Source organism: Phoenix dactylifera, chromosome 10, assembly GCF_009389715.1.
Source record: "Phoenix dactylifera cultivar Barhee BC4 chromosome 10, palm_55x_up_171113_PBpolish2nd_filt_p, whole genome shotgun sequence".
Taxonomy (NCBI): domain Eukaryota; kingdom Viridiplantae; phylum Streptophyta; class Magnoliopsida; order Arecales; family Arecaceae; genus Phoenix; species Phoenix dactylifera.
The window spans coordinates 14,568,713-14,635,373 of record NC_052401.1 but is presented as its reverse complement, the minus strand read 5'-3'; the positions used below and the strand labels follow the sequence as shown (position 1 = coordinate 14,635,373).

General features: G+C 39.0%; 1 protein-coding gene and 1 non-coding gene across 4 annotated transcripts; both read left to right on the top strand.

Moving 5' to 3' along the window:
* Positions 1-10,893: 10,893 nt before the first annotated feature.
* Positions 10,894-11,032, top strand: LOC113462719. The gene has a single exon (XR_003385717.2). It is a non-coding gene; the product is annotated as a small nucleolar RNA Z247 (small nucleolar RNA).
* Positions 11,033-26,437: 15,405 nt separating this feature from the next.
* Positions 26,438-63,299, top strand: LOC103707132 (probable magnesium transporter NIPA2). 3 transcript variants are annotated; one of them, XM_039131051.1, is made up of 10 exons: positions 26,438-26,642; positions 26,747-26,912; positions 27,140-27,196; positions 37,069-37,159; positions 37,240-37,400; positions 37,690-37,817; positions 37,893-38,030; positions 38,995-39,087; positions 62,632-62,786; positions 62,990-63,299. In XM_039131051.1, the coding sequence occupies exons 2-10, from the start codon at positions 26,786-26,788 to the stop codon at positions 63,024-63,026; spliced, it is 987 nt and encodes a 328-aa protein (XP_038986979.1). In that variant the 5' UTR covers positions 26,438-26,642; positions 26,747-26,785; the 3' UTR covers positions 63,027-63,299. The 3 variants fall into 3 exon arrangements, with proteins under 3 accessions (XP_038986979.1, XP_038986980.1, XP_038986981.1); XM_039131052.1 differs by lacking the exons at positions 62,632-62,786; positions 62,990-63,299 and adding an exon at positions 39,162-39,508; XM_039131053.1 differs by lacking the exons at positions 62,632-62,786; positions 62,990-63,299 and adding an exon at positions 39,177-39,507.
* The last annotated feature ends 3,362 nt before the right edge of the window (positions 63,300-66,661 follow it).

Below are 66,661 nucleotides of genomic sequence, written 5' to 3'. Positions count from 1 at the left end.
AGTTGCTTGCAAGCCACCAGTTGCAATATCAGATCTAAAGGATACATATATCCATATCCACTCGGAACAACTCTTGACAAGAGAGAGTCCGTCAATTGGTCACGTTCAGTGAACATACACTACTATTCACCTGTATACCATACTAGTATCTCTATACTCTTTGGTTTGGAAGACAACTAACAAATATGATACACAATGACCTACGTCCGATAATACTATTGTCCTATTAATAGTATATCATACGGTCATGAACATTTAAGGACCTGTGTGACAAAATCATATTTCATTACATAAAGCAATCCTAAGGACTTCATCACATCGGAGTTTGTGAAGATGTTCTGGTGATGAATAAATACCATGTTATTTATAATTGATTCAAATACATTTACAATCAACAATTGATTGAATTTAGGATACAATTTCCAACAAAATATCTAAGTATAATTTATTGCTTTGCGCTTAATGTTTCATTATTTTGCAACTTTTTTGATGTTGTCAAAAAGGGGAAGAAATATCTGAGTAAGAGTATATGCTCATAATGTTTTATGTGTCATAATGCTTTATGTGTTTTCAATGGAATATAAATCAGCTTAAATTAAAATGTATTGATTGGGTTAAGCTGATTAAATCTAAAGCATTATCATGAAGTATATTTTTAAAGATACATATTTTATACTTCATGCAACTTAGCTATGCATTAGTTCTAGAACACAATCCATTTTATATTGCATATACTCCAAGTTTTGTCATCATCAAAAAGGGGGAGATTGCTGACCCAAAGATTTATTTTGATGATCACAAAACCTTGAAGTATAATTACTAATGGTTGTGTGGCAAGAAGAAAGATAATTTATTTTGCAAGGAATATAGCAAGTTGGAAGAATGCAAGAAGGCCTCAAAAGTTCTCAAGAAAAGTTTAAAAAAAAGCCACACTTCATTGGCCCAAGTTTCAAGTACAAAGAATTGAAGTTGGAGGGACAATTCTAAAGAAAAATTCAAAAGAACAGTCCTTGAGTCGACTCCTGGAAGCATAGAGTCGACTCTGGCACTTTGGACTGCTATGGCATAGAAAGCAGTTTTTAGCGCTACAGTGCTCGAGCCGACTCCTCCTATTCACGAGCCGACTCCAGCTACAGTGCCGAGTCGACTCCTACTTCATTCGAGCCGTCTCTCTCAGTCTAGACAGAAAGTAGTTTTCAGCGCTACAGTTCTCGAGCTGACTCCAGCTACAATGCAAGCCGACTCCAGCTACAATGCCGAGCAGACTCCTACTCACGAGTCGACTCCTGCTTCAGCCGAGTCGACTCGAGCACACTGGGAGGCATAACAACTAGTTTTTTCTCGACTCCAAGGGCTCTATTTTTGTCTTTAATAGCTAGATCTTTGTTTCCACGCCATCCAAAGCTATAAAATCAAGAGGAGAGCAAGGAAAGAATAAGAGAAGAGGGAGAGAACAGATAGGGAAGAGATTTCAAAGAGATTTTAAGAGAAACTTTCCAAAAGCACAAAAGGGCCATTCAAAGCAAAAGGAAGAGAAGAAGAGCATCTGAGTGAATCCCAAAGCTTTCTCTCCAACTGTATGCTGCTTTAGTGATCCTCTACCTCGTGCGAAATCAGAAGAGGGTCAAGTAAAGGAGAAGCCGAGTTCTTTCATATGCAAACCTTGTTTGAGGGCTCTCTTCTTTACTCTATTTGTTTATATTGTTATATCTGCTTATTTGAGAAGCTTGTATTTGTTTTAAACTCCTATTGTGACATCTTGTAACTTGATTTAATCAAGGGATTGAATCAAAGGGTTAAGGGTTGTTGGTGAGCCAGTGAAAACCAACGTTGTAGGTTGTAGTTAGTAATCTGAGGAAAACCAACTGAGTTCGTTGTGATCTCGTGAAAACAACAAGTTAGGTTGTGAGCTTGTAAAACAACCGGCTGTAATCTGAGGGATTATAGTGAAATTTCCAAGAGATCTTGGGGAGTGGATGTAGGTGCTGGGGTGCACCGAACCACTATATATCTTTGTGTTTGTGATGCCTTATCTCTTGTGCTTCATGCCTTATATTTATACTTGATTGTGTAATATCTCTAGCTTTGTTTCCTATTGATTTATATGTGATTGTTTAGAGTTTGCTTAGCTTCCACTCCATTTATACCATTCACATAGATTAAAATTGATCATACAATTATAAGTTAATTTTAGATCAATTGCACCTTAAAGCCATAGTGTAGTTGCTTTAGTTTAATTTTCCACTACTTTACTTGTAATTGCCTAGAGCTTAAGTAAGAAAACATATTATCATTCCGCTGCATTCAATTCAAAGTTAATTAGGGAACATAATTTTTAGAAAATCCAATTCACCCCTCCCTCTTGGGTTGTCACCTTGGGCAACACCATCTCTGGAGGAGATCAACTTTTCCACACCTCGGCTGCCTTATCCATCTTGGTTCTTGCCGACCGCAGGGTCAGCCAAGCTACGCTCCGACCTCAATCTGAGATTCTGCGATAACAAATTAGATATATATTAGAGCATTAACTCAACTCAAGTCATAAGGATCAAATTCTATTTACAATTTAGATTGGATTGGGTTATGATCTTGGATAAGAATTTTTTGAGTGATTGACCATTTTCTATTGCTGATTATTTAAATCATTTTGAGTAATGTTAGATGCATTAGAGATTAAGCCCTGTAAAATGAAATTGTTAAGGGTCAAATGGATTATATTATGTTAGGGATGTCGAGCCACAAGTGGATATGGGTCAATAGTCATGCCACAAGTGGATATGGATCATGAGTCGTGCCACAAGTGGATATGGGTCAAGGGGTCTTAACCTAATATAAAGTCCAATTAAATATAGGTCAAGATTTTGTATGATGTTGTTCTAACCTGACTTGAGCCCGATGACCCATTACTACCTCTAACCAAAGCCATCCTAGTCCAACGTATAAATCCAGTTGTGCATACATTGACTTAGAATTAGATTTGGAATGGTAAGCATCAACTCGATTTCAACCTATACTTTCTCCATTATAATGGTTTTTGGATTTATCTTGTATTATGCATATTGGAGTACTGTGGCACACATGTGATGCACTTTTTATGGAGGTGCAAGGATGTAAAGCTTCACAAATGGACTCCACTTCTTGGTACAGTTATATAGTATAATAGACGTACAATGGGTATCTAGATAAGCGGAAGTTATTTAACCAATTAGAATAATATTTTTTAAATATGTTAGTATGGAAAATAATTATTTGATTTTAAGTAGTGAAAATAATCATGTCATATTGAAGGTGCATTATCAAGAATGCTGAAGGCTGCAGTTTTGACTCATTTTTCGTCTATGTTCCAGCTAGCTCAATCGAGTGTTCATATCTCTCGCCTTCTCTTTGCAGATGATCGTATTCTGTTTGCTCGACCTATATTGACCGAAGCTATAGTGCTATCAAACATCATAAGGGTGTATTATAGAGCCTTTAGGTAACGAGTTAATTTGAAAAAAATAGCTATTAAATTTAGTCCAAAGATTAACACTTTATCGATGCAAGGAATAAAGAACCATTTGCATATTGGGGATTCAGATGGCACTTGAAATTTTTTTGGGGGTCATATTGCTAGCAAGAGATTGATTTCGGTCGATTGTAGAGGATTGGTACAACAGTTTTTGAGGAGATTGGAAGGATAGAAATGGAGGGCTTTGTCTATGGTAGGAAGAGTCACTCTAACTAAATCTATTCTCTTAATGCTTCCTATTTATTTTATGTCTAATTACATTATTCCTAGAGGTACTCTGATGAAGTTAGAAAGACTAATCAGAACTTTTCTATGAGGCTTCTCATATACCTCCAGGAGGGTACATCTGCTTTCTTGGAATTGTATTTGTCAGCCTATTCGAGTGGATGGTTTGGTGATTCCATCATTGGTTGTTAGGAGCAAGGCATTAATGAAGAAAATGTTGTAGGTTTATGTTGACCTAAGACGGTTGATGCAAAAATAAAATTGTTCTCCCAAGTGCAGAAGAATCGCACAAGTAGTAAAATCTCGGGAGTCCGAGGTCGAATCCTCAGGGAACGAAATATATATTAGATTATTTAATATAATTTTAGATTAATTAATTCAATAAATTCGTGGATTAAGATGGTGTTTTGATTTTCAGAAATTAAAAACAAAGAATGATATGCAACTAAACAAAGTTCAATGAAATAAAGATGGTAGGGATCTGGAATCTCCCTTAATGATATTGCATCCAAGAAATAAACTCTATGGTTTTTGATTAAAAATGAATGGTAGGATAGATCTAATCATGGTATATGTTTCATGAATATATGAACTCAATTTCTAAGCATTCATCGTGCTTTCTACGTCTACGACGAATCAAATAATAAAGCAATCCATATATCAATAATCATAATCCATTAAAGAGCTATCTACGAAATAACTATGCATGGATCAAAAACATATCAATAAATATGATTCATTGAAGGCAAAAGTTTAGAGTTTACTTCAAAGAGCAATACATCAAAGGTTCCTCCATCTCCCTCCTAAGAAATCAGCCACCCATTTTAAAAATTAGTCCCCCTTTCATTTTCCCCTTTTCCTTTCTTTCTTTTTCTTTTCGAAAACAGGGGAGGCCCTGTTTCCCTTTCTTTTTTTTATTTATTATTTTTATTTTTATTTTTTTATTATTTTTTTATTATTTTTTTATTTTATATTTATTACGCACTTTTACTCTTGTAATGATTCCTCCATGTAACGAGCATTCAGTCAACACTCCCACACCAGATGGCATAAGGTGTTAGGCATCAAGACTCCCCTACGGACCTATGCTCGGATTCATCATTGCAAGCCCGCTGACCTTTGACAATAGGTAGCCCTTTTCGATGTACCTGACTAAATTCACTTTTTTTTTTTAACAATAAATACGGGATAATAGTGAATTAGATAGGAATGATTCATCAGGACTCAAGGTTGCTACTAGACTTAGTAACATAATGTTGAACCTAATCCTTAGAAGTGCAGGCCATATGTGTTGTGAAATTCCAAAGTAAAAATTATCTTACAACTCGCTAAAAGAATTTTTAATAAAAAGAACTCAAATTGACTTACTCCTGACTAGTTATTGGGCTTTTTAGATTTTATATACTTTGTATGTTTATCATTTCAGCACTAAAGCATAGAAATTAGGATTTTTTTTTTTGAAATTCACTTTTTTTTTTTGAAATTCACTTAAAAATGTGAAAATGCGAAAAATTCCTTCAAAAATTCGAACCCTATACCCCCCAACCTAGATCAGACATTGTCCTCAATGTTTTTTTTAAGTATTATTATTTTTTTTATTTTTTTGAATAATATTATATTATTATTTTTTTTATTTTTTTTTATTATTTTTATTTTGGATAAAAATATGATGCATATGGAGGATAGAAATATTGTACCTTAATTGCATTAGTAATATGAGGACTTCTGAAAAAATACGACAAAAAAATATGCAAAAATAATCTATGAAAATTGGGTTGCCTCCCAACAAGCGCTAAGTTTAACGTCTTCAGCCAGACGCAGTGCATCCTTATCAAATCATACCGGGTTCATGCGGGGTTCTCCAAGGAAGAAAATTTGTGGAAGACTGATTGTCGGGCACGGAGTTATACTCTTCTGATCAGTCAAGTCAAGCATGCACTAAAAGAAAAACACGTCAAATCCTTGTATTTGCCCTAAAATCACTAGACAGCTCCTAACTGATTTGAAGAGAGCACCTAAGCCTCCAATCCGGTCTAATGGACTTAGTTGACCAGGTAAGCTCCCAGGTAAGTGGGGGGGTCACGATGCGTTGCAAAGGTCCCACTTAAAAACCACTTGCCTCGAATAGATGAACTGTCTCCCTTGGGACAAAGCTTGCCTAGACATCAACTGAGCCACAGAGCGAAATTGGTGCAACTTTCGGTGATCTTCGTCCTATTGAGCTCGAATGTCCCTAGGGGCCAACGTCTAATTAATTTTAATTAAGGTGATAGCTATGTGAGAATTGATTCACCTAATTTGGGCAAGAATCTGGTGATGAAATCCAGTTCTTATCTTGTTGAGGTGATTGCCCTTACTATGTGCGGATTAATTGGTGTATGTGTATTAAGCATGCATTCACACTTTTGCTCAAATTAAAATCAAACAATCACCACAAAATTTCAGGCTAGTTGGGAATCAATTTAAATAGGAAAGGTTCAGATGTTACCAAGAGAAATTTCCCCAGCAATTTTTAAAGCAAACCTTTACCGTATTCCTTTTCGAATAGTTCCTTTTTTGATCGTCCCAGATTTTCTCTTCGATTCCTGATCAAATAATATCAAAATAAAAATCAAAAATTAGTAAGAAAGAAGAAAGGGGATAATTAAAGTAACAAAAATAGAAAATATTTTTATTTTATTTTAGAGATATATATATATATTTATTATTATTATTTTTTATTATTTTTTTTTGTTTTTTTTATGAAGAGAAAAACAACTATGCTAACAATCCCCGGCAACGGCGCCAAAAATTGATAGTCAACTTTAAAGACCACGCAATAGCACGTATCTGGTAGGATAGTGATTACGGGTATCGATCCACAGGGATTGGAGTATAGTTGTTTTCTTAAAAATAAAAAAATATTTAAAAGGAAGAGTTTGTGAAGAAAATTAAACTAAGGAATTTAATAAAGAAAATGCAATTAAAATGATATCAGTTTGGGAAAACCTAGGGCAAGGAATTCACCACTAACATCAGAACAAGGGTTATTTATATTTTATTTCGTTCTTGGATTAACATGCAAATTGGCTACAAGCCTAATAAGCATTTAAATAAAAATTCACAAAAGTAATTTGGGCATAATCCATCTTCAGTTGGCATGAAATGTCTACCCTAATCTAAGGTGGTAGCACACTGCATCTTCCTTAAGCATGGACTATCTTATATTTACTTAGTGATCATGAAGAACAGTTGTACGAACATCATACTTAAAATCACAGAAATTAAATATGATTCAAAAGAAGATATCCATTATAAACAATAAGTTCATACAACTCCAAGAATATAAAATCAAATATAAAACCCGTGTCCCTTTGTTAGGGCTACATCCGGCCCTGGAGAAGAGATCAGCCCTGCATGGAGTTGGAGACGGCAGCAGCAGCACAGCAGCGGGCTCCCATAATGATTGGCTTTCCCTCCTTCCTCCCGTCAGCTTCCTCTCGACACTCGTCCGAAGTGATTCCCAAAATACACCAAACTCCTCTCCCTCTTATGCACTTTATGGGAAGTCACCTGAGAATAGATGATTCAGCTCCTGATGGGGAAGAAGGAAGAATCGGAGCAGTCCCCTCCCCTGGTGGGGAAGAGGAGGAAGAGGATGCTGGGATTTTACATGCGGACAGCTGATGGGAATTCGGCTGAAAGAAGATTGGAAGAAAATCTTGGACGATGTTATCACGAACGGGATTGGCTGGGAATTCGTGGTGTTGGCTGGGGAATGAAAAGATGAGCTTTGAACGTGTTCTGTTCGTGGAGAAGATCTCGGAAGTTGGGAGATTCTTGGTCTATTCTGTGGCTGAAGCAGAGGAAGTTGGACTTGGCTGAAGGCTCGGGAACGGCTGGATTCGGCTGGTAACAGAGGATGATGTGGATTTGTAAATAGGATAAGATTTGTTCCGCTGGGAATAGAGGAGCTGGTAGCAGGGGATAGCTTGCTGTTGCGTGAAACAAGGGAGCTCGAACGGATGCGATCGCGGATGGGGAAAATCCGGAAGAGGTTGATCACGGACGATGAGAAAGATGGAATCTTTTGCATGCATCACGGGATGAAACGAGTGTGTTAGATTGGCTTCGGAATGGGATGAACGGCTGAAGCTAGAAAGTTTGGATGCAGAAGGAGATAAGGATGTTGGGATGTTGACGCGGAATGAAGGGAACGTGGGGTGAGACGTGGAAGGAAGGTTGGATGGTTGAAGGTGTTGATCCACAGGAGGTTGATCCACGGCTACTGCTGGTTGTGATTCACGTGAAGCTCGGAATGGTTGAAGTAAAGCTGGGAAGAACGTGTGGACTCATCCATTGATAGGCTGGAATCTATCCGGAGAGATGTTGTAATGTGGGAAAGTAATGAAACGGATCTGTGAGTTGGGATATTGGGGCTGGGAGTTTGAACAAGATGTGAGAAGTGGATGGAGCTTTGGGATCTGTGCAACTACGATGGTATGCTTTGAGATCTGAAAGACAAATAATTGAAAGGATATTATTAAAATAGGAGAATTGGATCATGTGGAAAAAGAGTTAAGTGACTGAATCAGAGGGTCTTGATTTGCGGGGTGCATGTGGTTTAGGTCCAGGAATAATCCCTAATGAACTTGACTCAATCTGCATACATTAGACTCAATCAGTAAATAAGTAAATCAAACTCGAATTAATTTATTAAAATGCAATGATGAGGGTAACACATTTTTTTTAGTTAAATTTACAAAATATGTGAATTAAAATAATGATAAGTGCTATGAATAAGATATTAATTTATGCATTATTTAGCACTTATCAACGGTTTATGGGTTTCTTTTATGAGGGCGAAGTATGGATCATAATCTCTTTTATCTTCCCCAATGCATCCTCAGAATGGCTCCCCTGTTATGAAAAAAATGGGCTCTTTTGCTCCATTCTTATGCTCCAATCTTAAATGGTCTATGGTTAATAGAGCTTGTATTGATGTTGTTCAAGATTCTTGGATATCATCTATCCCCATTGCATGGTGGCCTACTCCAGTTGATATCAACTACCGGCAAAATCTCTATAGTGAGATGATCTTTAACGCTGATAGAATTCTTGCTGTGCCTATATGAGGTGGACAGAGTGCATATAGACTGGAATGAGATCCATCTTCTAGATTGATTATTAGAGTGCCAAATTTTTATGAACTTTTTATGTTAGAAGCCCTATCCACACGAAGTATTGATCGGATATGGAGGATTTATGTTCATCTTAGGATTGTTTTATTTATTTGAAAAATCTTTCAAGGATAGGCTTTTATTATAGTGGGATTTCATGACCCAAATGTTTTATCCCCATGGCAGAGCTTTGTGTTGCTTGAGAGGGTATCTATGCCATTCTTTAATATTTAAAACCATTAGATTATGGGTCAAATGGTATCTTGTATTCTTGCCAAGGATGATCCACAATTGCCTTATCATCTCTATTGCTGGACATCTAGCAACTTTCCGATCCTTGTTCTTTTCTTTGGATCTCCACATATATAATTAAGTCAATGAAGCTGTAGATTTGGCTATAAAAAGAGCCGCAATATATAGAAAAAATTTCTCCAAAACTCTAATATTTTCTTGCCATTTATTCTTTTAAAATTTTGCATGTTGATACAATGGGCTGCACTTTCCTAGAGAGATCTTAAATCTCTATTCTTTATCACAAAAAGGCATTGTGAACTTGAAAAAAAGGCGGTAATAATAGATAAAATAATTAAAAAAAAGATAAAAAATACCAATCAAAGGCTACCCCCCTTTTAAATCTTCAAAAAAAGAGAGCAGAAAGAAGATTGATTCTTTCTTAGCCATAATAGCCCTTTATACTCTTTGCATTGCCCATGTTGCACTAATGAGTTTTTGGCATGCAAGCAATGAGAGTTTGTTGATGGAGAGGAAATGAATAATGATGGTGATGTGGCTCTATTGAAAGATGATGGTTGGGAGCAATGGAGAGGACATTTTAAGAATCATATTTAGATTATTTAGTACTTTTTAGCTCATTATAATTTTTTTAGCTGTAAAAAATATAGTTGTCACATAAAAGGCATAATCGACAATCTATTGTTATTGCTTTGGAAAACAAAACACCATTCTTAATGTATCATTATCTTTCTAGAAAGGTATTTAGAAATAAGAGAGAGGTATTGATATAGCAACAACTTTATCTTACTCTAGGTGCACGAGATTAAAAGGATGATCTAAAATCTTTTGGTGGATCCATAAAATGGTACCACATATAATCTCCAACAAATTTTATGCATTAAGGCATTAAAGAATTAAATATTTAAAGTGATTTTTTCAAAAGTTTTTGTTTTATTAGCTTTCTTTGAACATGAGTGGTATTGAGGAGAAGATGAGTTCTCGGGAGAATACCAAGTTAAAGAATATCAGTCCAGCCGGAAGAATTGAAACTGATTGTAATGCTAACAAATAATTGTTAACATAACAAAACTTGTTGTAGAGTTTGTTTAGATAACAAACTCTGTTGTAAACAATATTATATATGTGCATTCAATCAATGAAGAGCTGTGTGGTTGAAACCAATTAAACATCAAGTTTTCTCTCTTTTTCTTTATGGTATCAGAGCCTTGTTCGACCAACGTCAACATGTCCCTCACTCAAGCCTCTGCTACTACTCATGATACTTCAACTTCTATCACCTCACCCACAGTTACCACCTTGCCACATCCTGTCACAGTCAAACTTGGGCGTGAGAATTTTCTTCTCTGGAAAGCTCAACTTACCCCGTATTTGCGTGGCCAAGATGTCTTTGGCTATCTTGATGGGTCAATCACACCACCATCGAAGCATGTTAGTGATTCCAACTCAGCTATTGGTGAAGCTGCTTCTATTCCCAATCCAGCTTATCATCATTGGCTTAAACAAGATCAACTTCTACTCAGTATTATTATGTCTTCTTTAACGGAAGGTGTTCTCTCTCAAGTAGTTGGATATTCTACATCTCGCGAAGTTTGGCTCGCCTTGGAACATATGTATGCATCTCAATCTAGGGCACGAACTATCCAAATTCGCACCCAACTTGCGAACACTCGCAAGGGAAATTTATCTATCACTGATTATTTTCAGCGGGTAAAAGGATATTGTGATACTCTTGCCGCTGCGGGTCATCCTTTGGGTGACGATGAAATTATCTCCTTTCTCCTCGCCGGTTTAGGATCAGATTATGATCCATTAGTTACATCTGTGATAACTCGCATTGACCCTATGAGCATTGAAGAACTCTATAGTCATATGCTCACTCATGAAGTACGACTTGAGCAACAAAATAGTGTTGCTAATATATCTGCATCTTCAGTCAATATTGCCTCTCGTAACCAGAAAAATCATGGGAGAGGGCAGCACTCTGGTAACTCCTCCAACTTCAATTGATCATGGGGGCGTAATTCTACGCGTGGACGAGGTGCTTTTCCAAATGGTGATCGAACTAGTTCCTCTCGTGCAACTAGCTCTTCGCGTCCAACTTGCCAAGTTTGCGGAAAATTTGGACATTCAGCTATTAAATGTTTTCATCGCTTTGATTTATCTTACCAAAGTGATCCACCTCAACAAAAGTCTCGCGCTCTTCTTGCGGCACCACCGCAACACTCCGACTATGACTGGCATCCTGACACAGAAGCAACACATCATCTCACTGCGGATATGAGTAATCTCAACATGCAGAATGACGAATACAATGGTACAGACACTGTTCAAGTTGGCAATGGTGAAGGTTTGCACATTTCTCATATTGGTTCCTCCCATATTTCTGCTTCTAATCGGTCATATCTTCTTAAAAACATCTTACTTGTTCTCCAGATTCAGAAGAACTTACTTTCTGTTCATCAATTTGCTAAAGATAACAATGTCTATTTTGAGTTTCATGCTAACTTTTTCTTGATTAAGGATTGCAATTCCGAGAAAATCCTTCACTGCGGGCCACTCCGTGATGGTCTCTACACCATGCTTTCCTCGTCTCAACCATTTCCACCTTTAGCTCTTATCGGTGTTCGTGCATCCGTTGAAGATTGGCATAGGAGGCTTGGTCATCCTGCTTTTCAAACAGTCTCAAAAGTTATTTCTCATCACCAACTCCCAGTTTCTTCCAATAAAAGACAACATATTTGTTCTGACTGTCAATTAGCTAAGAGTCATAATCTTCCATTTCCGTCATCTAAGTCGAAGTCTCGATGACCTTTAGATTTGATTTTTACAGATGTATGGGGCCCTTCATCTGTACTTTCAACTAATGGTTATCGTTACTATGTATCTTTTGTGGATGATTTTAGTAAATTCATTTGGCTATTTCCCATCAAATTAAAGTCTGATGTTGAGTCTGTTTTTCATCGTTTTCAAACCTTTGTTGAGCGACAATTTAATCGTAAAATTCGTGCCATACAAAGTGATTGGGCTGGTGAATATCGTCGCCTTAATCAATTTTACAAAAACACCGGCATTGTTCATCGCTTGGCTTGTCCTCACACCCATCAACAAAATGGGTCTGTTGAGCGACGCCATCGTCATATTGTCGAAATGGGATTATCTCTTCTTTCTCAGTCATTCATGCCAAAATCTTTTTGGGAGGACGCTTTCTTAACTGCAACTTATTTGATTAACAGACTTCCTACTCCAATATTACAAAATACGTCACCTTATGAATTGCTTTTCCATCAGCAACCAAAATATAAATTCTTGCGTATATTTGGTTGCGCATGTTGGCCATGTCTTCGTCCTTATAATCATCATAAACTTGATTATAGATCCAAGACTTGTGTGTTTCTAGGTTATAGTCTGGATCACCATGGTTACAAATGTCTTGATCCCTCTAATGGTCGAATCTATGTGTCTCGTAACGTGATGTTTGATGAGCATCGTTTTCCCTTCCGATCAACATGGCACTCTTTCTCTGTTACTCAGTCACCTCATTCAAATCCAAATAGGCATATTATCACCCACTCACCTATTTCTCCTCTTGCAAATACTAATCCTTCTTTGCAGGTGTCAAACTCATCCATGCCACTTCAATGTTCTGTACCTAGTACTTCTCTTCCTCACCAGTCTGACATAATGTGTGATTCTCCAGAAAGATCATGTGAATCCATAGCTGCTCCTACGACTGACTCTTCTCCAACTACTCCAGCAAATGAGTCCAGTGCCAATATGCTATCTAATACCTCTGCAAGTGCTCTTGTTCCTACTAATCGTACTCATGCAATGACCACCAGGTCTCAAAATCAAATTTTCAAGCCCAAAGTTGCTACTGATGGTACCATTAAATATCCTCTCCCAAAAGCATTAATTGTTGAATATGCTGATGCTGAGCCTACATGTTATACTAATGCTATGAAAAATATTAACTGGCGAGAAGCTATGAATTCAGAGTTTGATGCTTTGCTTCGAAATGGAACATGGTCTCTTGTGCCTCCGACATCTAACATGAATCCATTGATATGAATTCAGAGTTTGATGCCGTTGGGTTTTTCGTGTCAAGCGTCGTGCCGATGGATCCATTGATAGGTATAAGGCTCGACTTGTGGCCAAAGGTTATCACCAGCAACACGGTGTCGACTACTCAGAGACTTATAGCCCAGTTGTGAAGCCAACGACAATTCGTACTGTACTTTCAATTGCTATTTCTAACAACTGGTGCCTCCGTCAAATAGACATTCAAAATGCTTTCCTCCATGATTTTCTCAACGAGGAAGTACATATGGATCAATCACCTGGTTTTCGACATGTGGAGTGATTGATGAAAACCCCGTTTGATTTTGATGAGCTCAAAGCATTGGAGTATATCTTGTGATTACTAATGAATTCAATTGAGTGTTTCAGTGAAAATCCTGTCCAAGTGTCTCTAGACTTGGTTCATAGCATTTTGGATAAGTTAAGAAGTCTGCATGAACCAATGTCTGAGATACGAGTCGACTCCCGAGTTTCACGAGTCGACTCCAAGCGTATCAAGGTCACTGGCACGAGCTCGAGTCGACTCCTGATCAGTACGAGTCGACTCCAACTGAAAACAGACAGAAGGACAAAAGAGCAGTTTTTCAGGTCTGAGATTCGAGTCGACTCCAGTGGAACGCGAGTCGACTCCCAGCGGTACACACAGAAAAAGTCAGAGAGCGTTTTATGGACTCTGAGATTCGAGTCGACTCCAGTGGAACGCGAGTCGACTCCCAGCGGTACACAAAGAAAAAGTCAGAGAGCGTTTTATGGACTCTGAGATTCGAGTCGACTCCCGCAGTACGCGAGTCGACTCCGAGACTGTGCGACCATCGACAGACAGAAGACCATGTTACTGCCTCTGAGATTCGAGTCGACTCACAGACAGCTCGAGTCGACTCCAAGACAAGCTTCACGTCAAAAGGCAGAAGACCAACTTTCGGAAACTGAGAGCCGAGTCGACTCCAAGGAAGTTCGAGTCGACTCCAAGACTGGATGAGCCAAAAGACAGAGAATCGGGAGTTCGGGCTCTGAGATTCGAGTCGACTCCCAGGACAGTCGAGTCGACTCGAGTGGACAAAATTCAAATTTGGATCCACGGACTACAGAGGATGAGCCGACTCCAAAATTGCCAGGTCAGCGCCAGAAGTTGGCGAGTCGACTCCGGGTCAAGACGAGTCGACTCCCAGTCAAGACGACTACTTTAATTCAAACTGGGAACAGTTGCCGAGTCGACTCCGGAAAAGCTCGAGTCGACTCCTGCTACAGCCGAGTCGACTCCTGATCGCGCGAGTCGACTCCAACCCACCAACGGTCACATTGTCAGGCTGCGCAGAGTGTGCAGAACGGCCAGAAAAAGCAGAGTAACGGCTAGTTTCCGTGGGGGTTGGCTTAAATAGCCACAGAAGACTGTAGCAAGGTAGAGAACATACATTCCACTCCTAGCATTCAAGTCTTCAAGCTCTCTAAGTGCTCTTCAACGAGAAAAAGGGAAGATCTGCATTTACTGCTCCACCAACATCTTCCCAGCATTCAAAGCTTCCTCCTCCTGCTTTCAAGTCGATCACTCTTTCAAGAGGAGACCGGAGTTCCAGAAGCCACACCTCTTCACCATCTTAAAAGCGTTTGAGGGCTTCTAACTCCTTTACGATTATATTGTTTTAAATCTGCTTTTTGAGAAGCTATCTTCTGTTTTCTTCTATCTCGTGTATTTACTTGATTCAATCGGGGGATTGAATCAAGGGGATTAAGGTTGGTTGGTGAGCCGGTTTAACACCAACGAGTGTAAGGGTTTGATTGTGAGCCCGGAAAAACAATCGGGGTTGGTTCTAGTCGGTGAGCCTGGGAAAACCGACCGAGTTCGTTGTGAGCTCGTAAAACAACAAGTTCGGTTGTGAGCTTGCAAAACAACCGGCTGTAATCCAAGGGGGTTATAGTGAAATTCCCAAGTGAGACTTGGGGAGTGGACGTAGGAGCAAGGGTTAGCTCCGAACCACTATAAAACTTTGTGTTTGTAGTGCATTGTCTCTTATCTTCTTCCCCACACATTACTCACAGCACTTAGCTTTAATTAAATAACTGGCTATAGTATTTAGTTAATCATCCACAAAGTTTTAATTAGCTAAGTTAATTTAAAAACCCAATTCACCCCCCCTCTTGGGTTGTCTATCTGGGCAACAAGTGGTATCAGAGCCAAAAACTCTTCCACTCAAGAGTTAAAAGATCAAAATGACAACCCCATTTGGATCTTCTCACATTGAGGGTCAGTCCACCCAAAGACCCCCTTTCTTCAATGGATCTGACTACTCATACTGGAAGGCTAGGATGAGAATATTCATCCAAGCCCAAGACTATGAGATGTGGTCCATTGTAGTAAATGGGCCATACATCCCATCCATATACGTAGATGGTGTTAAGGTACCTAAACTTGAAATGGACTGGGATGAACATGACATGAGGAAGGCACAATTAAACTCTAAAGCAATGAATGTCTTCTATTGTGCCTTAGACCGTAATGAATTCAATAGGGTCTCTACTTGCAATTCTGCAAAAGAGATTTGGGACAGACTTGAAGTGACCCATGAGGGCACGAATCAAGTGAAAGAGTCCAAAATAAATATTTTGGTTCATAAATATGAACTATTTAAAATGGACTCTAATGAAACAATTACATGCATGTTCACTAGGTTTACTGATATTGTCAATGGCCTAAAAAGCCTTGGCAAGAACTATACTAACAGTGAACTTGTCAGGAAAATCCTTCGGTGTCTACCAAGGTCGTGGGAAGCTAAAGTGACGGCAATCCAAGAAGCTAAAGACTTGAACAAGCTTCCACTTGAAGAGCTCCTTGGATCCCTTATGACGCATGAGCTTACCATGAAACAACACAACGAGGAAGAGTCCTCCCATAAGAAAAAGGTAATAGCTTTAAAATCTACTTCTTCTAACAAGGACTTGTCTTGCAGCAGCAGCAGTGAAGAAGAAGAAGATGAGGAAGATGGTGGTGAGGCTCTTCTTGTGCGCAAGTTCAAGAAATTCATCAACCACAAGAAGTCCTATCATCAAAGGAGAGGCCCCTCAAATTCCTACTGCAAGGACAAAGGTAAGGAAAAGGAAAGTGAGGGGACCGGCTGCTATGAGTGCAAAAAGCCGGGACACATCCGAGCTGAGTGTCCCTTACTAAAGAAGAGCAGCAAGTACAAGAAGAAGAAGAAAGCCCTTGTCACCACCCTATCGGACTCCGACGCATCATCTTCATCATCGGATGAAGAACAAGAAGAGAAGGCCAATTTTTGTTTCATGGCCAACGAAAATGAGGTAACTTCCGATACGCACTATGATTTTTCATTTGATGAACTTTATGATGCATTTAATGAATTAATGGTAGAATATAAGGCTATAAATCTTAAGAATAAAGAACTGAAAATAACTAATCAATCATACCTACATAAATACGATAAATTAGTTAAGGATAAGGATTTAATCACCAAAGAAAATATAGAACTTAAAACAAGCAACCAACTTTTAACTTAAAAGACCAACACCTTAACTAAAGAAAATGAAAAACTAACTAAGGAATTTTCAGAACTTAAAAAATATAAACAAACCCTAGATAAGGATCTTACTAAAGAACTTAATGATCTAAAAGCCGAAAATCAGACACTAACTAAAGAACTTAACAAATACAAACCCTTAGTTGAAAGATTTACCTATAGTTCTGAAAAATTAAACATGTTACTAAATAGTCAACGTGCAGTGTTTAATAAAGCCGGTTTAGGATATAAACCAAGGAATAAGCAAAAACTTCTTAGTAACTTCTTTGTTAAAGCTGGGGAAACAAAAACTAAGAAAACAACCTGCTTTTGTTGTGGTACAGTAGGCCATAAAGCAAATGTATGTAATTTTAGGAAAAGTAAAACTAAAAGAAAAATTAAAAGGGTATGGGTTCCAAAAGGAACAAACTTGACTAACCATGAAGGACCCAAGAAAACTTGGGTACCTAAGATGACATGATTTGCTTGTGTAGGAGTGTCTTGCAGCCAAGGTCAACAAAAATTGCTGGTATTTGGATAGTGGCTGCTCAAGGCACATGACGGGTGATAAAGACCAATTTTTCACCCTTGAAGCTAAGAAGGGAGGTGCTGTGACGTTTGGAGACAACAACCAAGGTCACATCATTGGTATTGATAAAGTTCAAATCACCCCTTCTACTTTTATAGATAATGTTAGATATGTTGATGGTCTTAAGCATAACTTGTTAAGCATTAGTCAATTATGTGACAAAGGATATGATGTTTAAACCATCACTGTGCATTATAACAAATACTAATGATAATAGTTTAGTTTTTAAAGGGATGAGACGTGGAAATGTATATGTGGTAGATCTAGAAGACCTTACAAAACATAACCAATGTCTAGTTATTAATGAAACTAAAGAAAATGATGCTAGTTGGTTATGGCACCGTAAGTTAGGTCATGCAAGCATGGACACAATAACTAAACTAGTTAAAAGAGACTCCGTGATAGGTTTGCCAAAATTAAAATTTGAAAAGAACAAAATATGTGAAGCATGTCAATTTGGCAAACAATCTAGAAACTCTTTTAAATCCATAAAATGTGTCTCTACTTCTAGGCCTCTAGAATTACTACACATGGACCTATTTGGTCCAACTAGAACAACAAGCCTAGGTGGAAATAAATATGGTCTAGTTATAGTAGATGATTACTCTAGGTACACATGGGTCATGTTTCTAGCGCATAAGGATTAAGCATTTTCTATGTTTAAGAAGTTCCATAAGGAAGTAACAAATGCTAGAGAGTCCTCAGTTATAGCTATTAGAAGTGACCATGGTACCGAATTCGAAAATCAATTATTTGATGAATTTTGTAGTAAAAAGGGGATAACCCATAATTTCTCAGCACCTAGGACACCACAACAAAATGGAGTTGTGGAAAGGAAAAATAGAACCCTAGAGGAAATGGCTAGAACGATGTTATGTGAAAGTAACCTCCCTAAGTACTTTTGGGGAGAAGCCATTAATACTTCTTGCCATGTATTAAATAGAGTTCTATTAAGACCCATCATAAAGAAAACACCATATGAACTGTGGAAAAACAGAAAACCAAAGGTTAACTATTTTCATGTTTTCGGATGTAGGTGTTTTGTACATAATAATGGGAAAGATAATCTAGGAAAATTTGATCCAAAATCTGATGAAGGAATATTCCTAGGTTATTCTACAACTAGTAAAGCCTATAGAATCTTTAATAAAAGAACCCTAGTTATAGAAGAATCTATACATGTTGTTTTTGATGACTCTAGTGACATCTCATCTAGTAAGAAGGTTAATTTTGATGATGATATTGAAATACTTGAAGAAAAGATAGATGAGATGGGATTACAAGATGATAATCAAAAGTTGATTGAAGGAGAATCATCAAACCAAGAGCCTATAGTGGATCATGGGCTAACTAAAGCTTGGAGGTATGCTCATGGGCATCCTAAGGAACTAATTCTAGATGATCCATCCCAACCCGTTAGGACTAGAGCATCCCTTAGAAATTTGAATAACCATCTAGCTTTTGTTTCACACTTTGAGCCCAAACATATAGAAGAAGCCGAAAATGATGTAAATTGGATAAATGCAATGCAAGAAGAACTAAACCAATTTACTAGAAATAAAGTGTGGGATCTAGTAGAGAGACCTTCTGAATATCCAATTATAGGTACAAAATGGATATATAAAAATAAGCTAGATGAAAATGAAATTGTTATAAGGAATAAGGCTAGACTAGTAGCAAAGGGTTATAATCAAGAAGAAGGTATAGACTTTGATGAAACCTTTGCTCCCGTAGCTAGACTTGAGGCTATTAGACTATTATTAGCATATGCATGCTCTAAGGACTTCAAGCTATATCAAATGGATGTAAAAAGTGCTTTTCTAAATGGGTTTATTAATGAGGAGGTATATGTGGAACAACCTCCTGGTTTTGAAAATCATCAATACCCCAATCATGTGTATAAACTGAACAAAGCACTTTATGGTCTAAAACAAGCACCTAGAGCATGGTATGAGAGACTTAGTAAATTTCTATTAGAACATGGATTCTCTAGGGGAAATGTAGATACAACATTATTTCTGAAAAAGAAAAATAAGGATATGTTATTAGTACAGATTTATGTTGATGATATCATTTTCGGTGCTACTAACAATCGCCTCTGCGAGGAATTTGCTGATTTGATGCAGAGTGAGTTTGAGATGAGCATGATGGGGGAGCTGAACTACTTCCTCGGGCTTCAAATCAAACAATCTGAAGGAGGCATCTTCATCAATCAAGCCAAATATATCAAGGAGATGCTCAAGAAGTTCGATATGGAGAGAAACAAGTCAATCAGCACCCCCATGAGCTCATCGTGTAAGTTAGACCAAGATGAATCAGGTAAATCTGTAGATCAAAAACTTTATAGAGGTATGATAGGTTCTTTACTGTATCTTACTGCAAGTAGGCCTGATATTATGTTTAGTGTGTGCATGTGTGCTAGATATCAGGCTAATCCTAAAGAATCACACCTAGCTGCAGTTAAGAGAATCTTTAAATACTTAATAGGAATTAAGAACATAGGGCTGTGGTACTCTAAAGAATCTAGCCTAAACTTAATAGGGTACACAGATTCAGACTTCGCTGGATGTAAGCTTGATAGAAAAAGTACCAGCGGGTCTTGTCAATTTCTAGGAGAAAACCTAATCTCATGGTTTAGCAAGAAACAAAACTCGGTTGCATTATCCACTGCAGAAGCTGAATATGTTGCAGCCGGGAGTTGTTGTGCTCAAATCTTGTGGATTAAACAACAATTAGAAGATTATGGCATTAAACAAGATAAAATCCCCATTAATTGTGATAATACAAGTGCCATAAACCTAACTAAAAATCCAATTCAACACTCAAGAACTAAACACATTGAGATAAGACATCACTTCATAAGAGATCATGTATTGAATGGTGATGTGACTCTCCAATTTGTTTGTACTGATGATCAATTAGCAGATATTTTCACAAAACCCCTAAGTGAAGAGAGGTTCAGTGTACTTAGAAGGGGATTAGGAGTGATTGACCCATCCTAGTGGGAGTTTCCACTAGATTAATTGATTTTGATGGTTAAAATGAGGTTAAAATAGAGTTTCTATTCAATGATCATCAAATCAGATCCCAACTAGGTGATTTTCCCTCATTTGGCACGGTTATAGCATGATTTTTAAGTGCGTGCCAAGGTTAGAGACGACTCGAGTAAGTTTCAGAGCCGGCTCCTAAGGGGGAGTCGACTCGCAAAGTTGGCAGCTGAGGGGGAGTCGACTCGCACATTGTCGGGAGTCGACTCGAAGTCTACAGGCGCATAAGGAGAGTCGACTCGCGCATTTTCTGGAGTCGACTCGAGGTCGAGTCGACTCGCGACTCAGGGGAGTCGACTCGCAGTCGGGATCCGACTTTTTAACCCTAGGTTTGTCGTTTCGCAAACACTTTTTCTCAAGCCGCCACTGTTCACAAAGCCCTAGAGCCGACTCCTAGGTCATCCTCGATCGTCTCCAAGCCCTTTTCCCGCCGATTCTTCGCCGGACATTGAGTTTCCGTCCGTTCCTAGGTCTTTTCAAGTCAGTCCCGAGCTTCCTCTATCGATCCTTCTTCGTTCTCTAGGTTTTCATCTCGTTTAGGTCAAGATGCCTCGCAAGGGAGTTGTTAGAAAGAGGTCCCGTCCCGTGGCCGGTCCCGAGCGGCGCTCCAAGGCGCGGCACGATCCCGCGAGGCAACCTCCTCCGGATCGTTTCCCGCCTAGGGTGGTTCATGTTAGGCCGTTGGCCGGGAAGGCCGTCACCTCCGGGAGGTATGTCACTTTCGACTATCTCTCCCGGGAAGGATTCACCATAGGCGATAGGCTTAGAGCCCAGGGTCTAGAGTACTTCCTCACCTTGGACCTTCCCACCTATCCTGGCCTAGTTCAAGAGTTCTACAGTACCGTCCATCGGAGAGATGGAGGTATTGAGGGCACGGTATTAGGTGTCCCATTGCGTGTCACAGAGGACCTCATTGCCCATATCCTCCACCTTCCATTAGTAGGGGTGGCTCCTGCACATCCTGAGGATAGATTTGAGGCCCTTACGATCGTCTTAGGGCATCCACCTCAGTCTCCCCTAGATGAGGTATCTGCTAGCTCACTTCCTATTGAAGTGAGAATCCTTTTGAGCATTTTGTCCAGGTCCATCTTCCCTAAGACAGGGAGATTTGATTTTGTGAATGAGAGGGACCTAGCTATTATGTCTTACATTCTTCAGGACACCCCGGTCAACTTCCCCAAGCTCATTTATAGGTATATGTGTGAGCCACATCCTCGAGGAGGTCATAGATGATTTTGAGTTGTGTTTTGTCTTCTTTTGTATTGTTCTTGCTTTACCTATTGTATGCTCAAATGTATTCACCTTCATATCAATACAATGAGTAGACATCTTATCTTCATTTCTGTGCCATTTGATGATTGACTGTGCCATTTGTGTCATTGATTGTGTGTGATTACCTCCTTTTTGGTATAATGACAAAAAGGGGGAGAAATGTGTAAGTATAAAATATGTAAAAGGGGAGAAATATTAAAAAATATGTAAAAGAAATCAATGGAAATAAATAAAACGATAAACTCTTAAAAACACACATAAATTTGTTCTAAGTGGATTCGGTACCTCGAGGCTCATTATCTCTCTTTTGGGGCTCCTAATGGAGTAATCTCCAGAATCTATTCAAGGGATATTCGGAGATTAGCTGAATCCTACTCAAGAACAAATTGACAGATTTTCCCTCTAAAAACAAAAATTTTAGTTCAAAAATTTCAAAGCATTAAAAGGAAATTCAGAAAATCAAAACATAGTTGAATGCATATGTTGAGGGGGAGAATCTGAATTTTAATCAAGCTAAAACATTAATATCATATAAGCCAAACAATTGATTGCAGAATATGAAGGCTTATATAATTCCAAATGAAAGGGGGAACTTTAACTCCCAAATTTAATGTTTCACTCCTTTCAAACTTGGATAAATTAAATTATCAGACATTTGAATTCATTTATGGAGTTTATTTCATTATTTACTGAGCAACTCATTTTACATATACTCAAAGTTTTGTCATCATCAAAAAGGGGGAGATTGTGGAGTGATTGATGAAAACCCCGTTTGATTTTGATGAGCTCAAAGCATTGGAGTATATCTTGTGATTACTAATGAATTCAATTGAGTGTTTCAGTGAAAATCCTGTCCAAGTGTCTCTAGACTTGGTTCATAGCATTTTGGATAAGTTAAGAAGTCTGCATGAACCAATGTCTGAGATACGAGTCGACTCCCGAGTTTCACGAGTCGACTCCAAGCGTATCAAGGTCACTGGCACGAGCTCGAGTCGACTCCTGATCAGTACGAGTCGACTCCAACTGAAAACAGACAGAAGGACAGAAGAGCAGTTTTTCAGGTCTGAGATTCGAGTCGACTCCAGTGGAACGCGAGTCGACTCCCAGCGGTACACACAGAAAAAGTCAGAGAGCGTTTTATGGACTCTGAGATTCGAGTCGACTCCAGTGGAACGCGAGTCGACTCCCAGCGGTACACAAAGAAAAAGTCAGAGAGCGTTTTATGGACTCTGAGATTCGAGTCGACTCCCGCAGTACGCGAGTCGACTCCGAGACTGTGCGACCATCGACAGACAGAAGACCATGTTACTGCCTCTGAGATTCGAGTCGACTCACAGACAGCTCGAGTCGACTCCAAGACAAGCTTCACGTCAAAAGGCAGAAGACCAACTTTCGGAAACTGAGAGCCGAGTCGACTCCAAGGAAGTTCGAGTCGACTCCAAGACTGGATGAGCCAAAAGACAGAGAATCGGGAGTTCGGGCTCTGAGATTCGAGTCGACTCCCAGGACAGTCGAGTCGACTCGAGTGGACAAAATTCAAATTTGGATCCACGGACTACAGAGGATGAGCCGACTCCAAAATTGCCAGGTCAGCGCCAGAAGTTGGCGAGTCGACTCCGGGTCAAGACGAGTCGACTCCCAGTCAAGACGACTACTTTAATTCAAACTGGGAACAGTTGCCGAGTCGACTCCGGAAAAGCTCGAGTCGACTCCTGCTACAGCCGAGTCGACTCCTGATCGCGCGAGTCGACTCCAACCCACCAACGGTCACATTGTCAGGCTGCGCAGAGTGTGCAGAACGGCCAGAAAAAGCAGAGTAACGGCTAGTTTCCATGGGGGTTGGCTTAAATAGCCACAGAAGACTGTAGCAAGGTAGAGAACATACATTCCACTCCTAGCATTCAAGTCTTCAAGCTCTCTAAGTGCTCTTCAACGAGAAAAAGGGAAGATCTGCATTTACTGCTCCACCAACATCTTCCCAGCATTCAAAGCTTCCTCCTCCTGCTTTCAAGTCGATCACTCTTTCAAGAGGAGACCGGAGTTCCAGAAGCCACACCTCTTCACCATCTTAAAAGCGTTTGAGGGCTTCTAACTCCTTTACGATTATATTGTTTTAAATCTGCTTTTTGAGAAGCTATCTTCTGTTTTCTTCTATCTCGTGTATTTACTTGATTCAATCGGGGGATTGAATCAAGGGGATTAAGGTTGGTTGGTGAGCCGGTTTAAAACCAACGAGTGTAAGGGTTTGATTGTGAGCCCGGAAAAACAATCGGGGTTGGTTCTAGTCGGTGAGCCTGGGAAAACCGACCGAGTTCGTTGTGAGCTCGTAAAACAACAAGTTCGGTTGTGAGCTTGCAAAACAACCGGCTGTAATCCAAGGGGGTTATAGTGAAATTCCCAAGTGAGACTTGGGGAGTGGACGTAGGAGCAAGGGTTAGCTCCGAACCACTATAAAACTTTGTGTTTGTAGTGCATTGTCTCTTATCTTCTTCCCCACACATTACTCACAGCACTTAGCTTTAATTAAATAACTGGCTATAGTATTTAGTTAATCATCCACAAAGTTTTAATTAGCTAAGTTAATTTAAAAACCCAATTCACCCCCCCTTTTGGGTTGTCTATCTGGGCAACACGACATCCACAATTTCCCAATCATGTGTGTTGATTGCACAAGGCATTATATGGTCTTAAACAAGCCCCTCGGGCTTGGTTTTTCAGGTTGAGTAATCGTCTCTTGGCACTTGGCTTTATTGCTTCAAAAGCTGATTCTTCACTATTTATCATGCGGCAACAGTCACTAGTAATATTTTTCCTAATTTATGTGGATGATATCATAGTCACTGGTTGAAATGCTACAAGTGTTAATTCTATTATATGGCTTCTCAATGCTGACTTTGCTGTTAAGGATCTTGGACAGCTAAACTATTTCTTAGGCATTGAAGCACTTCATGTTTCTGAAGGACTGTTCCTTACACAAAGAAAGTATATTGCCGATCTTCTTTGTCGAAGTCATATGGACAAAGCTAAGCCATCTCCATCACCAATGTCCACTACTTGCTCTCTATCAACTTATAGTGGAGTACAGTTTGACAATCCAACATTATATCGAAGTGTTGTTGGTGGACTACAGTACTTAGCCTTCACTCGTCCTGATATTGCCTTCTCAGTTAATCGGGTATGTCAATTCATGCACAACCCACTACTTCCTCATTAGCAGGCTGTGAAACACATCTTGCGTTATTTGAAGCACACCATATCTCATGGCCTTCTCATTGCCAAAGACTCGTCACCAAATTTACATGCCTTCTCCGATGCGGACTGGGCTGGCGACACCGATGATAGACGCTCCACAAGTGCCTACTGTATTTTTCTTGGTAAGAATTTAATCTCCTGGAGTTCCAAGAAACAAAACACGGTTGCACGTAGCAGCACAGAAGCTGAATATCGTTCTGTTGCAAATGCCACTGCCGAATTGCGATGGATTCAATCTCTACTTCATGAACTTGGTTTCTTGGGGTCCAAAACTCCCACACTTTGGTGTGATAACATCGGAGCAACCTATATTTGCTCTAATCCAGTTTTTCATGCTAGAACAAAGCATGTAGAGATTGACTTTCATTTTGTTCGTGATAGAGTTGCCAAAAATCAACTACATGTTCGCTTTCTCTCGAGCAAAGATCAACTAGCTGATGCTCTCACAAAGCTTCTATCCATTACTCGGTTCAATATGTTGTGCGCCAATCTTAACGTCCGCTCACTTCCGTTCAGATTGTAGGGGCGTATTGAGGAGAAGATGAGTTCTGTGGAGAATACCAAGTCAAAGGATATCAGTCCAGCCAGAAGAATTGAAATGATTGTAGTGCTAACAAATAATTGTTAACATAACAAAACTTGTTGTAGAGTTTGTTTAGATAACAAACTCTATTGTAAACAATATTATATATGTGCATTTAATCAATGAAGAGCTGTGTGGTTGAAACCAATTAAACATCAAGTTTTCTCTCTCTTTCTTTAAGTGGAGATAGTGTTCTTCACACCCACTCTTATCAATTAAAAAAAAGCCAATTAAGCAATGATAACTCCAATTACAGGCATCACCTTGGATGACTCTTGAATTTAGTTGCGGTATCAGTAATGAAGATTTGACTCTACGATATTATCCATATGGAATCATGACCAAGTTTAAGTAGACTCTGGTCAATTTACTACACTTTTATCTCCAAAAGTATTGTTACTCACATGGCCCTCCAAAGTCTCACAAGAAATTTGTGTGAGCGGATGCCATCGCAATCAATTCCCTTCTCCATGCCAATTTAAAGTAGCCCTATGAAAAAAAAATAAAAAATCCCAAAACCGAATGGGCACATCTGGACCGTAATTGAAACCGAATCCTCTAATAAAATCTTCCTTCATAATTCCCAACAGACTAGCTGTTTCAAAATTTCTTATTGACACTGCGTTCAGATGTCCCAATAGTACAACTTACCTATCATCCTCCTCAGCAAAATCCACCCACTCTCTCCGTGATTTGTCTACTAAATCTCGTCAACGAGGCATGGACCACGATAACGAAAGCAACTCCCAAGCCTCCCCAGAACCAGCTTCTCCATGCTCCCATTTCCGGAAACACAATATGGTGTCGAGACCACACATGGTAAACCACTGTATAATCCAATCTGATCGGTGAAATTTAGATCCAACGGTCAAGGAAATTAGCTGATTCCCCCCTACCCCCCGTAGCAGCTGTGTCGTGTATTTAGCACGGTGATGGGACCGGGGGACGCGGAGGCCCATCGTCTTAAATCGTGTACGCCCGGGACTCGCCCCCCATGTAACGGCAATGCCGTTGCCTCCTCTTCCTCCCTATCTCCTCCTCGTCGCCGAGCTCGGATATCCTCAGCCCGCCGCCGTCGCCTCCGTCGCTTTCTGACGATCCTTCTCTCGAGTCCGGCCTTCTCATTGAAAACTTGAGAACGCTCCGAATCTGAGCAATCCGAGGTCTTGGCTCGCGTTTAATGTGGAAAGAAACTGAGAAGAGATATGGGTTGCTATTTTTGGTTGGTTGCTTTCTTATTTTGTTTATTTTTTGGTTTGGCGTTTAGGGATTGGGTTTCGGAGGATTTAGCTTGGATTTTTCAGCCATGGTGATGTCTCTCGACAACATTCGGGGCTTGGTCTTGGCCCTCTCCTCGAGTGCTTTTATTGGATCGAGCTTTATTTTTAAGAAGAAAGGGTTGAAGAAGGCCGGGGCTACTGGAGTCAGAGCAGGTTGGGTCTCTTTTCTTGGCCGTTTATTTTTTAAATTTCTTTGTTTTTTTTCCATATCTCTGTTGTTGATCTAGACGTGTATTTTTGGTGGTCTGATACGGGATACGAATCCATATGGAGGTTAAAAATTTGATTTTTATGAAGTGTGGTCTGTTGCAATGAGCTTGAAGAACGAGAGATTTGGCGAGATGTACGGTTGTTCTGAACTGCAATTTGTTGTTTTTCAGGATCTGGAGGGTACTCATACTTGTATGAACCTCTATGGTGGTTTGGAATGATCACTAGTAAGTATTTTTTTTGGAACTTGACCGCTCTCCACCACACTTGGCAATATAAGATGGTTGTGTTATGGACCCTTCGTTTCTTTCTTGTTCTGTTATGTGCATTTGGATTGAAGCTTATATTGTTTCGTGTATTAGTTGTGGCTGAGATTCCAGCGAATTAAATGCCTCCCAGTCCTAAGTGAGTGTATGAGATGACAATAAAGTTATAGTTACACAAAATAGTCTACATTTTTCTTGTTTTAGTTGCAATAAGGATATCTACATTATTTGCTATGTTTTTGGAGGTTGTTATGTTGATGACACAGGTTTGAATAACTTAGATTGGTGGCTTTTGGATGGCTTATTTGATGTGTCTTATAAGATCATCCCCTTTGATGGGATGGATACTTTCTCTCTCTCATGAGGAATAACTCTTGCAAATTTTTGTTCATAGTCAAGCCAGATTATATTTCTATTCTTCATTATCTGATGGGACACTGGGAGGTGCAAAACTTTTCATGCCTCTGGAAGCTCAGTTTATTCTAAAGATTAGGATACCACATAAGGTTCTCATATGTTGTGTGAAATTCACCACTTGTCATTTTTTAGTGGCACTTAAATTTACAAGACTAGTGCGTCAGGGATGGTTTGGTCATAGTGCTTCTTCATAGATTTATCTTGGGTGCCAAATTGTTTGAATGATGAATAAACGTAAGGTAATTTAACTGTTTGCAACTATTTTGATGCTTGATTTACTCTTTTATCTAGAACCATGAGAAAAAAAGATTTACCCCCCTTTGGGCCATTAGACAAATTGAGCTTGCAAGCTATTGATTTGATTCTTTAGGAATTTCACTTTACTTTAGGAAACCCCTCCAGTCTGTTTATATGGCTGAAGCCTGATGTAAATCATGCCCCACCTAAAAGTGCATCTAAGTATGATGTTTCTTTTGAATTTGTGTTGCATCAATGTTCTTTAAAACAAGAAATACAAACTGTTTTCTGCAATTTCATATCCAAATATAAGCATCTGTAAAAAAACTAAAAGAAAAATATTAGAAAGCATCACTACCGATTATTCTCCATGATCTACCTCATAAGTAATTATCTGAGTTAATGAATGAACAAGAGGGTTCTTGCTAGCACTCACATAGAAGACTTCTGACTACCCTTTTGATTGTTGGCTTATGATACACCAATGTTAAGTCTTCGAGCAACACTTAACCATGTCTATTTGGCTATCTGATTGAGGGTACGTTCATGATCTTGTTCTTTTTGACAAAAGAATTCCTTCCAACAGGTGCTTATGGAGGTAACATTTAATTGAACAGGTTACACACATTAAATCTCAAGGCATGCTTAGTGATTCCTATGCAATTTGAGCTGCACTGTACAGGTGACTACTTGTAAGCAATGGGTGTAGTTTTATAGGTTTTAACTACCACCACAGTAGCGTTTGTCCCATGCAGTAGTGGGTATACGCGTACAAATACTTGGAGACAAGAGAAGGTTCAGGAAAATACATCCTTACTAATTCTCTAGCAGATGTTCCGTTCTTCAACATTGTGCTTGTTGTCTCCCATCATTTGCTTCCGAGAAAATGGTCTCGAAGTACACTTTAAACAGCCTTGGCTTCTACAATTAGTTGGCCTTGCAGATGACTTTGCATTTGCATCCCACCAATTCATCATTGAACATATGCTTCCTGTACAGCTGCTTCCAAATTGCTAAATGGTTCTGGCCTCTTCAAGTTTAAAGATGCTCTGACTGCTGCATAGGAAATAACAAATGTTGATACTACTAGTACAGAGCTTTGTTGGCCTGAATAGATATTGAAATATCAATATCATAAATAGGATTTTCAGTTGTCACTGCTGATTGCACATAGTATTGCCATCCTCTTCAATATATTCATGACTCCATATTTTTTCTACATGGAGCCTTACGAGTGAAGGCCACTGGTTGAACATCCCATAAGACTGCTCGGTTCCTAACACTTGAGATGCCACGTTTAATCATGAATGTCTTTTGATACATTAGGGAGACTCAAGGTAGTACAAGTGATTCTGTGAGTGGCCATCACCTTCTACACCCTCATCATAGTCCTTAATAGGCTATGAGAGGTGCACTGGTTTTTCCATAGTTTCCTTCAGTTTTCCTATATTATTAGGGCAGAAGCCTTTACAATGAACATACCATCCAGGAATAGTTCAACATTCTTCTCACCTTTAGAAATCCATGGCCAGCCCATCCTATTATCCAAAGAAATACCAAGGTCATTTAGCAGAGTTTATGACATCCCGAATTTTTAAGATTACATATACATGAGAAGAATGTTCTATTTAAAACAATCTATTATTAAGAAAACAAGGATGAACTGCCTCGAAGCATGAAAGACATTATTCATAAGTTTTAAGATGGTTTCTTCAATTTGAAAGACAAAGGCAAGAACTCATGATGCCCATCATGCTAACCTGGGCTGCTTTAGGAGTACTTGATATCAAGACTTATGAATAAATACTTTAAGCTGCCTTATATATCTCATCCAGCAACTGCTTTATAATGAATGAGTTTTAGTAATTGAAACAGCTAATTTCACAATTGGGTTTAACCTTTCTAAAAAAAAAGGGTTAGAAAAATCATAGAAGTAAAGAAGGGTTTGAATCCTTTCCTAATCATGCTATAGGAAATTTGTCTAATAGTGGTGCTTCATGAATGTATCAGATAGGACTTGGTATTGCTCCTGGTCTCCATATGATACAGCCATGCACATGCTTTTAAAATGGAGTAGGAGAGACTAAAGTTGATCACATCTGAATTTAATTTATTTATTCCTGCCATATACCTAAGCTGTAGAACATTCTTAGGCCTTGGGATATGGAGAATCTGGTGCCTACTTTAAACTAATTGACATCTATAAAAGTCACTATGGAAGGATAACTTAAAACAACTCACGGTGTAATATGCTGAAGTGAAACAGGGAGAAGCTTCTAGGAACAAGTGATGATTGAGGTTAGGTTTTTGTGGCAGATTTGAGAATAGTTTCATATCTCAATTCTAATATTCTATAAAAAGGAGACAGTACAGGGAAAAGAGGAGATTTTTTATCCTTTCAAACTATATGCAAGTGATCATGCATCCAACAAATTCTGAAGCAATAACAATAAAAAGCAGTGGTAAGGGCTCGTCCGAAGGACTATTTTAAGGGAAGGTGATGGATTTTTGGGCCCTATCCTAGTCGAAGCAGATATGGAAAACAAGCTTATTTCTATAGGATGAGCTGAAGCACAATAGAAGTGACCGATGTTAGCATATTTTTAGCATGCTTGGTTGCATAGATGCAGATTTATTTTCAACTTTTAAGCCTTTAATTGCTGTTTTAAGGCTTTTATTTTTTCTATTTTGGAGTGTATTTTATTTATATGGTAGAGATTAAGCTATAAAATCTCTAGATTGAAAGGCTTATAAAAATGTATCATGTGCCCATGTAAGGTCCCACATCATCATAAGGTTAAAAGTCTGTGTCTCTTATTGGTCTAGCCACAAGGAAAAAGAGAGAAAAGAAATAGAGACACGTGGACGAATTCCCTATTTGTCTCAGGTATCTTTATGGATCCACATGCCATCTCCTTTCTCATTCTAGGCAACGTGGGTGGTGAACTACTATTAAGGTCATTTTGAGAGTTAAAATTAAGGTTTTGGATGAGTGGTTTGTTGTTTAAATTATGATTGTATAACAACAAGAAATGATAATTGTTGGATAGATTTGATGTCTTGTTCCTCTCCACTACACATCAAAGAGCCCATTCTTCTCTTATCTATCATTTTTTCTCTTCTTCATTTGTATTTTCATATTTTTTCCTTTGTGATACATGAAAATGACAACATGGGCCTTCCTTATCATTTTAGCCTCATCGAGCCAAACTGTCAGTATAGGAGCGCCTAAAGATCCCCACACATGCACATAAGGGCATACAATGTTAGAACCTCGGGCTAAGCCTAAATAATGCATATAGTTATCTAATCAAAAATAGAAAATATGAAAGAAGGCAACCATGGTGCAAGATGTCAACATTTTGCACCCCAAAGCATTCCTTTTGCTTCAAGCTCTCCATTGATTACTAGTGCCAGAGATGAAGACAAGATTTGCTTCAAACAAATTCATGAGAGTGAGATATTGATGTCTTGCACATTGATTGACATCTACCTTCTATTAAGAAGGAGATCCAAAAACTTTACTGTAGTCTCAGCTTCAGACTAAAGCATGCAGACAGCTTAGTTATGAAATCAACAGTTGCAGCAAGCAGTTCCTTTCCTTACATGAGGACGGTAGGTGGTGCTTTGGAGATGAGAGGAAGGCTTTTGGCTGTAGAGATAGAGACATTCAAGTTTGGTTTTTGGCAGGTTGCTTAGGCTTAGATAAATTCCCTCTTCTTTCTAAGATTCGGAATTCTTTCACTTTTACTCGCAACTTGTGGAACTGTGATGAATTAAGTAAGAATTTCATGCTAGGGCTTGAGAATGTACATCTAGGTGCTTTTCTAGTTATTGGTTAGACCCTTGACTTTGCGAGGGCCCGAGGTCCCCGCCTTCTTTTCTTGAAGGTCAAGTATTCTTCCTTCACCTACTTACTAAAGCATTTAGTCTCACCGCTAGTAGCCATGCTACCTTCTTCAATGAATCCGCGGTGCCAACTCCAAGAAACCCTCCATGCATTACAATAACCGATCAAGTCACATTCGTCATGCCTCCTCGAGCATAGATTATTGCACTACTTGGTTGCTTTGGGCAAGGGAATTACTTGAGAATTCTGATGGGGGAAATCATGGACAATCACTTCCAATTGAAGCCAAAGAAAGTCCAAGATCGTTGGTACAGACACAACAAAAAACAATAGGATTCCTACCTAAACTATACATGGCCGAGAAAGGCCCAAAATCCAACAATCTTGCTAGAGAACAAGGAAATCAAAGGTTACTCAACCTAAATGGCTGGGGGCTGAGATAATGATCTCCCTAAAGCCTCTCTCTAATGGAATTTTTAGAGTAAGGTTGGCCGAGCTGGTACTGATGGTCGTACTAGTCGGTCACTGGTTTGGTATGGTACATGTCCTTCTTGTGCCGTTCTGGTACTGAATTAGGAAGAGGAAGAGGGAGAGGGAGAAGGAGAGAGAGAAAGAGAGAGGGATATGGAGAGGGAGAGGGAGAGGGAAGGTTGGCCGAGCTGACACTGATGGTTGTACTAGTCAGTGACTAGTTCGGTATGGTATAGGTCCTTCTCGTGCCGTTCTGGAATACACCGAATCAGGGAGAGGAAGGGGGAGAGGGAGAAGAAGACAGAGAAAGAGAGAGGGATAGAGAGAGGGGGAGGGAGGGAGGGCGGCCGGTACCATCGTGGTTTGAGGAGAGTGGCGGCCACAGGGGGAGAGGGCTTTGGTTCATTGTGGAGAGTGGCTTTTCGGCAATGGAAGGCAACTAGAAGGGGGATGATAGGGCCTTCATTGATAGATTGAGATGCGGTGCACAGGTGACGGGTAGAGATTGGAACCCTAGAAGTGAGAGAGAGGGAGGAAGGAGGGAGGTGGGGAGATAGAGAGAGGGAGGGAGAGCAGTTGGATCGTTGTGGAGATCGGAACCCTAGGACAGAGAGAGATCAAGAGAGATTTTCTCGAGACTTCGAGCCTAGGGTGGATCGGGGTTTTGTTAAGGTTGAACCATTCAGATCAGTCGAGCCATTCTAGTTCTCGATTGATTTGGTTTAGTATGGACCAAACTGCCTGGTTCAGCAACCTTATTTTAGAGAGCGATTAGGTGCCAAGAAGCCTCCAACAATATTTATTCTTATCTTTCTTGTACACTCTTTTCTTTACCTTGCACCTCCAATTACTCTTTTGTTGATGTCTCTTGTTAAAAGAGCAAGAATCAATTATAATTTTTCATCTACAAGGTAACTCAATTCTGGTAGTCCTATTCTATATTAGGCAACAATAGTTATTAATTACCTAGACAATTTTAGGCACTGACCTGCTTGAAAGGATAATATTTAAGCAGGGAAGCAGTAAGATAGTTAATTAATTAATATAAATAATATATTCTATCATATAGATTCCTAAGTTATTAGACAATAGTAGTCAAAAACTCAAGAGGGAGCTTTAACAATTAATATCATGGGAGAATACAATGCATGTCCACCTAGATAATATGATTATTCCATGAAAATATGCCTAAACATACCATCAATCTATCAAACATTCAACAAGGAAAGTTGTATTGATGTTTCAGTAGGTGCGACGTTGTTGTTAAAATATTACAATTCAAAATCGGGATCTCATTATCTAGATCAAATTGACCCTAAATGATCTGGATCTCATCTTTGGATTAGGATTGATTAGGAAAATAGGATTTGGATCCATATTATGAATTATACAGTCCCTTGGGTCATAAGATCTGATTTGATTATGCTGTTTAGATATTAAATTGTGTTAGTCCATTTTCTAAATATATTTGTGTATTTGGCATTTTAAATTACTTATTACTAATTACTAATAAGTCTCGAGTAGTAAAGCAGCATTGTTATTAGAGTTTATGGAGTTCAAAATAAGAGGCAGATTTGCATATCTTTTACATGCATAAATTAAAATCTTATCCTTATTTGTTTCATATGACATTCTAAGTAAAATGATATTGAATTGATAGGTAGTTTGTCAATGTCCTGAACCACCAGACACAATGTTTATTTCATTAGACATGCTATATGTGGGCTTATTTTGGTGGAAACTAGATTTCTTGTATGCATGGTTTTCCATTCTTCCTTCATATGCTATATTTGACTCATATATTAATATTTTATTTTTATATATTTAAAAATTATGAAAAAAATATAAACTAATTTATGATTTGTGATCTAATCCATAGTCTGATCTGATCCAATCCACTCTACGATATGAGTTGATCCTGATCTTAACAACATTGGATACAGGTGATTGGTTCAAGAGAGGAGTACGTAATGGATGGTTGTGAACTCATGCTAGTAGGTGTTTAGACTTGACTCTCCATCTAGTGTATTATTTAAAGAGTGTATTTACTTAAAGAATAGTTTGTTTTTATGTGGTAGATGAAATATAAACTCCCATCCTCTATTTTAACACTATTTTTTTTCTCCTTAAAATGAATTCTTGGGAGGATAAAATTGTTTAAAAGGAAGGAAACAATTTATCATTATTTAAAATATATAGAATTAAATTACTAGGCTGCCTTTAACTCATCAGCTAAGGTCATATGAGAGACCCTTGGGTGCTTAGAGACATACTAGGTGCCAACCTAGGCATCTAAGATACAATTTCTCCTAGGGCCTCTAAAAGTGGTAGGTGCCTCGGTGATGGGGCTTCTAAGCACCTAGCGGTGACTGTCTAGTGTCATAGTCCCACACTGACTAACAAAAGGGGTGCCATATGGGTTTATTAGCCTAGGCTAGTCCTCCTCCCAATAGCTTAAGCTTTTGGGTTGTGAGTCCATAACAAGTGGTATCAGAGCTAGGCCTATTCTATGTCACCACTTTTATTAGTCATGTGGGCCCCTCACTAAGGTTTACCAGGGTTGTGGAGGACCCAATAGGTTGAGTAGGACCCAGGCCATGGGTGGGACCTCCTCTCTCGTGTAGGAGCTAACCGTAATGAGGGTGTCACAAGGTTAGATAAGAAAGATTGTCATAGTCCCACATTGACTAATAAAAGAGGTGCCACATAGTTTATTAGCCTGGGCCAGTTCTCCTCCCAACAACTTAAGCTTTTGAGCTGTGAATCCATGATGGGGGTATCAGAGCTAGGTCCATTGTGTGTCACAACCTTTATTAGTCATGTGGGCTCCTCACTAGGGGGTACCAGGGTTGAGGAGGACCAGATAGGGTCGAGGAGGATCTAGGCCATGGGTGGGCCCTCTCTCTCGAGTAAGAGCCAGTCATGATAGGGACATCACGAGATTGAGTGGGGGAGATTGTCATAGTCTTACATTGACTAATTAAAAAGGTGCCACATGAGTTTATTAGGCTAGGCCAGTCCTCCTCCCAACAACTTAAAATTTTTGGGCTGTGAGTCCATGACACTAGGCCGCTAGGTTGCCTCCATTGATGATATTGCCTTGCTTGGAGTCATCATACCAGTCCTTAATTGTCTACTATTCTTTCATTTGTCACATATTGTTCTTAGTATTATACTCAAGGTCTGCAATTTTGGTATTGGGTACCGTATTGGTGCCTTACTGGTTTGGTACGATACGATTGGTATGGTACGGTATGCACCCTATAATGAAATAGCTCTCTAACAATTTTTCTCAATTTTTACCTCAATACACCTAGATATAGGCCGGTACGCACCTTGATACACCTCGATACACCTCGGTACACCCGGTACAAGTCGGTATGCCTCGGTACGGGATGGTATGGGGCTTGTGCTGACTCAAAATGAAGTTTTATACCGGTTTTCTCCTAGTATAGTATGGTACACTCCGTATTGGATGGTACAGGCTAGTTTAGCAGACCATTGTTATATTAAACCTTGCTTATAGAAAGGCCATTTTTTTCTACAAAATAAAATTAGTTGGTTTTATCTTCTTGCTCTTATACCTTTTCCTTCTTCTATTCAACCATTACAAATTCCTTGTTGCACTTCTCCTTTACCTTATCTCAATATTGACCATTCTTGCATTTAATCTCTTTTGTTTCTCTTGTTGATTGCTCAAATTATGCTAATACAAGGAATGCCAAAGTTTGTTAAATTGCAGTCTTTGAAGTTAATTCTCTCCAGCAAATCCTTTCAATTCCTGAGACTAGATAGTTGCTTTTTCTTCAGGTCAACTATACTCTCCCTGGGCAAATCCTTTAATGATTACAATCTCCTGAGTGCAGACTGAGTGTAATTTGAGGTTTAAACAGAACTACCAGCAAATTGAACTTTGGATTTTGCAGCCTAATTTCCTTGCTCCTATATCTTCATCTATGAATTTGTATATAGCAAAGTTTCATCTCTTGGCCATCCTTCAATTTCTATACTCTGTGTCTATAGATTCTGTAATATGGACCCTTCTTGTGGTGTATTTATGTAGTACTTGGTGTGAGCCCTTTTAATATGTAGAATCTACTGTATATAATGCAAAAGCCTTGAATCTGACAACGTGAGGCATGGAGGATTGTCCATGATAAGAAGAATTTATGGTAGCAGGCCCAGCATAACAAATTCTTTTGCTTTTCCCACCTCTACAGCTACCTCCATATGTAATTAGTACAGCGGCTGTAGCCCATTTAGTTAAGTTTTTAATATAAGGAAGAGATGCAAGAAAAGTCACCCCCTTATCAAGTTACATGGATAATTAAATGTTTCTAATGAGGAAAATTCACAGCCATCCATGCTTCCACCCAGGTGCACCAAATGTTCCCAACACTAGTCTGTGCAATACTAAACAAATGGGTTCACACCACCACCTATTTGCTAAGTTCATAGGTGATTTTGCCAACAAATTTCCAAATTCAGCTTACAGATTTCATGTGCAATTGCCTCAAAATTATACAGATGATGGCGATTTACCATTTCTTTGCAACTTCAATCATAAAAGTGTAAGTCATTAAGAATGTCAATTTCACCTATCACTGCTTCTTTCTGTATTTGAATAAATTCCAACTGCAGTGCTGCTTGTTTGGAGGATGTTGTTGTCAGCAAACAATAATTTTAAATCTGTTGAAACATGATGATTGCTACCTTTCATTATTTTTTTTCTTGGTCTCTAACAATCGAATGAACCTTTAAGATTCAACATTTCTCCTTCTTGAACTCCTTACTTTCACAAAATTCTTCCTGAAAAGTTTTAATTATTTATATTAATTCTGTCTCTTTTATTTTATAGTGATTGGTGGTGAGATAGCTAATTTTGCTGCCTATGCATTTGCTCCAGCAATACTTGTAACTCCTTTGGGAGCTCTGAGCATTATTGTCAGGTGTGATACTGGATGGTGCTTAGAATTCAAAGCAGAGAATTACCTGACATATTGTGTTACTAAATTTCTCATTCATGCAGTGCAGTGCTAGCGCATTTTGTTTTGGATGAGAAATTGCACATTTTTGGTATCCTTGGCTGCATTCTTTGTGTTATGGGTTCGACGACTATTGTTTTGCATGCCCCAAAAGAGAAAGATATTGCATCAGTGAAGCAAGTGTGGAGCCTTGCTACTGAACCAGGTAGGTTATTTGGCAAACAAAAATTTGATCCCCCTGGGAATCATCCATATTTATTTTGTTTTCTGTGCTGAAAATGACATGTTGTATGACAAGTTGACAACCTTTGAATCAACTTGTGCCTTCTTGGAGAGGTGAACTTAAAATATCTCATGACTTTTTTCTTTTTGAAGAGAAACATGGTCAGCCAAAATATCTTCTTGATAAGTTTCTTTCGTGATACAATTGCATTATGCTATTGCACATCATTAGTCTTTCTAGTCATTTCAAACTAATAATCTTTGATCTACAGGTTTCATTGCCTACACCTGCGTGGTTGTTTTCTTGGTTATTTTCCTAATCATCCAGTTAGCTCCACGTTATGGCGACACACATATGGTAGTATATATTGGAATTTGCTCACTGATGGGTTCTCTTACGGTATGTTAAAAAGCTTACCAAATATAATCTAGGTAAACTTCATGCTCTCTTGATTTCGAATGTTCATTTTAACAGGTGATGAGTGTGAAAGCATTGGGCATTGGCATAAAGCTAACATTTGAAGGAAAAAATCAATTTATCTATGCTCAAACTTGGCTTTTTGCTGCAGTTGTAGTTATATGTTGTCTCTTGCAGTTGAACTACCTAAACAAGGTAATTGTAATATGCATGTTGGAGAATTCTTTTTAATGAGTACAATGAGGCATATGACGTTGACTTTGATTATTCAAACTCTAATGATTTTAATTCTCATTGTGGTTCTGACTTCCGAGCATTACTTGGCCATTCCTGTAAGTTTTTTGAAGCATAATAACTTACTCTATGAGGATTCAGAGATTAAAGTGCCTTGGGTATTTCTTGTAATTTGGCAGAGGATGATTTCACATTGTCTTGTTCCAAGTTGCTTCGACAATCAGATAGTTTCTATTCCATTGCCATACCTTTCTATTTGTTTGGGCTATAGTGAGGTCAACTACAGGATGCATTGTGCGATGATGCATTGTGCGATAGTTTTCCTATATCTGCATTTTCTCAGAGCATAAAAATCTTTCCCTTCTTATGCTTATTTAATGCGTAAAGTCTCTGAGAAAATCGTCACATCACCATGCCACTTCTGTTCTTCTTAGAAACTTGACATGTATTTGCTACTTACTGGAGGGGTAAAATGGTTCCTTTCCTAATGAAAATGTAAGGTGATATTCGAAAATTATGACTGGTTCCATCATGAGATACCAAATTAGAGCTTTATAATGTACAAAATTTGAGAGTGTTGTTGCTTTAGACAACAACATATCATCTTCATAGTTAGGACTCAGGATAAGTATGAAACCCTATAGGTAACCAATGACCTTTTGTGCTCTAAAAGATAAAATACATACATGAATATCATTGTACATGCACAGGATTAGTACACTTTATAGAAGAGAGATGCATGGTAAGTTCCAAACAAGGTGCTACTAAGCTGTTAGCTGATCATGTGTAGATCTTGTGTATTACTATAAGAGGACTTCTTAGTGCCTAGTTATGATGTAAATTTATACCAGTCATGAAGTTACCATTTTGCTGTGAAGTTATTAGTTAATAATTAATAATGACATTGCTTCCTTCAATTATGCAGGCATTGGACATATTTAATACTGCTGTGGTTTCTCCTGTCTACTATGTGATGTTCACTACTTTAACTATCTTTGCCAGCATGATCATGTTCAAGGTAATATGCTAGATTGAAATTTTAAATTTAATTTTTATCTCAATAGAGTTGTTACTTTTTCACATATTTTGTAGTGCTCAATCTTTTAGTTATCCATATGAGAACATGGGAGCTTTATTAGTGAAAGCTGGAGTTAAGAGTACCGCATCTTAATGTTGATAGCTGTTGCCATTTTTATGTCGGAGAAAAAAGAAGAAAAGAAGAGTGTTTCATCTTCAGTCATTATTTTATCTTATCTACTGCCCTTGGTTATATACTGGTCTGTAATATGAATTTATGCTTAGCACTTCTTTATCATATCTACATGAGAACCTTCTTCGAAGAAACTTCAAATTAGTTGCAACTTGCAACCATCTTTAATCTTCTATGCAGCATGTAAAACTTAACCATATATGTGCTTGCTTAATCATTGAGCTTATTCTGATATGAGAACAGTTGGAGAAAGTTCTTTGAATATCTTTTTTTTCCCTAGGTTCTCTAAAAAACATAGCAGTTGGTGAATTTTTAGGTTCATGTAAATTACCCTTTTCTTTTATTAATAAACATGTCTTTATGTTGGAAGGATACTTCCTGAAAAAGTCCTCATTGCCTATGAAATTTTCTGGTGCTATTAGTAATTATTGCTGTCTAGTAATTTATTCCTATGTGAGTGGATGGAAGCTCCATTGTTACAAATCAAATCATGTGCTGTCTTTAGCAATTTGCTTAGTGATATTTGGACATGCTTAATTCATTCTCTTTGATTGTAAGTTTGTCTCACTAGTGGACTACTGTTGAAGTTTGAAGCAGTATTTTGCATACCAAACCATATTGGCAGTATGGGGAAAGGTATCTAGTGTGGCGCTGGTATGGTATGCAGTGCCATACACCCCTGTATTAACACATTCTCCGACTCCAACAGCATATCATGTGTTTATGGTATTGGTACAGGTGTTTACTATATAGTATCATACTGCCTGACAAGGTACTAGTATGCGACTAGGTATTGAAACTTAAAAATCTGAAGATTTTGTCTAAATTTAATTTCTTTTGTTAATGTATAATATAATGTTTGTACAACTAGTAAACTTTTAATTTGGGTGTCCTTAGTGTTTTCATATACATGGCAATGTTTCCAATTGTGACCTATGGAATACCTGCTAACTGTGGCCAAATGTCAAATTTGTTCAACCCACTTTTATTAGGTCTTTTTGAGAATTAAAAAATTCAAACAAAAGGTAATGTCTTCTAGGGAAACTTCCAATATTATCTAATTTCATTCATTTTAAAGATAAGCAGCCTATGGCTGTCAAAATCATTGCACATGAATATGCTGTGTTTTCCTTCTGTGTATTATTCTTTTGAGTTTGGATGCTTAGTGTAAAGGTCTAAATTTGATGTAATTCCTTTATAGCTTTAAGTATTTGATATTAAACCAAGGTCTGCTGAACCGGTACCAGGACCCATACTGATCGGCGGATGGGTTAGTATGGTACCAAATCGGTACCATACCGACACATGGTACGGTAGGGCATGCTAGTACGGAACCGGCACATCTTTTTTTTTGAATTTTTCAAGTTGATTTAATTAATAATCAATCTTTTTAAACTTTTTCAATGATCTTAAGTCTAATTTAATATTTTTTTGATATTTTTTTGATGTTTTTATGATCTCAGTTTAATCTAAATGAAGCATCTTATTGTTTTAAAATGATACAAATCATAAAATGCTTCGTGAGATGTTGCATACTACAAGAAGCAATATAAAATATCCTCAAATCAAGTAGTGAGGTGAAAAATATAAAATAATACAATAATAATGAATATTTAAAGTACAACATACATACCGATATCTAAAATCTCATCGAGTAGCGATGCCTCTCATAGATATTTAGATCATTAGCATAGTAAGGAGGCATATCAGTCCACTTTTCTAACTAAGCGGCATTGTAGTCTTATATGTTCATACCATAAGAAATGCGCTCCGGGTTATAAGCACTCTCGGATCTCTCGCTGAAGCTCTAGCTCTGAGATGTCCTCTAGCTGATAAACTGACTGATAAAATGGTTGTGAAGGGGCCCATATGAATAATCCTGTAGCAAAATCCGACCCATAAGATGCTTCGGACTGCGTAGGGTAGTAGCCATCGCAAGATGCCTCAGACGTACCATATTCATATCTGTATTCATATGGGTCAGAGGTTGCTTGTGGCTACGGAAATATGATCTAGTATATGACTTGGAACTTGATACGTCTATATATCCTACTCCACGTGCAAGGTCATCTGTAGCTGCATCTTATTCTCCTGAATGATCTTGAGAAGCCTGTGTTATATATACAATCGGATCCTGGTGGACTCCACTAGATCGTGCACCATGGTCTCTATTCTGTATAACATGCGTAAACTGAGACTCACCGGTGAATCGAAGACCATCCTGTGGCTGTGTCTGAAATAGTGGTCTCATGTCCTCCACTTCCTCCTTGGCTAGCAAATTTATGACTACCAGAGCTGCTGCTCCTGGTCTTTGAATCTGAGTGAACTGACTCCTTCTCGACACTCTCTATTGGTGCTGCAGGTGCCTTTTGTTTTTCTTTTTTGGTATGCTGGACAGCTGCCTTCTTACCTTTCGTGCCACTCGCTGCCTGCTTACCCTTTGTGTCCCTCTTTGCTTGGCTATGTTGAGACGATATATGTCGCCCTCGTGACAGAGTTGACTTGGTCACGTAGTGGCCTTGTCTAAGCATCTCTCGATTATATCTCTAGGAGGATGTCTCAGACAAGGAGTTGTGGAGCTTGTGACTGATTAGCTGGAAGGAAAAAAGGTAGAAAGCTCTCTGCCACTTGCAAACAACATCATTTAATGAGCATAGAAAGGATAGGGGAGAGGGCCTGGTTCAGAACCAGGTCGACTCAGTGGGAACCGAACGGTTTGCACCGAGTTCGAGGAGAACTGGCCAGTTTCGAACGATTCTGGCCAGCTCCATCCGGTACAGTATGGTTCGAACTTTTTTCGGCCGGTTCGGAGCCTGAATCGACTCCATTGGCCGAACCGACCTGGTTTCTCAGTGGGTCGGCTTGGTATGGGCCGAACTGAACGGTTTGGTCTAGTTCGGCAATCCTTGCATTAAACCCTCATGTACCACAAAATTCACCACCATTTACAAGGAACTATGAGCGATCCGCTAATCTATTGTTATTGTCCACCACTGATCGAATCATATCTCCTCTTCATGCTCGTACATTTTTTCTGCAGTTAGTCATTAGAGTCCATTGCCTAAATTGGTGACCTATTGCTGCTCTGATGTCAAACAAGACATTGGAATCCAAAGAAAGCAATAGAGATTTGCATAATTTCAAAAGGCATTCATCCTACTTTCATCTCCAATAGGCATTGCATGATTCTGATGATATGATGAAACTTTAACTAGGTCAGTGTTTTAGCCAATCTTTATAATTGAAACCACTAGAGGAGTTGAGCTAATTCATTTATTATCTAGTGTACTTAGGTTTCAAGAATATGAGAGACTGGGATGCATGAATTCTTCAAATTACATTTGATGTCCGTAGTTGATATGTATTGGACCCTAATACTTGTTGGACACATATGAATATGTCTCAGAAATTTATTTTAAGCATCCTTTTCTTAAATTAACAAGGATTCTCTGATTACTTCCAGATACATCCAAGATGCACATAGAGACCTCTAGAAATGTGGGTGATGTGTTTTCTTGCCTGATGTCGATGTCATTACATGGAGTATGAATTATGGTTTATAAATTTGAGTGTTGACTAAATGCTGGAGCATGTAGACAATGTTATTTTCTAGAGTATTGGCTGATTTTGACCCCTTTCAATGTCTATGTCACAAGTCTACTATTTTACCACAAGTAGACCAAATCGATCACATGGATAGAGATGGGCACTGGGCCGGGCCGCCCACGGCCCGGCACGGCACGGCACGAAGCGGGCCGTGCCTGGCACGGCACGAAGCGGGCCGTGCCTGGCACGGCCCGCCAGCTACAGTGCCGGGCCGTGCCGGGCACGGCCCCTTTGATAGGGCCGTGCTGGGCTAGAGGTTCCTGGCCAGCGGGCCGTGCCAGGCACGGCCCGCTTCGGGCTTGGGCCGGCACGGCCCGGTCTAGGCCCGCGGGCCAAGCACGGCACGGCCCGCGGGCCAGCACGGCACGGCCCATAAGGGCCTGGGCCTGGCTGGCACGCGAGCCTGGCACGGTCCGGGCCTGGGCCCGGCTCGGCCCGATAAAATTTTTTTAATAAATTAATAAATATTGAACACTAAGAAATCTTGATTTATGAATATAAAGCCACCTTAATGGTGGGAGGTTTGGCATAGACCCCTACCAGTTTATTAATTTAAATCAAAATGGTACATGAAGGGAGGTTTGGACCTTGGTCTGACCTCTAGATTCTAGAATACAATAAGAAACTAAGAAAGGGCCGAGGTTTGGACCTTGGTCTGACCTCCAGAATACAATAAAAATGTACAATTATAAAAAATTAAGAAATCTTACTAATCATCAGTGATTCAGTGAATCAGTCTTCAGTCTTCAGTCTTCAGTCTTCAGTAGTGTTTGTATCATCATCATCAGAGGATGTTGTATTATGTCCACCTTTATCTTGAAGTCTTGCCTCAGCATCCAGCCAATCCTTGAAGCAGAGAAGCATCTCCACCGTTTCGCCCGTCATCCTACTTCTCTTTTCGTCAAGAACACGCCGACCTGCACTAAAAGCGGATTCCGATGCTACCGTGGACATCGGCACAGCTAAAATATCGCGTGCAATTGCAGACATAACAGGATATTGATTTCTAACACTCTTCCACCAAGATAATACATCTAGATTCTCTATTTGATTTTCATCATATGCAGACTGAAGATCATTTCGTAAATAAAATTCTAGTTCACTACTTAAAGATGAAGAAGATGAAGAGGAACTTGAAGCATGTGTGTGTCTTCTCTGTGCAATGAATGAAAAAATAGATGACGAACGAGAACTACTAGAAGGAGGAATAGAGGTTTGTATTTGTGTTCTAGATCCACGAATTTTTTCATCATATATAGCATAAATATCATAAAGAAGTTGTCTTACCTCATCTTTAGCAGATTCAGCATCTTGATTCATATTTTCAGCGTATGCATCAAGTAAAATTAGCACGCCATTTAATTTAACTCTAGGATCAAATACAGCAGCTAAGTTATGCATAGGACATATCCTGTCCCAATACTCATTCCATTTAGATTCCATTAGGTGAATAATAGGCATTAAAACATCATCATATCTATGTTCTGCAAATTTTTGACTAATTATATATGCTTGTTGTAAAAATGAACATGAAGTAGGGTAATAAATACCAGAAAGAATATTGGTAGCATTATAAAAACTAAGCAAAAAATCTTCCAAAATTTTTTCTTTATTCCAATCAGTTTCAGTCAATGTAAATCCTAATCCACGATCATTAATATATGCACTTAATAAATTTTTATATGGGTATGCATCATGTATTATGCTATATGTGGAGTTCCAACGAGTAATTACATCAAGTTTAAATTTTTTAAAACGTTTACCATGATTTATGCATAATTTCTTAAATTCTTGAAGTCTTGATCTAGAAGCATGAATAAAAGAAACTGCATTTCTAATTTTTGAAATCACATCTTGAATCATGCCCATGCCAGCTTGAACAGAAAGATTTAAGATATGACATGCACATCTAATATGCAGTAAATTTCCATCTAATATGGGATGCAATGAGTCTTTTAATAATACAACAGCAGAATTATTATTAGATGCATTATCAAAAGTAATAGACATAATTTTATCATTAATATTATATGAACATGCAGTTTGATAAATTATATTTGAAATTTGTTGCCCAGAATGTGGAAAATCAAAAGCACGAAAAGCAAGAATACGTTTATTTAATTGCCAATCATTATCAATATAATGAGCAGTAATGGCAATAAAACAATTACTACCTACAGATGCTGACCAAATATCAGAAGTTAATGAAATTTTTACATTTAAAGTAGAAAGTGTTTCAATTAAATTTTGTTTCATTGCTAAAAAATTGGTCATAGCTACTCTTCTAAATGTACGCCTACTAGTTCTTTTGTAAGCAGGTTGTAGGTTTAATTGAACATATTCTTCAAAATTAAAAGATTCACATAAACTAAAAGGTAATTCATCCTTAACTATCCATTTTACAAGTGCTTTTCTTTGATTTTCATGATTATATGCAAAATTACCTACAAGTAATCCCCCTTGTATATTAAGGCTACTTTGAGTTTGAGCATGAGAATCATGCATCCTATGACTCTCTTGATGTCTTTTTAAATGCCCTGTTCCCCCACTACTACTACAACTATAAAGTTTGGCACATTTTTTACATTTAGCTTTCCAGACTCCCTCAACCATAACTCTATCAAATTCATTCCATACAGTACTAGTCCTCTTACGAGAAGAGGTTTGACCTTCACTCGGTTCACCAGTTCTAGAGGAACTAGGAACAGGGGGTTGGGGATTAGTTTCTTCTCCCTCAGAAACAGGAATGCCAAACTGACTTTCCTCAAAAGATGACATATCTATGATTAATTCAAAAAATAAAAACTAACCGCAAGGAGGAATTGAGTAGAGGGTCGGAGGGCAGAGGCAGAGCCGAGATTCCGAGCTTCCTCTTGTGCTCTCAACAGAAGCGACCTTCTCTTCTCAACAGGAACCTCCTCTTGTGTAGCACTTGAACAAACTAAAAATTAAATTGCTAGAAGAGCACTTTGAAGAGAGAAATAATAGCAGTAGAGAAGGAGAGAATGAGAGGTTTGGTGTGGTGAGAATGAGGGAGGAATGGGCTATTTATAGAAGCCAAAAAAAATTTTTTCCCCAAAATACCCCTCAATTCAGCCGTTATTGGACTGTTGGGAGGGGTAAAAGGGTCATTTTCACGAAAATAGCCGTTTCCAACGGCTATTTTCACTCCCCCTCTCCAGACGGGCCGTGCCAGGCACGGCCCGTCTGGAGCCGTTACGGGCCGTGCCAGGCACGGCCCGTTTAGAGACGTTGCGGGCCGTGCCTGGCACGGCCCGTTTGCGCCCGTTACGGGCCGTGCCTGGCACGGCCCGTGCCGTGCCTGGCACGGCCCGTGCCGTGCCGTGCCCGGCCCGGCCCACCAATAGAGGGGCCGGGGGCCGGGCCGGGCTGGCCTTCCGTGCCTCACGGGCCGTGCCAGGCACGGCCCGCTTAGAATTTGGGCCCGGGGGGCCTGGGCCGGGCCGGCCCGGCACGGCCCGTTGCCCAACTCTACACATGGATAAGGTTAAAAGGGGTGAGAAATATCCATATCCCAAATCCACCCATTTTCTTTGTTGGAATGAGTTTCCAATTTCAATCTTACACCCTTTCTTATCACATTCTCAATTCCAATCCCTTATCTCATTGGTCGTAGGCAATATTGACTTGCTCTTTTCATATAGGATAGAGATAATACATGTCAAAATACATGAAGCTTCAACACTAATCCAATGAGTTACAGAGGAGAGATTGTGCATATGGACTATTTCCTTGATTCTAGATATCAATGATGGCCATTGTGGCAAAGATAAACTAGAAATTTGGCAATCCTAGCATTAATAGTTGCAGTGAAAAATGAGAAGGGAGATGGGGTTTGAGATTGGAAAAATCCATTGCTATTTAGGCTGAAAGGGACTAGTCTTAGAAAATCAGATCTTATATATATGTGTATAGTTTTTCCGGTTTTAACTTTTAAGTGTTGAACTAGGTAGTTGACACCTATTAGACCAGGAATTGATGCAATTGAATCACCTGGGTGAGTAAATCAAATGGATTTTCAATTTCCCTGGTTTTCGTTAGAACCAACCAGAAATAACTGGTGGGTGGCAAGATGGGTAGATAAACTCGTATGACCGGATTAAGTTTCAAAACAATGATGTTGACTATGTTATTGTTGTAACTGATTATATTTTATTTTTTATATATACAATAACAATATATTTATTTATGGTCATATCCTGGTCGTACTCATAAAATATCCTATTTTTCCAAGATTTTTAATATCAATAATATCTGCATTATCCATTATGTCATATCCAAGCTATGTCCATGCTTTACAAATGAGGGAGCATCAACAACTTTATTAATGGTTGATCCCTTTGCAAGCCAAATTGATTTGTTTATGATTTTACTACTTTTCCTTTGACACAACCAAGACCTTGGACATCAATTTTATGTGGTCTCCAGCATATTTCCCCCTTTGAGTCTTGTGAATCTTTACAGAGTTTCAGCTCTTACAAGTGCTAGGTTTTGGTGCATTGCGGCCCTAAGATTCCCTCACTAATTCATGTTGGCATACAGAGCTTCTCGAAGCCTTCAATCATATCTTGATGTCTTTGTTAGGTGAATTTATATCAATTTTCCCAATACCAAACCTTTGGTGAACTTTTTGTGGCCTTCTCTAGAGAAAGTTTTAGTCTTCTTTTATTCTTCTCCTTCCAAGTTGTTTATCACTCAATTTTTATATTTCGATATTTAGTTCTTTTTCTTGTTTTTGGATTTTGGGATTAGTAATTGCTTTCTCATCTGCATATAAAGGAAGTTTGGTGCTAGGCAATTGATGACTACCCATTATTGGAGAAACCTAATTTAAGGATAAACCCAATCTGTACACTTCTCTGATTTGCAAAGTCTAAAATAGAGGATGTCGATGGACTCCTCTGACCTCACTATTCTAGGAGTACTATATCCAACGTCGGCGGAACCATCCTAAACCATCTAGTTCAGGGTATATCGAGCCTTAGCAGTGGCAAATCAGGATGGTTCCAGCCTTCACATTGAGTAACTAGCAAGGGAGGGGGAGAGGGAGAAGGAAAGAGAGGAAAAGAGGGAGAGAGGGGGAGACAGAGAGATGCCAGGAGAGGGAGAGATAGGGAGCTCGGAAGCCCTCCTCTCCTCTTCCGATTGTCTACAAGGGCCGTTGGACGGATCCCCTGTTTCGTTAACAGGGGCTTGGCCCCATGTTTTAACTTTTTTTCTGATCTTTGAATGAAGTCAGCACACTTTTCACCGGAAGGACATGTGTGAAGAGTGAATGATGTAGATTTTCTCTATGGTATGCGCTTTCATGTTCCCATCCATCTAGAAACCCAAGTGGGACACCTCGATCCAATTTCCAAAGGGCTCCAGCTAGGTCTAGCATAACCTCAAAGGACAACTCAACCTTTAACCGCTAGAGATTTGTATAACGGTTAGAGCCAAAATCGAGAGGATCTTGACTCTTAAATCATAAAATTCAAAATTTTTTAATGTTCCAAGATCTTGTCAGTACTATTAAAATCAGAAAATCAAATCTTGCCTATTGAACAATTACATTTCATTTTAAATCATTAATTTATGTAAATTATTTAAAATTATTTAAGATTTTAGATGATGGACTATAAAATCTCAATTGATATATTTATGGAATAGTATCAGGAAATCTATAGAAGAAGATGGAATGTCCTGTGCCTATTGTACAACCCAACTTCACTTAAAGAACAGCAAAAAAATTAAATAGATGGGACCAAGCCCTTGTTTCATTTGAAACAGGAACTCTACCTAGTGGCCCTTGCGGATGACCGAAGGAGGAGAGGAGTGCTTCTGAGCCCCCTCCCCCTCTCTCCCTCCCCCTCTCTCTTTTGGCCGAGCCTTTGTTTCGTTCGAAACAGGGCTTTACCTAGCGAGGCTTGCGGATGACCAGAGGAGGAGAGGAGGAATTCGAAGGCACTGGTAAGGGGCTCAATACCATACTGTACCGACACAGTGATAGTGTGGCACCGGTAAGGGGGCTCGGTACCATGACGGTGTACCTCGAATGTGTGAATTTGAAGGCTTGATTGTTAGTTGGTCAGTCGATCAAGATCATTTCAAAAGATTGTTATTCCAAATCTGATTTCCAAATTATTTACGAACAAATTGGAAGCCCTCTTTGTCCACTAATTGACTAGTGCAAGAAGTCACCATATCTGGGCCTCTCTTTTGCCATCATGGCCACCCTCTTCTTCATTTATCTTTTATTAGCCAACACATCCACTCACTATGTTTGGGCTTCTTCTCCCTCTTTTTTCAATTTGTTTATATTTTATTTATTTCACTTCCCGAAACACATAACGAACAAAAGTTTAGGGATAATTTATGAAGCTTTAGTTACCAACAAGGATTCATCATGAAAGTCCTGCTATACACTCATTTGGGCTCTCCCTTGTCCTTCCACGATGTAGATTTACATAACATCATGAAAGTCCTACCATACACTCATTTGGGTTCTCCCTTGTTCTTCCACCATGCAGATTTACATAACAATTCTACATCTCCCATCTTGTTGTTTGATAAACTACCATTCAACTACTCATATGGATGGTTTCTTTTCTATAGATCCACAATGAAGAAAATTCTTGGACAGAATCTATGCTTTATTTTGTGCTGCATGTGACGAAAAGTTGGAGCTAGTAGTTTGTAGGCCTGGGAATCATTCTAATATATTCTAGAAGAATAAGCCTGTAGTTATTAGCTATTTTTTCTTGATCAACTTCTTCTTGCAAGAGGACTGCATAGGAGAGCATTAGTCCTTAAGAAACACAATGGCAATTCGGAATACGTTATGGATACTCACCAATTAAATGTGAAACTGAAATTTTGCAGTTTGATCACTTGATCACTATCTTTCAGCCTCATAAGTCTTGTTCCTTCTCAAAAAATATTTTCTTTCCTTCTTGATAATGCTAATAAACCAAGTTCACATAATATGGGTACTGCAACTTTCGACTGGTGAAACTTTCTTTCCCCATTTCATTTTAACATTGATCAAGCCCTGATTCAATTAAACTTAACAAGATTAGGATATTCTTTGCACATTTATTTTCCTTAAGATTGATGGTCAATTCTTTTTGGGTTCTTTTTTCCTCAATATAGATGACTTCAAGTTTGCCATGCATTTAAATACCGTGATTTAATTGAGCCATTCCTTGTGATATTCCATATGGTTATTGCGTGATTCTAAAAAGCAACCAAGGTTTGCCATATTGGGTATATTGTATTATACTGGTATCGAACCAGTACGCAGTCTTGTACTATATTGCTACTCAGTCTGCTTCGCGTCTTGCACCATATTGATACTCGGCATGCCTCGTATCTTGTACCATACTATGTACCAACATTGTAATAGGATGGTACCGGTATGGAGTCTGGTGCCGAGATGGCGAATCTTGGGCAAAATAATGATTTGAGATCAATTATGCCATATTCAACTATTCATGGAAGTATGGAACCATAAGGGCATGTTATGCATTGAAATATTGAAATATTGTAACTACGAAAAGATTTACAAAGATTTCAAAGAGTATAACTTACATATAGTAAGGTTGGAGGAACCGTCCTGAACCGAGCGGTTTTAACCATTCTGAGCCATACCGGTGGCTCACGGGTATGGTTCCAGACTTCCAGCAATGAAAATAAGATCCGATACCGGAGCTGAAAGAAGGAGAAGGAAAGAGAGAGCGAGCGGGGGAGGGAGGGAGAGGGAAAGGTTGGGATACCAGCGGAGGCTGTGGGGGGCCGGCTTTGCAATTTGCCAACTTCACTTAAACATTGCAAAAAATTTTAAGCTGTGGCCGGACCCATGTTTCGTTTAAAATAGGAGAATTGATCGCAACCTTGCTTGCTGGGGCCTCCGCTAGCCTCCCTCCCTCCCTCTCTCTCTCTCCCTTCTCTCTCTCTTTTTCTCTCTTCCACGATACTGTGCCCTCTATCGGTACAGGCTCGGAATGGCCCGTACCAACTCGTGCCACTGAAAAATCGATATGGTGCTTGGTACCAGTTCCTCTGACCTTGGACATACACCATTCAAAAGAATAGAAAATATAAATGACTACAATGTCACGACCCCCACCTCGCTTCCGGCAGGCGGCCGCGACGGTCCTAGGGTGCGGGTAGGCATAAGACCACCAGCCACCACGTAGAACCCTACTTATCATAATCATCAATAAATTCCTTAAAATTTTGGCATGATATATGCACAAAATAATCACCTTTTTTTTCTATATTTACCTGTCAGGATATATCAATACATATAACAGCTCTACCTGTCAGAGCAGCAATCACATAACCTGCTATAATATAAACCTAGATAAGATATCGTAATACATCATCACAGGCACACAACTGTTCTGCACATATATATATATACCTGCTTTCCAATCCATCCATGGTCAACCCATATCCACAATAGGATCTATGACTGTAACTATACACTATGTACAACAGAAAGTTTATATTATACCAAAATGTATAAACCTCTATCTACATTATACTATGGAGCGGTACAACCAGCAGGCAATCTCTAACTCTGCTCCTCTCTAAACGACATCTGTCCTGCAACAAAAATATCAAACTGGGGAGTGAGTATATGAATACTCAGTGAGTGGAGTAGAGAGTACTATGCACATGAGACAAGAATAATCATGGCTCGAGGTGAAATCTCAAGAGCATATGAGCAGTTATCGATAACAGGGTGCACAAAACTCAACATAAGAAATATGGAGTAAATCATCACAGTATCACCACAATCACAATCAACTCATCTAAAGCTTATATAGAATAATCAAATAAATATGAATGATACATCATGAATATGCTCAACAGATTATAAAACTGAAATATGCAAATCAGGGTGTCAATATGCGAAGTCATTACTAGACAGTTGTCGGAAGGTGGGTCTTACGCCCCAAGCGAACCACAACAACTTCCTACTGTCACATGCATATGCAGGATAAGACACCATACTGATAATGTAAATGCTGGCCAGTATCCAGAACATAAATCCATAGAAACCCGTGAGAATCACCTCACATCTGAATACTATTGGCACCTCGCGGGAATGCTACATCCGCAGAAAGCCATACTGCACCTCGCGGGGTCTTACTATGCCCGGCGGCAAGCAGATATATAAGTCGCAGGACCGGCCGATTCTATGTTTAGGGCCGTGTCCCCCCTAGGAAGGGACTGGGCTCTGCCCACCCAGAAGGCTACTATGTGCACACAGGCCGATGTCTAACCCCATCGACTATAGGTGTCCTATAGATACTGCCAAGCCATGCATAAGTGCCATAATGCACCCTCCCAATACTCTACTAAAAAGAAGTATGATCAAGACTACCACTCACTCGACCACGATCCAATCATAAACTAATATCAGGGTTAGGAGTGAGGGGTCAAGGGAGTGCAATGCAACTCAATATACCACTGAAAATGCTCTACAAGTCTTTGAAATAGAGGAAATGAAATCAATTTACAAAAGAAGTCATTTCACAATTCGGAACCAATTTGACTACTCTTCTACCCCTTGTAATTCCTCTCAATGTTCCCTCAAATGCATGTACAAAATAATCAAGCATGGAGAAACAAGATTATAGAGTAATCTACTATAATATCAATCAATATGCTCAAGTGGAATCAATTAACACTTGCGACATTCATGAAAATAAATTAAGAATGCTTATGGTGCAAAGTACATGACTCCCACTCACCTGCCAATCCGGCACGGTCCTGATACACCTCCAAAACTTTACGGTAGGTAGTAGGGGGCTTGTTCTTCTTGCTTCCTAACTTCTTGCCTAACTGAAACATACATTAATCATGCTCTTAGTCTTGTATCAAGGGTCTATTATCTATGTATCAATCATAACATATAAAGCTTTAGTTGACTCAACTCCCCCCTTCACTAAATCTTCCTTTTTTCTATTAATTAACTTGCTATTTATGTGTATTTTGATGCAGGAGCATCTCACTCACATCTTGGGCCATTGCTGTTGGGACAAGGTGCGATAAAAAATTGAATCCTTTCTCTTTCTAAAATTTTCCTGAATCCCGAGCCGTCTCGAACTTCCCGAGTCAACTCCGCTGAGCTCGAGTCGATCCCAGTCTGCCCCGAGTCGACTCCGGTTGACCTCGAGTCGACTCCGGCGCATTTTGAGGCGACTCCCATTATTTTTCTCATCCTCTTCATTTCGGATAAACAGTAACCCGGACTGACATCCGGTTACTTCACCATGGATTCGATCCACTTTTCAAACTTCAATTTTTATGAAATTTATACCTAATACTCTACACTCATAGGGGTTTCCAGAATGGTGACATGCATCATCATCGGAGGCTGATTGACCCCCGAAACAATTCACTGAAGTTAGGACTTCGACATAGGTTTCCGCAGTTTAGGAAAAATCTTGTCGAAATCCGACTCCTCTTTTAACCTCCTCTAAAACTGTCATCTACCCTTTCTATAGCCTAAATTCTCTAGAATACTAGGTAGGGATGGGGTATTTATCTTTTTTCTTCTGAAAACTGGGGTCTTTGTATAAAGGGGAAGGAGACCTACGCTTTTTCCTTCAGCTGGCAGCGCAACCGGAGCTCCCTTCCACCTCAAATCCCCTTCCTCTTTCTTCTTTTTCTTCTTCTTCTTCTTCTTCTTTTTTTCTTTCTTCACTGCCTGAGACCACTCCCTTTCCTTCTCTCTGTGTCTCTCTCTCTGTTTAAATCCCACCGCCACAGCAAAAACCCCCCATTTAAATCACATCAAGCACTGTTCACCCTTTGTTTAAAATTATTAAATTTCCATTTTGCCCCTAACACTTCAACGCATGTACTGTTATGCCATTAACTTTTGATTCCTTCCAATTTTACCCCTTATATCAATTTTAAGGACTATTCTATCCTTCTTTATATAGAAAAAAAATTGGGGTTATTACATCCTCCCCCCCTTATATATAATTCATCCTCGAATTTAAAAGAGTAAATTACCTGATTACTCAAAGAGGTGAAGGTATCTGCTCTTCATATTCTGCTCCGACTCCCAAGTGCACTCATCAACATTGTGCCGGTGCCATTGAACCTTCACCATACATATTTCTTTATTTCTCAGCTTCCTGATCTGAGTATCAAGAATAGCTACAGGAAGTTCTCCATAAGAAAGGTCTGAATATATATATATATATATACATATTTAAATCTTTATACATCTTAGTACTCCAAGGATGTACTGTATATCTAGTATTACGAGCTTCTCTCATAATTTCTCTTCTTAAATCAGAGTCATTTGGAATACAAATTCAGTTCCTGAGTCTCAATGATCCATCCTCATGAAGTCTGAACTCTGACTAAGAACCTGGCCTAATGTCACTTCTAATCTTTTGCAATTGAAGGTCATCTACTTGAACAATCCTAATCCTCTCTATCAAGGTAGGTTGAACACATAGGTTTGCCAAATGCGCATTAAGATCATGCCAACATACCTCGATTTCTGCTCTCCTCAAATCTTCCAAGATTTCCTTCTCGGAGATGCATAGAGCAGCAAGACTACCAGAAACTTTTCTGCTCGGTGTATCTACCACAACATTAGCTTTTCTCGGAGGTGAGTAAAGCAGCAATACTACCAGAAGCTTTTCTGCTCGGTGTATCTACCTCAACATTAGTTTTTTCCGGAGGTCGAGTAGTGTATAGACAAGTCATAAATTTTTTTTGATTAATTCCAACCGTCTTCTCTGTCTCATATAGAGTTCCTCCTGGGTAAAAAGGTATTTTAGACTTTTATGATCAGTATACACCTTACAAGATTCATCAATCCGGGGCCGAAGATATTTGTTCTTCATTGTTACCTTGTCCAATCCTCGATAACCAATACATAATCTCAAACTTCCATCTTTCTTCTTTACAAACAATACTATAGCTCCCCAAGGTGACACACTAAGTCGAATGAAGTCTTTATCAAGCAGATCTTGCAACTGTTCCTTTAATTCTTTTATTTTAGTTGGAGCCATTCTATAGGGGGTTTTTGAAGATTGGTGTAGTATTGGGAATCAAATCAATTGCAAATTCAATCTCTCTCTCTGGTGGCAAACCAGGAAGATCTTCGGGAAAAACATCAAGGTATTCATTCATTACTGGAATATCCTCCAATTTGGTCTCCTTTCAAGTATCCATTACACAGGCTAAATAAGTCTTATACTCCTTTCTTAATGCCTTCCTAGCTTTCAGGGCAGAAATTAAATGTAATGATGAATTACATTACACGGGTGCATCGCTTTGAAAGAACCCTGGTTCTTCAGGTATCTAGAATATCACTCTTTTACTGTAGCAGTCAATATGAGTGTGGTACTGAGACATCCAGCCTATTCCCAAAATGATGTCAAAGTCTTGCATGTCAAGTTATATAAGATTTGTCGCTAACTCTCCTACCCCTATTTGAATTATGCAATTTTTGCACTAATGTCAACAATTACTGTTTTCTATAAGGGTGTAGGAACATACAATGGTTCTTCTAGTTTCTCAAGTATGCAGTGTAATTATCTAGAAAAACTAACTGAAATAAAGGAATGCATAGAGCCAGAATCGAACAAAATAGAGGCATCAACAAAGCTGACTGGTAATATACCTGTCACCACCCGGTCATTGGCACTGGCATCTTGGTGGGTCAGTGCAAAACTCGAGCATTGCTTCTTGGCCTCTGGTCACCAGGTACAGGAGGTCTGAGCTCATTCCTTCTCTTGTATGGGCAATCACGTGCCAGGTGTCCAGTCCGCCCACAACTATAACATGCCCCCGCTCTCCTCATATAGGGCCCACTATGGGATCTGCTAGAGTAAGTGCGGGCCCTGGGCTTCTTTTGAATTGGAGTGCCCCTGAAATTCCATGGCCTGCTACTCTGACTTCCAGCTGATCTGGATCTCATCAGATCAGCCCTTTCTCATCAGATCTTTTCAATTCAGCCTCCACTTTCAAGGCTCTGTCCAAAATATCCTTATAGCTGGTAATTAACTGTAAAGACGTCCGGGACCTGATCTCGTATCTAAGCCCCTGTTCGAACCGATTGGCTCTACTCGTATCGTCCTCCATGAACCGGGGGCAAAATCGACCCAGCTCATTGAACCTATTGGCATAATCCAAGACAGTCATATGCTCGGACTGAGTCAGCGATAGAAACTCATTCTGCTTCATTTGCCTGACTGAGTCCAAAATGTACTGAGTATAAAATACCCTCTTAAAATCTCTCCAGGCCATTCCGTTGACCTCATATGCTGTCTTCATAGTAGTCCACCAAAACTCAGCACTCCCCTTTAGCATAGAGATAGCTAATTTGACTTGTACCTCCTCGGAAAATTGGAGTAACTGATACATCTTCTCCATTTTTCGGATCCAGGTCTCAGCTGTCATGAGATTGGATCCACCATCAAACATCAGTGGATTCAGCCTACGGAACCTCTCGTAATAGGAATCCATCGGCTGTACAGGTTGGGCAGCCAACTGCATCTGCTGCTGTTGCTAAAGCAGTTGTGCCATTAACTGGTACACTCCTGCCAGGTCTGCCTGGGTTGCTACGGAGTGTGGAGTGGTTTGTGAAATTGATTGGCTGTCAGGGTCCGGAGAAGGTACCCTTATTTCCCTTTCATCCTCCATGTTGCTTACGACTACCTAGCAGTCAAGAATTTATGATGAGTTTACATAAATTATTTCTTAGCATAGCAAAAATAGCAAAAACCATCAGAGGGATAACATAGTTATATCATGATTAATCTGAGAATCAACAATATTCACCTTCTCTTATTAACAAAAGTCTTCATTATTGAAAAATCTAATCTCCCATCACAGTCAATATTTTTGACCAATTTAAATGGACTCGATCCACTATACTTTCGCTGCACAACTCTGATCAATATTCTCCAAATTTATTAATTGATTTTCTATCAAAATACAAATCTTGATTGTAAACTGAAATGATATAAAATTTTGTCTCAAGTAGAGCCAAAAAAAAAGAACTCTTAAGTCTCATTCCCAAATATATATACTGAATTGTAAATTCCTCATAAAAATAACATACAGAAAAATCCTATGCTCCATAGTATAATCCTATACTTAATCCTGACTCACCCTATTGCTCTGACAGGACTCTTCTTAACCTTTGCTCTGATACCAAGCTGTCACGACCCCCACCCCGCTTCCGGCGGACGGCCGCGACGGTCCTAGGGTGCGGGTAGGCATAAGGCCACCAGCCACCACGTAGAACCCTACTTACTTATCATAATCATCAATAAATTTCTGAAAATTTGGCATGATATATGCACAAAATAATCACCTTTTTTTTCTATATTTACTATATCAATACATACAACAACTTTACGTGTCAGAGCAGCAATCACATAACCTGCTACAATATAAACCTGGACAAGATATCGCAATACATCATCACAGGCACATAACTGTTCTGCACATATATATATATACACCTGCTTCCCAATCCATCCATGGTCAACCCATATCCACAATAAGATCTATGACTGTAACTATACATTATGTACAACAGAAGGTTTATATTACACCAAAATGTATAAACCTCTATCTACATTATACTATGGAGCGGTACAACCAGCAGGCAATCTCTAACTCTGCTCCTCTCTAAACGACATCTGCCCTGCAACAAAAATATCAAACTGGGGAGTGAGTATATGAATATTCAATGAGTGGAGTAGAGAGTACTATGCACATGAGACAAGAATAATCATGGCTCAAGGTGAAATCTCAAGAGCATATGAGCAGTCATCGATAATAGGGTGCATAAAACTCAACATAAGAAATATGGAGTAAATCATCACAGTATCACCACAATCACAATTAACTCATCTGGAGCATATATAGAATAATCAAATAAAAATGAATGATACATCATGAATATGCTCAACAGGTTATAACACTGAAATATGCAAATCAGGATGTCAATATGCGAAGTCATCACTAGACAGCTGTCGGAAGGTGGGTCTTACGCCCCAGGCGAACAACAACAACTCCCTACTGTCACATGCATATGCAGGATAAGATACCATACTGATAATGTAAATGCTGGCCAGTATCCAGAACAGAAATCCATAGAAACCCTTGAGAATCACCTCACATCTGAATACTATTAGCACCTCGCGGGAATGCTACATCTGCGGGAAGCCATACTGCACCTCGCAGGGTCTTACTATGCCCAGCAGCAAGCAGATATATAAGTCGCAGGACCGGCCGATCCTACGTCTAGGGTCGTGACCCCCCAGGAAGGGACTGGGCTCCGTCCACCCAGAAGGCTACTATGTGCACACAGGCCGATGTCTAACCCCATCGACTATAGGTGTCCTATAGATACTGCCAAGCCATGCATAAGTGCCATAATGCACCCTCCCAATACTCTACTAAAAAGAAGTATGATCAAGACTACCACTCACTCGACCACGACCCAATCATAAACTAACATCAGGGTTAGGAGTGAGGGGTCAAGGGAGTGCAATGCAACTCAATATACCACTGAAAATGCTCTACAAGTCTTTGAAATAGAGGAAATGAAATCAATTTACAAAAGAAGTCATTTCACAATTCGGAACCAATTTGACTACTCTTCTACCCCTTGTAATTCCTCTCAATGTTCCCTCAAATGCATGTACAAAATAATCAAGCATGGAGAAACAAGATTATAGAGTAATCTACTATAATATCAATCAATATGCTCAAGTGGAATCAATTAACACTTGGCGACATTCATGAAAATAAATTAAGAATGCTTATGGTGCAAAGTACATGACTCCCACTCACCTGCCAATCCGGCACGGTCCTGATACACCTCCAAAACTTTACGGTAGGCAGTAGGGGGCTTCTTCTTCTTGCTCCCTAACTTCTTGCCTAACTGAAACATACATTAATCATGCTCTTAGTCTTGTATCAAGGGCCTATTATCTATGTATCAATCATAACATATAAAGCTTTAGTTGACTCAACTCCCCCCTTCACTAAATCTTCCTTTTTTCTATTAATTAACTTGCTATTTATGTGTATTTTGATGCAGGAGCATCTCACTCACACCTTGGGCCATTGCTGTTGGGACAAGGTGCGATAAAAATTGAATCTTTTCTCTTTCTAAAATTTTTCTGAATCCCGAGCCGTCTCCGACTTCCCGAATCGACTCCGCTGAGCTCGAGTCGACCCCAATCTGCCCCGAGTCGACTCCAGTTGACCTCGAGTCGACTCCGGCGCATTTTGAGGCGACTACCATCATTTTTCTCACCCTCTTCATCTCGGATGAACAGTAACCCGGACTGACATCCGGTTACTTCACTCTGGATTCGATCCACTTTCCAAACTCCAATTTTTATGAAATTTATACATAATATTCTACACTCATAGGGGTTTCCAGAATGGTGACATGTATCACCATCGGAGGCCGATTGACCTCCGAAACAATTCACTGAAGTTAGAACTTCGACACAGGTTTTCCGCAGTCCCGAAAAACCTTGTCGAAATCTGACTCCTCTTTTAACCTCCTCTAAAACTGTTATCTACCCTTTCTATAGCCTAAATTATCTAGAATACTAGTTAGGGATGGGGTATTTACCTTTTTTCTTCTGAAAACTGGGGTCTTTGCATGAAGGGGAAGGAGACCTACGCTTTTTCCTTCAGCTGGCAGGGCAACCGGGGCTCCCTTCCACCTCAAATCCCCTTCCTCTTTCTTCTTTTTCTTCTTTTTTTTTTTTTTAATTTCTTCACCGCCTGAGACAACTCCCTTTCCTTCTCTCTGTGTCTCTCTCTCTGTTTAAATCCCACCACTACAGCACAAACCCCCCATTTAAATCACATCAAGCACTGTTCACCCTTTGTTTAAAATTATTAAATTTTTATTTTGCCCCTAACACTTCAACGCATCTACTGTTATGCCATTAACTTTTGATTCCTTCCAATTTTACCCCTTATATCAATTTTAAGGACTATTCTATCCTTCTTTATATGGAAATTTTTTTTTTTGGGGTTATTACATACAACCTATAAGATGCTACCTTAAATATTAAAAAATTTCAAAATGACTCAAATGACAAAGTGCTTAGAAGGATAAAACATCGATGCTTAGAACCAAGAAGGGCAGTATCATCCCGAACTGCCTGGTTCGGGACATATCGAACCATACCGGGGACAAACCGGCATGGTTCCTTCTCTTGGTTTAAGAAATGTGGTGACAGAGGAGGAGAGGGAGAAGGAGAGAGAGGAAGGGAGGGAGAGGGAGGAAGGGAGGGGGAGAGAGAGGTCAAGAGAGATTCCCATCACTTGGAAAGAGGGAGAGAGGGCTTTCGAGCCCTTCTTGTTTCGTTTCGAATAGTGATCCCCTATTTGGAAACAATTTGAAACATGGGATCCTTTATTATTTCTACCATTTTTGAACTAAAGTTGGTAGATAGTTTGTCAACTTGCTACAATGAAGTCGGCAGATGGTTTGTTAATTTTAGTTCAAAAACAGCAAAAAAAAAATAACAATTCACCTTTGGAACAGCATGATACGGATCCGTACTGTACTGTTCTAGCAACTGACCGATACAGGTCCTGATATTAGTTCAACAAAACTTGCTTAGAACTTCTTGCTTGTGTTGAAATCTGAAGTCATATCTTGTCTTTAGTTTGGTGTGAGGATCCCCTTTTGATAGCTCCCTCAAGTATCTTTAAAGAAACTCCCTGGTAGCTTTGTTCATGCATACTAACTTTGGGTAGTTAATTCTAGCAATAACTACCCTTTAATGGTGGTTTCTGTATATGATATCCTGGTAGTTATCCTCATCTAATTTTTTTAGGCTGTGCTTTTCAAGAGAAACGTCTTATATGTAGCTTTATTTGCATCAATGCCTCTTGTCAGTCTCTAAAATGCGATGTGACTGCTAGGTCATCTAGACAATCACTCATAAAACCGTTTTTTATTTCCTTTTTTCTTGTTAGTTATCTCCATATCTAACTTCCTTTACCTTTTCCCTTTAACTGACTCCTCTCATACAACATTTTTTGCATCGGTAATACCTATCAAATCCATCAAGTCATATAGACAGTCTACTAAAAGACATTTTAATCAAAATCAACAATATTGTTTGGTGATCATTTGATTAGGTGATTTACAATTGTTTCTTCGAGTTATTAGTATGTCATCTTTGATTCTTCGAGGCAAGGTTTTAAATACTGGTGGGACGACAGGGCATCCCACCATCTCAAGTATCGTAATAGGAAATCGTCTTGAGCATTTGGACAGGACGAGTCAGCAAATGGACCTTGATGGGACACTCACAATGCCAAGTGTTTGTATGCAGGGCATTCTGTTTCATAGAAAAATTAGGACGACCCTGTCCATGGTATTTTAAACCTTGCTTTGAGGCTTATGCCCTGGCTAGATTTGATATATTCAAGAATTCTTTTTGTTGCAAAAAGAATTTTAATAACATATGATGCCAGCTCTAGGAGAAAATTCTTTTATTAAAGTTATTTGGAGGAAATTCTTTTCTGCTCTCCCCACATCAAGAGTGCACATCCCTTTAGACCATTTAGCATGTGAAAAGGATGAAAGCTAAGTTGAGATCAATTTGGGATCAACTAGTCATTAATCTCATTGGACCTTTTATAAGGAAAGAATTTCCAGAGTTTTCCTAGAAGGATTTCAACCGCTAATTCAATTAGCTCTTTCTCAAAGATTTGGTCTGTTCTCATTTGCAACAAAGATGGGCATTACATTCTTTCTACATGGGAGAAGTTGTCCCACTGCTTATGTTATACCTGGTTTATCAATTTATTGTCAACTTTCCCTCTCTAGCCACTATGTCTCCTCACTCCCTCTATCCTTTATAACTCCCTTTCGTTCTCTGTACACTTTTTTAAGTTCTTTAATAAATGAATGATTTTTTTTTCTTGGCGAAAAAAGGAAATCATTTAAATATATTGCATAGGAAGAAGAAAATAAAAATTACACAAGGCTCTTGCTCTCCTGTGCTCCAACTTCCACCCTCTTGGTCCCCCATGTTCCATTCCTGGGCTATCCTGCTGGATCGTGCAGGAAGCTCCCAAACAGGCCCTTACAAGTTTCAATCCCAAATGTTTTGACATGAAGCGAAATGGGAAGGAGAAAAACTGAATTAAAAATTCTCCTTAACAATCTTGATATAATCACTCCATTTCTTGATACAATACACCCTTCTATTTGTTTTTTGATAGGAAGAGATGAAATAGTCTCAAAATAGGAGTTCTTTACAAATATCCTTAACTCAAATTTGTAGCTATTTACCAAATTGACCTCAACATGAAAGACTAGTGACGACGATCCACTTAAAAATCAGTTTCTAGGTCATTTTGCTATGATTTTTATATGTCTCTTACATGGTAATAAGATATTTTGTTTACTTGATCACATTTCCCAATTCTTGCATTAGGTTCTTTTCTCAATTATCATTTCCCATTTCTTGCTTTCATATTGTTTCCTGCGTCAGTTCCCCTAACAACAACTTTGGGTGTGACATCTTTAGTTTTTCCTTTATATCTGTCATTTATGCTATAACCTAAATATTCCAAGTTGAGTTGGTCATGTTGGTAAACATGGTAACAAGATCAAATTCTTACTGATTGATGCCTTGTAAAATTCATGAACCATCTATTCAAGGTTCATATCTAACTATTTTAGCTTGAATCCAGGACTGGGACTCACAGAATGGAACACAGATTGCATCGGAGCTGTGTGGTTTTGTTACTATTCTGTCAGGTACTTTCCTCCTTCATAAGACGAAGGATATGGGCAGCTCTGTCACCACGGAGCCAACTAGGTTGGCTGAATCTGAACTTCAAAACCAGTAAACATCTGTGCCATCATGCTTCTAAGATTGTTGCTATTCACCAAGTCTTACCTTTTGGGGTTATTCTTTGGGATCTTTGGCGTCCCGATACTCATGCCTACCAGTATATACAACTCTCTGCATGGACTTCGATCTTGAAAATAGTAAGAAACTCAGATGTCTACATTCAAAATAATGATGGGGTTCATATTGGCTTGTAGATGCACTTTGAGGCCAGACTTTCTTCAAGGATCTTGACATGCTTTTGTTGTTTTCAAGAACCATGAGGCAAAACTCAGATTCCTTGAGGAGAGCTTTTACTGATCACATGCTTTGCTATAATGGATAAACAATTCTGTTCTACTGAAAAGAAGAAAAAATGATGTACATATGACCTTCTTCTTTCTTTCTTTCTTTTTGCTGTAAGGATGAATGCTTACTTCCCATTTGCATCATAGAAGAGCGGCTTCATTAGTCCATCCACATCGTTAATTATCATGAATCAATTCAAGTACTACATTTTCTTTCCAAGATCCATTGATTGTATACAGGTGGATAATTGAAAGGCTGCCCTTGGGATGCATTGATAACCATCTGAGAACATTCTGAAGTACCATCTTATGTGTATTAACAAAAGAGACCCCAAGTGATGCATCCCTTTTTACTAGAAGTCATAGTTCATATTATTTATCCATTTGTTTTATCAAGTCCAGCTCCATCTAATTAGACAATGTCTATGAACCTATGGTACTTAGCTTTGGCTTTTAGAGAAGTTTGGATTTTCTACACTGTGTGTTTTGCATTGTAGGGGGTTGTACAGCTCTCGATAGCTGTTAGATCATTCTATTATGGAGATGGATCATAGTGGTAGGATGCCAAACAGCTATCCATCTCCATGAAGGGATAACATGCTACCTATTGAGAGTAGTGCAACCCCATATAGTGCAAAACATGCACCGCAGAGCTTCCCAGCTTCTTTTGGAGAACCTGTTTGCAGCATAGTAAATGAGAGAATTTAGTAGTAACAAGAACTATTTAATAGTATACACTTATAATATAATTTTGGTTTTCCACTGAAGGGTCTTGTTTCTCAGGAATTACTACGGTAATTCCTGAGAAACAAGACCCTTCAGCTGAAAACCACAAAGTCATTTGAATTTTCTCTTTTTTTTAAAAAAAAAGAAAAGTGAAGTGTATCACTTGGAAAGTATTGCTCAATATAGACCACCACCACATCTGGACCAGGCTAGTTAGTTCAAAATACAATTTGACCCTCCTCCCGTAGACATCTTGCTGGCTTGGGGAGCATGTTCTATCAAGTATCAAAGGAAAGCTGTTTGAAGGTCAATCCTAATGGCGAGAGCCCCATAGAACAGTCTCTCTCTAATGGTAGGCTTTTTTAAAAGAAACAAACCTGGCCTTCCATTTCTTACTCGTCCGCCAAGGCCATTGCCCTTTCTTCTCTGTTTTCAAACTTGAAACGTGTCCCATTGTCTCCAAATAATAATAATAATAAAATTATAACAAGGACCCAAAACCAAAAAAAAAAGAGTAAAAAATAAAAACTCTTTTATTATATTATATTTTATTTTTTTAGAGTGATGCTACTGGGCGTACCATGGCATTGGAAAATAGCTCGCTTTGCCACTTGTGCCAACTAAATAAGCCAACATCAATTAGCTAACTCTCTCGGAAAGTTATTTGTCCACATTTAGGAGGGTAGTATGTTTTTTTTTTAAAAATAAATAAAGTGGTAACGCCACCAAGAGATTCCAACGCTGAAGGCTCTCTTAAATAGAGAAGGATGCAAGGATGCCAACAGGCTAAGATTGTGTTCTATAATTTGACAAACTAGCAAGCTGGATCACTGGCCTTAAAATGAATGAGACAAAGAAGTTTGGCAATTGAGTGGTCTTAACCAAATATTATGGAGGAAAACTAGATATAGTAGAATGACAGGGCTCCAACCAATGGATTGCAGTAGTAGTTGAATGCCCATCAACCCAAAATGCCTTACCGCCTAGGACCTTTCAAAGCACAGATCAGACCATCTAACACCAGTTGGTTCCAAATGCATCATTATTGTGAACATATATATTAAATCTAGAGGTCAGGTGACTCTTGGCACTCCCACCACTCTCCTTCATGTACACATAATCTTTAGTAAGTAAGAACACTTCCACCCACTATCATCTTCTCTATAATTACTTCTATGTTTGCTGAATGCATTTCAATTTGTTGAGTTTTTACTCTTAAGAGGAAATGAACAAGAAATGTCCCTTTTTTTTTTCACTCTCCTCATGTATACATAATCACACAACCCTAATATGAATACATCTCGAAGAGTTAGAAAGTAGAATGTCCCGAAAAGAAGGCAGCAATGCTGCACCATCCTTCCACAACATCTCACCAGAGTGATCCGCAACAAAAAAAACGCAACCCAATTTGCTGCTCTATTTGTCTCACGATAAATAAAAATGTATCTATCAAAAGTTGAAGTGTGTTCATCAAATTATATAACTACTAGAAAAAAATTTTAAGTGTCTAGAGAACCATAGCTAAAAATGCTCTCTCATTTACATCACATGTGTCTCGAGACTACTGATAACAACAGAGCAAGTTAATAGTGGCTATTACATTATATTGTTCCGTCAAATGGATTGTGGACATTCCAATCAAAAGTATTGTTATTTTTCAACAAAAAACCGAAGTTATTGTTTTACCTTTTAATCCTTGTTTACATAGTAAAACATTTTATTTAGTAGTGATATTTCATAAACATTTGTGGTATTAATATCAAAAATTGTACTATAATCTGGAACCAATGTGTTTCCGTGCACTAACTTTATAAATTTGTCATTACGCTTTTCATTTATTATTCTTCTTGTAACAAGGTAATAACAACTACTATGACAATCATAATTCTATTTAAAAATACACAAACACCTCTTAAATGCTTGATTTTGGAAAAAATGGCAATTATTTTTCTGGATAGCCGAAGTAAAAGATTTATTATAAAAGGAGTTTCAGGTATAAATAATGGCTGTTGTTTCTAATATAATAGCTAATAACACAAGTAATTTTTTTTATTTGAAAAGCGAGGGGGAACTCTGTCCCAAATATTAGAAACTACTGTAAAAACAAAAAATAATACTGCATCTGCAAAATGGAAAACAGGATGTTTATTTTCTTGCAAAATTCTCTTCTAAAAATTGAAACCCATGAAAGGATACAGTGATGGCCATCCAATTGTGCAGCCTATGGCCTCATCTACTAAAAATAGAGAACTACTTCCTTTATGATCTTATGTGAGTTGAGGTATATACACAGGTCTTCACCTTCTTCTTTGATCTGCTCACCGGTTCGGGTATTCAACTCGGTCGACAACACATGGTTGTACTGCAAACAATGTAGGCCAGCAATCTAAAATATAAAATCTTCTTGTTTCTTGGTTCTTGGCAGTACTCAGAGCCAAATCCTATTGATTCTTATTCTTTCTTGACAAAACCCAAAACCACATTCTCCCAGATCAAACTCACTAGATAAAAGATGGCATTCATGATGAATGACCATAGTCTAGCACTCTCCATACTAATCAAGCCTGTGGCAGCCTTGTCGGCGGCTGTCGACGTCAAGAATCCGACGGAGAATGTCGCAGCCATGCCTCCTGTCTACTGAACACAAATTGAAGAATTTGCGAAGCAGATTTTGCTACCAATGAGGGCAATCGGCTGGCTCTTTATGCCCATCTGCCACAAACTTTGATCATGACCAAGATCTCAGGTAATTACACCTTCCATATATTAACAGTTGATGGTAGGGTGTGATGAGAGCCCTTAAACAACTTGTTGGAGGAAAAATGGATTGCTCAAAGCACGTGGATACATCGCCGG

Coding starts and splice junctions, on each gene's coding strand:
- LOC103707132 (XM_039131051.1), top strand. CDS start 26,786: ATGGTGATGTCTCTCGACAACATTCGGGGCTTGGTCTTGGCCCTCTCC. Junction 39,088..62,631: donor CCAGCATGATCATGTTCAAG/GTAATATGCTAG, acceptor GCTTGAATCCAG/GACTGGGACTCACAGAATGG. Junction 62,787..62,989: donor GAATCTGAACTTCAAAACCA/GTAAACATCTGT, acceptor ATTGGCTTGTAG/ATGCACTTTGAGGCCAGACT.